This window comes from Setaria italica, chromosome I (assembly GCF_000263155.2).
Source record: "Setaria italica strain Yugu1 chromosome I, Setaria_italica_v2.0, whole genome shotgun sequence".
NCBI lineage: Eukaryota > Viridiplantae > Streptophyta > Magnoliopsida > Poales > Poaceae > Setaria > Setaria italica.
The window spans coordinates 697,055-767,563 of NC_028450.1; the positions used below are offsets into that span (position 1 = coordinate 697,055).

Consider the following 70,509-nt stretch of genomic DNA (forward strand, 5'->3'; position numbering starts at 1 on the left):
TTGATTACTCGCCCCTACTGTCGTCTTTCCTCAAGCATTAAAAAGTAGTAAGTTGACTTGCTGTTGCTAGCTATTACCGGGTCCACGGGAGAGCTATTTAGCATGTTCGCTTCAGCTTATTCAGCCGGCTTATCAACCACCAAACAATATTTTCCTCTTACAACAAATCAGCCGTTTCAGCTTTTCAGCCGGCTTATAAGCTGAAGCGAACAGGCCAATTGATGTTTCCACGCATAAAAAGATAGCAGGGCAGCGACCGCACGGAGCAGTGGGCCGTGCAGCTTATGCAACTTCCGGAATATAGATAGGAGCGCCGCCCCCAAAAAAAAACCCTAAAGGCCTAAACCGAAATCCACTTTCCCTAACCTATCATAGCTTAACACCCACTAATGCCAACTCGTTATTGACTCACTATCCGCTACTTCCATAGTTCTAAATTATAAGTTATTTTAACTTTTCTAAATGCATAGTCTTTTTTATCAGATACATATCATGTCTAGATGATTTGAAACGAATTACGCTTCCTGATTTAGCTAAGTAGAACAAAGCTACTACGATCTATAAAGAAACATAGAGGACATATACATAAAATATCAAAGGACAATAAATGGTAACCATGACACATCGAGCATAGTTGTATACGATCTATCTTCGCAACTACAGTCAGATAGTAGCTGGTAGAACATCTTCTGAGATCAAACAAACATAAGTACACAGTATACCCACACACCGTGCCACCAACCACATCAGACCATTACTTCTTACAGATTCTCATCACACAATCCATCGATATGTACCAGCCATAAGCAAAACAAGTCGCGTGTCATCCACCGGGTCGAGTGATTTGATCTTTAATCTGTTCTAGTTCTCCTTCTTGTCCTTTGGCGGAGCCCTGGGGATCTTGCTCAGGACCTTGGCGTCCAGGACCTTGTACTGCTTGCAGAGCTCCGCGTGTGCCTTGGCAGCGAAATCGTCCACCTGGTCCTGGTACTTGTGGTACAGTATCGGCACCGTGTGCAGGATCAAGACCACTGTTGGGCAAGTTGGTGTTCAGCTAACTAGAGTGGGAGTTCAAAGAATTACAAGAACAGAGTTTTCAGAGCTTCAAGAGTCGTTACCAATGTACATCAGTCTCAGGAGATCGCAGAGCTCTCCAATTTCCGAGACAATCCAGAGGGCGACGATCACCTGAAACATTAGGATGATTATTTGGTTAGAGCAAACTCGTCAATTGTCATGTCAGTAAAAAGAATAACAAAGAAGTGGTTGCTTGAGATTTACGCCTAGGAACTTCATCAGGTCATGGCCTAGAGCAAGCTCCCGAAGCAAGACAAGCGCTTTGTTGATGTCCGCACGCAACGCTAGCGCAATGTTCACAGCAAGCTCTTCAGATATCTGCACTTCAGGAACATCAGGAGGACTCCTGAAAGTGCAATGCTAGATGGTTAACAAGCTTAGTCAGAACCAGTTAGGCATGTAAAGCTGGGTATTTCTTGCTCACTTCTTGATGAAGACAGTGGCGTTGGACCATAGGAACAAGATCGTCAGTGTAGCAATCATCACGTGGGATGCCAGAGTAAGGAGATGGTACTCGACGACTTCGAACAGGAGCCAAAGGATAGTTGCGCCACCAACTACTGCAGCAGAGGTCTTCGTGTCTTTCCACAACAGTACATCAGCAGCTGAACAGAGGAATACAGATGAGAAGACGATTAAATATGAAAATGGCACCATGATAACAACTAGATTATGCAGCAATAGATATGACTCAAGTATACATTACCAATTAATACTAGTGGGTTACTTTCAAAAAACAAGTTATAACATGGTACATCAGATTCATCTCTCGCCTTTTATTTTATTTTCACAGGACCTGGTATCTTTTGTCCTTCCACGTCACTGATCTATCTTCCCTCTTCTAGTGCAAAGTGCCAACTAATAAGGAACCCTTTGAACTCTTGAACGTTCATCCAAAACTTTTATACTTCTGCTTGGGACCTCAAGCATGATCAGACATTAATTTTTATTCAACTACGACTTAACAAGATAACTAATACACTAATCACAGGCCATTTCTTTCACTTCTTTTGATCTTTTTACTGGAGCAACACTGAAACAAAAACAAATCATGCAATAGGTTCTAGGACTTTAAGCATGGTCAAATATTAGAACTACAGTAGCAATTCATAGAACAGTTAAAACTTTAATAACACTCTCAAGAATGAATTGTTTGAATTTGCTTGGTAGTAACAGAGCAGAAAACAAGTTTCCAGCGTAACACTTCCTTACATACTTGCTGTTATTAAATTAAAATAAAAAATTTGCAATCAGATAGTATTAACAAGAGGATGTATCATTATGGAAATGATTCATTGTCCCAAGTCTGAATGAATTGGAATCAGCGAGGAGGATCATTTAAGATATTTTTTCCCGGAAGCAAACAAAATCAACTATCTTATTGGTCATAGGATGACGACTAAATATGAAAAATCAATATTTTGGTGAAATTTGAGCACCCACTCCCAAGTGGAACATTGATAGAGCATCTACTTGGTAAACTAGTGACCTACAAAACTGGCCAAGTTAAGCATGCATGACAGAAGCCCATCCACCAATGCTTTTAACCCAAATCCCGTGAGAAGAAGGCGCGTACTATCACGAATTGAGTAGATCACCATGACTAGTTCCGTGTCAACTATATGATCACGGACAGCAGTCGTAAAAGGCAAATTAAATTAATTGAATTGCGATTTCCACCAACATATCAAAAGTTCTGCGAGCCTCGCATCGCACTTGCGCCTCTGAACAAGAACAGGGGCGGAAAGGTCAGAAAGAAACCAATTATTGCGCCCGTCGCACAGCAACTAAGTTAACTGGACCTAAAAATTACTGTGCTCCTAGCAAGGAACCAATCAATCAATCAATAACTTGAGCTAATCGCGACAGCTAACAATCATTGGCGCTCAAGAAATCGATCGGAAAGCATCCGCGTCAGGGACCCTACACGAATTGAGCTCATGCGCTGTACTGAACCGAAGGAACGCAGAATTCCAGTTCTAAGAGAGCAAGCAATCAACTAGCAAAAAGAGAGCAAGAAAAGGGAAAGGTCCGTACTTTTACCCCCACCGAGAGCCTTGTGCACGGACTTGTCCTCCCCAAGGAGCCAAAAGCCCCGGGACCTCGCCGCCGGCGACGCCGTCTCCTCCGTGACGCCGTCCCGGGGCGAGGCCACCGGCGACGCGGCGGCGGGCGCCTCCTCTGCCGATCCAGCCATGGCCGGGCGAGAAAATCAAGCCTGTCGACTAGCAGGCAGGATCGATGAGCGGGAGGCAGGCAGGTGCAGCCGGTTCCCCTTTTCTTGGTGTTCTGCCCTTTTCTTTGGTCTCTCTGTAGCAGTCTGTTCCTTCGTTGCTACGCATTTGGCTTGTGTTTTCCCTGACAGGAACCGAATGGTTTTTTTTTTTGAGGGACCCGATCAGCCGACGTCACGGGGCTTGTTTATAGACCTTTCCGAATTCTGACGTCACGGTTCTTTGCTTCAACTGAGCCATTTTCATGATGAATTGAATAATTTGGATGTGAGATTCTCACGAGCATACCCAAAATCTTTGTACCGTGGGTTGGGACGGATCGGACTCAGGTGTACTAACATTTGGATGGAGATTCATGTGGGTTGGAATTAGAGATGGCAATTGGGAATTCCCCATTAGGAAACGGCTCCCCATCCCCATCCCCACGGGAAGAAGAATTCCCCGTCTCGATCCCTTCCAATACTCGCCGGGGTATTTTCGTACCATCCCCGATCCTGCACGGGGAATCCATCCCTGCAGGGTAGTCACCAAGCAACGTGCACTTACAAAATTCGTTGGATGCAAGTGAATCCATGGCATAATAACAAAGACATTAATCGATCGAGCACAGATTTTCCACATTACATAACTAACAAACATTGCTAATTCTAGTCTTAAAATACAAAGAAAATACAGAGAAAAGAAAAGAATAAAAAACGGACTTGGAGGCGGGGCCACTAGTAGGCGAGCATTCGCTGCTACAGTGCCGACGAACAAGCATTGGTAGTTGACCGCGGCACGCGCGCATATGGAATGGTTGGTGGCGAATGCAATTTTATCAGTTCTACAGTTTACAGTCCTGGCTTCCCCGGTTCTCTTGTCTAGCTTCATTTGGAGCTTTCTCCCTATATTTTTTGGGTCGTTTTATTCTTCCCTTTTGGGACGGGGTGTGAGGGTAGTAAAGGGCGGGGGAAGTATTTTCACATGCATATGAAGGTGGAAGAGTGTTAAAAAATATATTATTTTATCCAAATAATTGTACACTAAAAGAACACCAAAAATGAATTGTAAAATGAAATGTATGGGCAGGGGCGGAACCAGAACTACAGCCGGACCCGGGCTGGACTAAGGCAAATTGATTTTACAATGAAATAATGAGCTGATTTGATGCTATATGGGCTGATTTATACTGCATAAAATGTGAAGATACATGCAGTTTTATGGGCTTGCCTCGGGCTGCAGCCCAGGCAGCCCGGGGCCTGGATCCGCCCCTGTGTATGGGGACTTTAGTAAATTTGATAAAAAGAAAATTCATACTAGAATACCATATATGTGCTCCTCTTTTACTAACAGAATATCTAGTACTTTAAAACATTACTCAACACAAAATATGTTAATTGGCATGTTTAATGAAAGAAAGTTGCTTGTCCTTTCTCCCCAGGAAGCAGTAAGGCACATGTCCATCATCATGTAAGAAAAGTTTCATCCTGGCGTCAACCTAAAAAAATGTAGTGCCAAAAAAGGATTTCAAATCCAAACAGAGGGGCAAAAATATTATATCAACGTTATTTGATAAAAATACCGACGCAATTCAAATGAATAAAAAAGTAGATAAAACTTATCCCTAATGTTCTATTTGTGTCTACAAAGATTGCCATACTTTCATATATGCACATAAAACCAATTAGAGTGCATACAAAATTAGTATCACAAAAAGGAGGTGTGCTTGCAAATCAAACACTATTTACAATATAAATTAAACAATTAGTATCACATGTCAACTTCTTAGGTCTTATCAATATTATGCATGTTCTCCTTTAACATCATTTTATAATTGCCGATTAGCTTCCTACGCAGATTTACAACTTTTACACACAGATTTTGAACTTTGTACATGAAAACTTTCTACACATATATTGATTACTTTTAACATTTCAAATATTGAACTCCAAATTCAAGAACTTTGCATCCTAAATTCAAGACTCCAAACTTTGCACTACGAGTTATAATACATGCTACTATGTCATTTTAAACTTTGTACTCCCAAATCTAAAACTTTAATTCAAACCTTGTACTAAAAATTTATGAACCTTCCCACAACATAATTTCAAACTTTGTACTCTCAAGTCAGAAACTATCAGATTGCTTAACATAAATGCATTTCTAAATTCAGTGTTGCAAAAATCTTAAACATTATGCAAAAAAAATGTCTATAGCCAAAAACTTTCAACTTTCACTTCAAAACCTTTGTACTTGGGATTATAAGCTTTGTATTGCCAGCTTCAAATCTCGGTTAATGGCATTGCCGGTCCATTGGTCATGGGCGGTTGCAGCTGGTGGCGGCAACTCCGCTGCGTGGCAAGCTGGACGAGTGTTGTAGAGGCCACGTGGAGGCGATCGCAGTTGTGGTGGCAGCCAAGGGTTGTCGCATGGAGGTCAATCTTGGCTGCTTGCAGCGGACTGCGGTGGCTGGCGTTGCTTGGCAACGGTCAGTACGGCGTGGGACTGCGCGGAGGACAGCGCTTGCGGCAACAGCATCGTGGGACGACTAGGCTTGCAGCGGACCGCGACGAGTTGCTCAGCTTCGCTTGGCTACCTGGTGCGGTACATCATCGGAAGACGGCGCAAGCGACTTCTCTGGCTTCCTGACATGGCGACGGAGGCTTTTGCACGGGTGAAGCAACAAGGCGAAGTCGACCTGCAGCGGTGGCTTAGCTGATCGGTGGAGATCTCGTGGAGCGGGGCAACATTGCTCACCATTCTGACGGCGACAAAAGAAACAGATCCGTGACGTGGAGTGCTATGGCGGGCGTGGCGAGGCCCTCGCGCGCGGTGTTTCTTCGAGGCGACGAAGGCGAGGTGGAGTCCAACGGCGGATGTGGCGAGTGTCGGTGTTTAATACCTGGCAACCTACCGAGGGGGTACCCGAGGTAGTAGATTGGTTAGTGGGGAATCGTCGGGCCTGGAACTTAAAGATAAAAGCGAGGATATAAGACATGGATTTATACAGGTTCAGGCCGCCAGAGTAGCGTAATACCCTACGTCCTATTTGGGGTGTTGTATATTGCGCCCTATGTTTCGGTGTTGTTTGGTGTTGAACCTCTTGGTGGTTCTGAGGGTTCTCATGTTGTGCCTCTAAGCTCCCGATCTAGGTACCTTTGCCCTCCTTTATATACTTCAGGGGGCGGGATAACTAGTCGGTTACAAGGAGGATTACATGGTATGAGTCCTAGTACGATTATAGGGGAATCCTAGTAGGAGTCCGTCTTCTTCCTTCCTTGCGGGTACTAGGGATCTATCCCCGACAAGCCCTTCATAGTCGAATGCAACGGTCTTCAAGTAGTTTTGAGATCCTCGCCGAGTAGTTTTGGTGCTCTGTGAGGCAGCCTGCGCATTGTGTTTATCATGGTGGCGACTGCGAGGCAGCCTGCGTGAGGTCCGGATTCGGTGGTATCATTCTATCAGGTGGAGTGTGATGCTGCCGCAGCACTATAATAGAGGGTCATGACGATGGCCTTATCAGTGAGGTGCAGTCGGCTTCTATAGGTTCCCTATCGATACAGGACCACGCCTGGAGGTTTCAGCGAATTCATGAGCGTGTATGTTGGATAGTGCCGACGTGGTGAGTGGAGTGGTGAGGCCGACCGGTCGGATGTGGCAGTCTTGAGTTGCGTGGTTACCCGCGTTGATGTCCCAATCCAACCGGGCGAATCTGTTTTGTTTTGTTTTCTTTTCCTTTTCCTGCCTATGGTTTCCCAGAGCTGTCGTCTTGTATTTTCTGCTATATCAATGAAATACGCACTATCTCGTGCGGTTTGTTAAAAAAAAAGTTCCTGAGAAATGAGAATGAGCCTTGGTTTACTCGTGTATTTGTTTTTCTCTTCGTGCAGAACTGCAGATGATCCCGTGGCTTCATCTTTTTCATCTAGTTTGTGGAGTTCCACCACCGATCTCGTCGGTCCTTCTCCGTACGTACCGTACCGTTCGTATTTGAAGGGGTGACCAGTAACATCAAACTTGCCAAATTGAAATCTAAAGCCAGGGTCCTTCCTGATTTTATGCGTAACACAAGCATACCTGCGCTTCCATTCCATTAATTGTGGTGGGCTTATGTGCGTCACTGCGTGTAGTGAACATGCATGGGGAACAGTAGCACATACGTGCAGCCTCTCTTTTTTTCTACTAACAAGCATGGAATTGTGCATGTCTCGTTGAGCTGAGCATTCAAAATGTTCCTGATGCATGCCGTCGTGAAATTTCCAGCTTTCAAAGAGCCAAATGCATGGAATGCCGACGGATATACGAAATTATGAACATTAAATCAATGGAGTACAAGCAGATGATCGACCTTATTATCACGTACTGTATCGACATCGGTAATCACACGGCGATGCATGAGAGAGCGTACATAAGCTAGGTTCGCTAGCTGCTGCTAAACTACCTGTTGGTACGTGTACGTCCATCCAGCGCGCTCAGCTCCATCATCTACTGCAACCAGACGCGCTGCTCGCAGCTCTGGTCGCTGATGGACATGTCGGCGACGGCGATGGTCGCGGTGCAGTTCATCTCCAGCACCACGCGGCGGCGCACCAGCCCGCCGAGCACGGCGACGCGCCCGCGCACCCGCGTGGCCGTGGCCACCTCCACGGCGCCGCCCGCCGCCACATCCCCCAGGAACGCCGGGTCCCTCAGGAGCGCGCCAACGGCGACGTCCACCGTCACGTTCATCCGCACGGTGCGCCGCGCCGGCGCCGTCCCCGGCGGGCCCCTGGCCTCCCCGACCCGCCGCGCCCGGTAGTACACCGACGTCTCCGTCGCGCCGTACCGCAGCGACGCCGCGTTCGGGTTCCTCACCGACACGTCCGCCACCACCGTCAGCGTCAGGAGCGGCGGCGGCGTCGACGGCGACGAGGAGTACGCGGCGGCGGCGGCGGGGTCCTTGAGGGAGATGGCGTTCATCGTCATCACGGGCTCGCGGACGCGGTACACGGTCAGGGTCACGGCGAGCAGTGCGGCGGCGACGAGGATGCTGCCAATGCCGCACGAGATGAGCACGCACCGGAGGCGCAACGACGGGGGCTTGGCGGCGGCGGCGCTGGTGCCCATGGCGCCGGCGGATTGAATCATCGGAGGCCTAGTGCGGGGTGGTTGGAATGGAAGAGAGGTAGGAGAATGGTGAAAGTGAGGCGTGGAGAGCTGTGGTAAGTAGTGAGTGGGTGATCATGGAGGTTAAATGGCTCATTATATGTATTATGTATGTATATAAAAGAAGGGTTTGCTTAATGGTATTGTGGCCTTTATGATGATGCTGAGCTAGTACTAGCTTCAGTTCACTCCTTTCCTTTTCTTCACCTAAAAAACATATGTTTGCTCACAACATTAGCCATGAATTAATATATGGTTATAAACCATTGTAAATTGTGCTATCTCATCTCACTATTTCTTGCGGATTACCCTAAAAGAGGTTTTGGTATGCCTTACAAAAGTCTAAAAGAGGTAGGCAGATCAATCTACTCCCACCTCTTTTAGGCTTATTTCTTTCATATTTCCCTATTGGTCCTACTAATAAACTATGTGCTTTTTTAACACGGTATTTGTTTGTAGAATTTTAAACTATGAAGAGGAACCTAGACATCTCTTTTTCAAAAATGTGCAGCAAAGAAGGCTGTTGCTGCTGTTCCATCACCTTACCTGCAACCACGGTGGAAGAGAAACCTTGTGTAAGCTTCTTTTATGCCTATTTTGAACTTAATATGTTTGAACTATTTGTGTTGTAGTTTATGTAAATTTCCCCCAAAGCAAAGCACAGACTCTACTCACCCACGCGTTTTCCACCTACGGAGGGAGAAATCATCGAAATATCCTCATCCCCTGAAAGGGAACCCGAAAACTCACATTTAATTGTTAAATTTAAGGCTTGATTTGTTTTTTATTCTTATATATTGAATCTCTCAGTAACTTTTGAGTTTATTTATTGAATTATATATGGATCATCATTTGTATACTGTTATACTGAATTGTATATGAAAAAATTATACCGGCTTACCGTTTGGTAAAAATTCTGAGTCTACCACTGTATGTTCATGTACATAGTGTTATATTTTAAAAAAAGTAGTGCAAATTCTTTGCTCATGGAGCTCACCTTAGCATGCACCCACTTCATACCCTTATGAACGATTTCAAGAAATGAAAGAATTTCTTCGATTCGTTCTGTTTTTGTGGTGTTACTTCGTATCCGAAGCTTTTTTTTGTTGCGCCTGAGGTTGATATGTGAGCTGTGGGCGAGGGATTGAAGGAATCGAGCCACAGGTGGTGAAAATCTGTGTTGAGGTCAGATTTTATCACACACCCTCCCCACACCATGTTAATTTGTGTGTCTTGTTTTTGCGGGGCATAGGATGGCTTCATATGAAACTTCTAGCAACACAATTTTCAACTTAATTCAGACAGTGTTGAATTAACTGGAAGACTAGATCACTGTTGATCCATCCTATCCTTGTTATTGTCTTTTGCACTTCGCTGTAGTTTTTATTTCAGTTTGCGAACTCCAGAACATACGTTGTGATATGCAAGTTGTCTTATTTAAAATAAATTTGCCCCCATTAGCAACGCATCCGGCTTTTTTAGGTACGAATTGACATGGGGTTTTCACTGTAAATAATAAAACTGTAATTATTTTGGCATCGATGTAGCCTCAATATTAATACTTCAACGAGCCCATCAAAGTTTTTCCACTCCTTTTTAATATCAATTTTTTTGGTTTTCTTATTTTCAATTCCAAAGTCTTTTTGTACCCCACAGTTCAAAGCCCCACCCCCTCCTTAATGTCACACCAAAGCTTGAGGAAAAGCGTCGGATACATGTTTTTTTTACAAAGTATTAGACTGTCGAATAAGTTTTAAACACGACAGTTCAATGTTTCTTGAAAATGTAGTGCAAATTTTTTTAACTACATAGTTTTATAGCTAGGAGCGCAAAGTTAATAATGCTACAGTATAAACTTTTTAATTCTAGAGTGTAACGTTAATAATGCTATAGTATAAAGTTCCTAATTCTAGAGCACAATGTTAATAATGCTAAGTTCCTAATTCTAGAGCGCAAGGTTTTGGAACTACAAAGCTTTTAGTCTTTTTTTAGACCGAGGAGTGTAATTTTTTTAAGTGCCCTATCAGTAAGCTTTCTTATCCAGAGAGTAAAGTTTCCAAATAACAAAGTAACAAAGTTTTCGCACCTAGTAGTGTAAAGCTTGAAATGCGACTGTAGTAAGTCTTTTCTTATTTTACAGTGTACAAAGTTTTATATCCATGTGTGCAATTTTTTAAACGTGTCAGTAGGAAGTTTTCTCTATATCTTATGACTTTGGTACATTCATTTTTTCTATGTTGATTATTTTGAAATTCTTTTTTCTCCAAAGTTTATGTATATATGATTTGAATGCTTCTAAGTATATGCATTCAAAGTTTTCAAGTAGTGGGTTCATAGTTTTTAGCATGTAGCTTCAAAAGTTGAGACATAGGAAGTTTCTTGAATATGAGATATGAAAGCTATTTAATTTTATGTACAAAGTTTTCGACATGTGACTTGAAACCTAGTTGCATGAAAGTTTTCTAGTTTCTTCATACAAAGTTACTGAAATCAGAGTGCAAAGATTTTAGTATGCGACTTGAAAGATAGATATATATATGTGTACAGACTTTTGTAAATATATATTTTAAGAATTTTTTAATTTTGGATACAATGGTTTTGTTATTTAACTTAAAATATAACGATGTAGAAAGTTTTCAATATACCACTTGAAAGTTTTTTAATCGTCGGTACAAAGGTTTTGATATCTAACTTGAAAGATAGATATGTGTGAAGTTTTGACACTGGTCGTGTAAGTTCATTGCTGATCATTAGTACGTGATGATGGAACATATCATGTAAATTAGAGTTAATAGTTTCTGTCCTCATGGGAAAAATTGGTTACCTAAAATACAGAGATGTACAGATTTTTCATAAAATATTTGATATAAAGTATTGAATCTGCGAATACAAAGTATTCGATCTTGGAGTGAAAAGTTTGGAATTCTAGAGCGCGAAGTTAATAATGGTACAATATAAAGTTCCTAATTCTAGAGCGCAAAGTTAATGGTGCTACAGTATAAAGTCCGTAATTCTAGAGCATGAAGTTAATAATGCTACAGTATAAAGTTCCTAATTCTAGAACTTTGGTTAATGATGCTACAGTATAAAGTTCGTAATTCTAGAGCGCGAAGTTAATAATGCTACGGTATAAAGTTCCTAATTCTAGAGCGTAATGTTTCCGAACTACAAAGGTTTTTGCACCTCTGAGTGTATTTTTTAAGTTTCTAGCAGTAAGCTTTCTTATTCGTAGTGTAAAGTATGAACATAACAAAGTATAAGGATCACAATGGTTTCAAGAATTAATATATGTTTTTGCTGAGTACAACGTAGACAAGATGGACATGGTGTGTTCATTTCACACCCTGTTTTACATTAAATATTTAGTTTCACTTTCTTTTACACGGCCTGCTCCCGCCCATATATAACTTGCTGCATTAATTTTTGCCTCTTCCAAACATAGGTATTCCTGCCTCTACAATATGATCAATTCTGGTATTTGGTTGTTGCCAACTTTAGACATAGAAAGTTTGAGGTGCTGTGCCCCAATCTGGAACTGGATTCCGTTCGAAGCAATGCTCAGACAGTTATTTGGAACTTCAAGAGAACATTTCAATGTGCATACCCCCGGTCTGCGACACTGAATATCTTTCAGATGGCATCTACATTCCGCAGCGTCACATGATCCAAGAACCAGTTGACTAGTTGAGTTCTCCCCACGTGCACACACTATTTTTTTACACGCTCTTTAATAATCCATGCAGCCATTATTTTTCTTCCACCTCCATATATGCATTGTTAATTTGTGCAGCTATCAATTTTCACCTTCTTCAAAATAATTTTTTCTCTATTTGTCAACTATCACTATAAGCTAGCAATGGTAGTAATCTGTATATATTTTTTTCCACGTACACAGCTGTGATAGTGGCATATTTGTTATGAAACTGATGCAAAGCCATGATGGTGACAAGCAACATCTGTTCAAACCAGTGAGTACACTTTTCCGTTTCCTTATTCCTCGTTTTTTCACAAGATATATGGAGAGCATTTGCGAATACAAATATCTTTTATTTGTTCCACAGGAAGATGCAAAACCCTTGCATGAATGTTTGACTTACTATGTGCTGACACATCCATTTAATGAGAAGTATGATACTCTTGTACACACAAAAAGAATACTAAACATGCATGTAAGTTTTCTTTTTCTTTTTAATTCCTTTTTTTCTTTTTTATTTCTTATTGTAAAACCTTTTGCACAAGACTTACACTCGTTTCTTCCTTTTTTTCAAATCTTTTTGTTTTCAGAGCATCAAAGTTGATTTTTATCATTGAAGATGCAGCTTTTCTTCTAGCTGAAAATCAGGCTGATGCTTTTGATGCAGAAGATGACCAAGCGTTTTGTAACATGAACGAGCTGTCAAGCTTTTTTTTCAGGATCAGCCATTTTTCCTCTTCCTGTAGTGTTAATGTTTCGCTTTTTTCTCCAGTGAAAATCAGCCATTAACAATATTTTAAATAATCCATTTTTCTTTTTACGTCGATGGTCTTTTTTTGGTTAGGTTGATGTATTCCACGTTCATGTCAAACGATCCTTACTCACCCACACACCCGCTGTCCCGAAAGAGAAATTGATAGAAGCCTGAGATAGAATGAAATGCCATGGAACCAAAGAAATAGAAATACAAGCACAACAGCTGTTGACAGAAGGTCAGAAGCTTAGAGGTGTTTGGATCTTTAGTCCGGACTTAAATTCATGTCCCGTCAAATATTCGGAGGTTAATTAGAAGGACTAAATATGAACTAATTATAAAACTAATTACACAGACAACCTAATTCGTGAGATGAATCTATTAAACCTAATTAATCCACCATCAGCACATGTTTACTGTAGCATCACATTGTCAAATCATGAACTAATTAGGCTTAATAGATTCGTCTCCCAAATTAGCCTCCATCTATGCAATTAGTTTTGTAATTAGTTTATATTTAATACTACTAATTAGTATTTAAATATTTGATGTGACAGGAATTTTAGAACCGAAGCCACCTATCCACAGCGACGTACGCATGCATCATGCAGCGCACCAATCATAACCGCGATCGCTGCATGCGCGCGCGCTGCTAGCTACCAGCGACGATCGTTCGTCGCAAGCGCGCAGCGGCGAACGAGCGCCCAATAAGGGTCCCGGAACAACACTGCTACCAAGATATATTAAAAAAAAACTTCTTACCTATAAAAAATTATCATTGGCAGTCTCAAGATGCTACTTGCACTGGTTCTGAAATTTATACCCATTCACATCAGCATCAAGGGTTTTCCTTCTGAGACGACCCAAGATATGCAAGGCTCAACACAGACAAAAGCGCTTTAAAAAAAACCCACAGACATAGCATTCCCTCGAAACACGTACATATACCGAATCCGCTTTACACACGCTCAGACTTGCTCGCATATTTTCATACCGTACGTGCTGGGTCAACGTTTCAATACTGCTGACCGATTCACTCAGTTATCACAGACAAGGCCCAGTCTGCTACTGGAAGTCACAGGGAAATTTCACTTGCATCTGTAACCACGCGAGACTTCGAAGTTCAACTTCCAGGTCTTCAGCTCACTGTGGTCCAGTATGAGATCGATTCTTTGATAAGTAAGTAGAGAGCAAACCACCGGCCATGAAGGAAACCTCGAACTGGGAGAGCAAACAATTTTAAATTCTTGACAGGAACTGCCTCGAAGGGACAAACTTTGATCAGAATCAAGTAGTAGTCTAACAGAGATTTGACCAAAGTTCAGTTTAACTAACAAAGACATGACAACTTATGCATCTATAACTAGTGCACCAGTGCAGAAAGATTCTTCTGCAAACATCACAGTGAGATGGCAACAGGAGTTAGGATCGCAATGTTCCTATTCTTGGCCTTCAGCTCAGCAGTAGCCCAAAATGTAACAGAAAGCAAAGTACAAGAATTCCATGTAGGGGTGGTACTTGATTTGGGGACAACAGTTGGGAAGGTAGCACATACCAGCATTTCAATTGCTGTCGAGGATTTCTATGCGATCCATCCGAACTACACCACACGGCTCGTCCTCCACGTCAGGGACTCCATGAGTGATGATGTCCAAGCTGCATCTGCAGGTGAGTTTCATCCTTATATGGATTTTTACACTTTGATAGAGTACATGTTTACCTGATTATGTAAAGTTTGCACACTTTAGTATCTTGGAAGTTTGGGATTTTGAACACAGCAAACCATTTGAAAGTCTATAAAGCTGTTGTACTCCATTTGATGGTTATACAGAATAAATAGAGAACTCCATATATAAAGAGGCAGAAGGGGTGCTTTAGTTTAGCCAATTATATAACTCCCTATGTGGAAACAATGGGGGTAATTATAAACTATTAAATGTGAATTATCAAATGCACCCTAGCTGAAATTTAGCATGTACGTAGAAGGAATCTGTACATTGTAGTGGTTTGGATGCAGAAAACAAGCAGCGTTGATGTATTAGACGAGGGTTTTTTCAGAAATAGTACAGCTACAAGGCATTGGCAATCATGTCTTGAAAACCACTTCATGCAATGGAAAAACATGATATGTTTACATTTAGTGGCACCTAACTTTTGCAATCCATATAGTTCCTTCACTGCAGGTACTGCATCAGTGGGGAGAAAACAAGGCTATGCATGTCATTGCATTTATAATTGAAATGATTTCTACCATAGCTTTATGTTGATATGATAGCCAATGCAACCTTACAGGAACAACCTTTTTTATATGTTCCATTGTCATAACTTACAGTTAAACAGTGTAGTGAGTGATTCCCATCCATCCATCTCTTGTGAATACTTTGATAGAGCTATTCCCAGTGATTCAATTCTGGGTGCAGAGTATCTGAATTCTGAATATAAAAAAATTGCTTCCATCAAAAAGTTGAAGTCTGACTCTACGCATGTATACAGTTCTTGACTTGCTGGAGAACTACAATGTCCAAGCTATTATTGGCCCACAGAAATCTTCTCAAGCTGTTTTTGTATCAGCTCTCGGGAATAAGCATCAACTCCCAATTATATCATTCACAGCAACAAGCACATCTTTATCTTCCCCTGGTCTTCCATATTTTGTGCAAGCAACATCACGTGACTCTGCACAAGTGAGTAGCATCGCCTCCATAATAAAGACCTACGGATGGAGAGAGGTGGTGCCTATCTATGTAAACAACAATTATGGTAGAGGTATTATACCAGATCTTGCTAATGTCCTTGAAGGAATAGATGCCCATATTCCTTATCGCAGTGCTATAGATGAATCAGCAACAGGCGAACAAATTACCCAAGAACTCTACAAGCTGATGACAATGCACACAAGGGTTTTTGTTGTTCACATGTCCTCCTCCTTGGGCTCCCTCTTGTTCACAAAAGCAAAGGAAATTGGCATGATGAGCAAAGGATTTGTTTGGATCATAACAGATGGACTAGCAAGTCTTGTAGATTCCCTAAATCATTCAGTCGTGGAAGCAATGAATGGTGCCTTGGGGGTTGTGTCCTATGTTCCTAAGTCAACAGAACTTGACAATTTCACCATGAGATGGTATATGAGATCCCGAAATGATCATCCCAATGACCCAACATTGAAATTAAGCATCTTTGGACTATGGAGCTATGATACAATCTGGGCAGTAGCACAAGCAGCAGAAAAGGCAAAGGTTACTGAAGATAAATTTGAAAGACCACCTGCAATTGAAAACTACACAAGTTCAAAAACTTTAGAGAACTCAAGAAATGGTCCAGCAGTCCTAAAGGAGATTTTGCAAACCAAGTTTCAAGGTTTAAGTGGTTACTTTGACCTTACAGATGGACAGCTGCAAATTTCCATGTTTCAGATAATAAATGTAGTTGGAAAAGCACATAGAGTAATTGGGTTTTGGACTGCACAAAATGGAATTTCACAGCAATCAGATCAAAGGAGATCAAATACAACATACTGGAGCACCACACCCACACGTAATTTGAAGACCGTGATTTGGCCAGGAGAATCTACAGAGGTGCCCAGAGGGTGGGAAATTCCAACAGACGGGAAGAAGCTTCAAGTTGGTATAGTCATAGGTGCAGGTTATCCAAAATACATAGATGCCAATGAAGACTCCCTAACAGGTGAAATTAAAGCAAGTGGACTTGCAATCGAAATATTTGAAGAGGCAGTAAAGAGACTTCCTTATGCACTCCCTTATGAATACGTAGTATTTAACACCACAGAGAATGTAAGTTCAAGCTACGATGATTTTGTCAACCAAGTTTACCTTAAGGTAAGACATACTTCACATGTTTATATTTTTCAAGTCAAAAGTATAGATTGCATAAATTTATGCTTTCCAAGATCTGAAATTTACTATGTCATGATGTTATCTCAAAATAAAACAAACTACTCAGCTATTCCAATACCATGATAGTTTAGTAAATGGTGCCAATACCATAATAGAAGAAAAAAATCGAAGCCTTTCGTGAGTTTACTCAGTCATTGACACAATTTCTGAGGTACTTTGCATCCCCCCTGCCCCCAATCCCCCAACCAAAATTTCTTTTTTTTCCCCCGACTCTTGGTTAAACAATTTCCTTTTACACTGACAGAAGTATGACATAGCAGTTGGAGACATAACAATTAGGTACAACAGAAGTTTGTACGTCGACTTCACTCTGCCTTACACTGAATCAGGGGTAGCAATGGTTGTTCCTGTCAAGGAAAGCGTGGACAAGAATGCATGGATTTTCTTGAAGCCACTGACACCTGGCATGTGGTTTGGGACTATCATACTCTTTATCTACACAGGCATTGTGATATGGTTGTTGGAGCTTCTAGGCAACAACAAGAATGTTCAGGGTCCAATTCCACGACAGCTAGCTACAATGATATATTTTTCACTGTTTGAAGAGAGTTGAGTGCACTCATCCCAATTCTTTTTTCCCTGAAATAAATTAGATATATAGCATAATGATCAAATCGTTATGCCTTTTATCCTGACAAGTTACTTCATACAGAAAAATTCCAGAACTTAAAAGAAGAAATGTGTATTGTTTAGATGTTTTCAACTAAATGTGCTGCGTTTATAAGCCATGTCCTACAGGCTACAGCACAAAGTGACCAATTAAACAAGCGGAAAAATCTTGTGTTCAGAACTATCAAACGAGTATGAAATTCTAAAAATGCATGACGGAATAGATTACCACTAAATGCCTTAAGTCCATAAGCCATCTCTTACAACTCACATGTTCCTAAATAGGGGGGCAAATCTCGTATAAAGAAATATCAAGCCAATATGAAATTAGAAATTCAAGAAGGCACATCTCCCACCGTATGTGTGAAAAGATCACCAAACCTTGAGCCTTATGAATTTTTTTTTCTTTTCTGAACTTTCATTTACGATGTCTGAAAACAACATTAACTTGTAATCTAATTTCTGCAGAAGAGATGGTGAAACGCCTTACCTCTCGGATAGTATTGGTCATATGGCTGTTTTTCCTTGTGGTACTTAAGTCAAGCTACACTGCAAGCTTGACATCCATGCTAACTGTGCAACAGCTCCAACCAACTGTAACGAATGTCGACGAACTCCTAAAAACCGGACAATCCGTTGGGTATGCGCGTGGTTCCTACATCAAGGGTCTTTTGGAAGAACTCGGTTTTGATGCATCAAAGATCAAGCCCTATGACACCCCTGAAGGTTATCACAATGTACTTTCAAAGGGAAGCAAGAATGGTGGTATTGCTGCCCTTGTAGATGAAATCCCATACATCAAATTATTTCTCGCAGAGCATTGCATGGGATACACCATGGTCGGGCCAATATATAAGACCGCAGGTTTTGGATATGTAAGTTTTAACTGTGTATATTAAGTTTACTTTGGCATAAGTTCAAATTCAGCTTTATTTAAGTTTGCACACCAATGTGTGACAGCCTGAGATGGGCACCTGAGTTTTACAAAAGGGTTTCTCTTCTTTCTCAGGCATTGAGGAAGGGATCGCCCTTAGTCGGTGACATCTCACAGGCAATCCTCAACATAACAGGTGGAGACACTATCATTCAAATCGAGAAGAAATGGATAGGAGACCAAAACAACTGCCAAAATGTGGGCACCATATCTGGCACAGGTAGCCTCACCTTTGACAACTTTGCAGGACCCATCATCGCTACTGGAGTTGCCTCGACCACTTCTCTTGTGGTTGCCTTGATAGTCTATTTCTGCAAAAAGAAACAAGTAGGACCTCAAAATGGTGGCTCAGAACAAATCTTGCCACCTGAAAATGGTGGAGATGAAGAAAGCCAGTGCCAACAAGCAGCCAGAGACAGAGGGATGCATGGACAAGTAAACAAGGTTATGCGTAACGGTTCGCCTGTAATTTGCAGAGGTGAAGGGATTCATAGATCGTGGGTATCAAGTTCAGCTCGATTTTAGCTCAATTCAATTAGTAATTAACCTTGCCCGAGCGGATTATTCTCTCTCTTTTTCCATCTAGATTTCAGCATATTATCCTTAGCCTAGAAATATTGGTTCAACCTGGCTGCCCAAACAGGCTCAAGTTGTAGTTACAGTTAAATAGAAAACGTAAGAATGAAGGGCGCCACTTGGCAATGTGGCCAGGTTTTCATGATTCTTGGATATTGAAATTCCGCCCCTTGGGTAGCCAACGGCGAGCGCGCCCCGCGGAGCCTGCGCTCGGCGCTTCCAACGGTTCGTTCGTTTGTTCTTAGCCCATCAGGCAGCTGCTGAATTTTGCTTACAGAGATGTCTCCGGCACTGAATAACTAACTGAATAAGCAGGCCTCCAATTGGCCATTGAAGTTACTGAAACATCCAACCCGAGGGACCAGTTTACTCTATTTTTCCACTTCATTCGGTTGATTTTGACTTTTGAGCAAAAATAGCTTCTCTCTAGAGCCTTAGTCTTAAACTGAGGAAATTAAATATACAGAAATCAGTTTTTTTTTTTTACAAAACCGGCAGGAGAAAGTTCCAATTTCATTGAATAGAGGAGGACTCCAAGCTCCAGGGCCAGTCCCCATCTGGCAAGTGGAAAGTGGCTTCGAAGTGGAGCGAAGGCGGCAGGGCAGCGGAGTTACGGGCCGCGCAGCGCAGGCGGTGGCGGCGGCGGCGGAGCCACCATGGCGTAGGACGCGGACGTTACGGGCCGGCGTACGAGCCAGGGGCCAAGCTGTCAGTTAGCAGGCCTTCTTCTGGGCCATGGGCGAGCCAAAATCGCTAGGCTCTGTCGTAACCGTTTTTCGAGCCAGATTGGCAGGCTTTCAGCTTCATGCGAAGTTTATTCAGAAAAAAGGAGGTTTCAAGTGAATGCAGACTTATCATGCCATGCATATTGTACATGGTTGGCCCGGATGCTAATCTTCGGAGGCAGGGTTCCAGCTCCGACTTCTCCTGCAGCTCCAGCTGAATCCCTAACAAATAATTTGATGAAAAACGACTCCACGCCTCCACCCCAGGAGCACTAGAAGAAGCCTAGCTCCTCCAGCTCCTCATTTTAGGAGGAGCTGGAGCTCTACCAAGGGGGCTCAGTACACAAGTCACAACGGAGTTGATTTGTATGCTCAAACATATGAATTAGCATGATACCTGTAACAGTCAATACAGTGCCTAGTTACCCTTTTCCCAATTGGACAATGCACATGGTGGCGAAACACATGCTCGAGATAATTGAAACACAGTTAAATGTAGATAAGATACTTGAAACATACGACATATATACAGACCACTTAGCGATGTGGATATACAGACTTCGACGTGCATAAGCACGCCACACAAAAACAAGATATTATACATACAGAATTTGAGCTCGAACCATTGATCAAGCAGGTCCTTCTATCTGCCGGGCAGAGCTCCATGATGCACATTAAGAATATGCAGTGAGCATATCTTGAAGCAAAGTCAAGTTTTGCCGCAAGGACAATCAACAGATGTAACAATATAGTTAATATAGCTCAGACGACTGAGATGGCGATTTAACATGACTATGCCGATAACCAATGTTGATTTTCCAACCATCAGAATGAGCAAGATGCAAGCTACTGAGTCACCCAGTCACCCATGGAATGCAATTACCTCGCATGCTATTATTACTTCACTGATAGTAGGTCGAGATATATTAGTAATACACAACAGAAGATAGTGAGACAGTGAGAGACCTGTGATGTGATGGTAATGAAAAGGAAAATTACACTAGTTACAACAGTTCCCCCAACAACAAATGGCCCAATAGATACAGCACCCGCCACCTAAATTATCACATCTCCCAATGTTCTGTGACCTCTTATGAAACAGTTGCCTGGTTCCGCTGTCCCCCAGACGATATACCATAGCCTATGATTTCGACATGAATAATGTACACTTCACATTCTCCTGTTCCTCTCCCTATTCCAATCTCCTGCAGATCCTAGAGATGAGGTCAGTGTTGCTTTCCTCAACTTCTGCTGGTTCTCATACTCCTTCTCGAGCCGTGCCTGTGATGACACCTGGACTGGATGCCTTCCGCCATTGCCATGGGGTTGCTTTGTATCAAGCATAAGACCTCGCTCGGACCTGACAGGAGAGGCACCATCTTCAATAGGCACAGGCCACCTTATAGTCCCCTTACTAGGGTTATTCAAGCGTGCAGAATCATTCTTCCTGTCAACTATTTTCTTGGTAGAGTGATTGCTCCCATTCCAAGTTGCATCATTGTTACGAGAACCTGATGAGCTCTCAGCTGTACCAAACTGGGATGAGGCCTTGCGGGCCTTCATCACCTTTTCAGATGGTGATTTTGGCCACTTAATTGCTCCATTGCTGTATCCTTGGGCACTCCATGATTCAGTGCTTCTTCTCATATCACATAAGATCTCAGCAGCGCGCTGTATCTTTGGCGATACTGCTTGTGGAAAGATCACATAAGTAAATCATCAAAAGCAAAGTAAACCGAAAATGAGTAAACACCAAATAAATGGTGCAGAAAATAGTACGTAAGATACAGACTGAGGCACTGAGCACCTAGCTCTAGTAATAACGAAATCTTAAGGGCTTCTATTCTTGTTTAACTTGCAAATGTTACATGATAGCAGAAGATGGTAGAATATTGTTAAAAAAAGTATGTAAGCTTCAAAATGCTTTAGATCATCAATATGATATTGAATGTCAGGCCACCAAAGCATTTGTACATCTAGAATATATAGAATAGTGAGCTATAAAGCAAGATACTTCCGACAAATCAAGTTAAATTCCTTAGCAACTACTATTGTCATCAAGATATGGTATAGACTTAGCATACCTTGCGGTGTTTTTAAAAGAGAATGTTCACTGTCATGCTTCTGGAAACCATCTGAAGAGTCACCATGGTCCAGGGATTGCAGTTGCTGAGAACCATTCTCACTCCCAATTTTTCTTGAGTGAATATTTTGTACGAGTGATCCGGAAGTTGATTCCATGCCACATAAATTATATCGCCCATCACATGAACCCATTATAGATAACTTTGCTGCATCCATCTCTTGAAGAAGATCATCAATTTTATGGACAGATGAATCTTCATAATCTAGAGTGAGGTTGCATCCAACCCTCATCCACTGCCACTGGGAACTACTCCTACTCGACCCATGTTTACCACAGTCAACACTTTGTCGATAACCCCCGGCCTGTGAATGTGACCAAGGAAATGGTGGCAAACTAGCTCCATGAACAGTCATGGAAGGCATATAAGGCTTAACTGCAGCTGTGCTCTCACTTCCTGGTGCTAAAAGTGAGTCCAGATCTTGTCCATGGGGAAGTGTTAAACGGCTTAAGATATCTTTTGGAGGACAAAGTGATGTATCACAGACATTGATTTGTGAAGAGTCCTGGGTAGTAAACTTTGAGGGTCAGAAACTTTGAGGCACTTAAATACATGATAATTGGTGTAGTAATGATGATTTTCCTTACCTTAACCAAGGGGGGTGGCTTGTCACCACATTGCTCTTTGATGTCATAGCTAGAAGTGCTTGCAGAAGGAAGTTTAGGGCTCAGGATGAGATTAGCATCTTTTCCATTGCAATAGTCCATATCTGAAAGCATAGAAAACGCTTTTCTGACAGAGACTAGGAGTTCATCTTTCGTACGCAATACCTTCTTTCCTTTATCTCTTCCTAAGCTGGAATACTTGTAAGTACCATCGAGAAGTTCACTCAATGAGAGGTTCTCAATGTGATTTGTGATGTCACGGACATCAGATTTAAGGCCATGTGCTCCTGATTAAACATGCCAATCATGGTTAGTTGTGATGCAAAGAGGTTTGACCAACAATACAATGCACATTCCATAATGAGATATGGAAATAAGTTCTTATTACTGCAAAGATCACATGCCATAAATAATATAGAATCCTATAAGTGCAAAACGGGGGCATCCAGACCTAAATAGTAATAACATTGTGTTGTAACTCAGGACTGCATGCTTCCAAATTAGTTTATGCAAGTAAAAGCATGCAAAAAAACAAAAGAAGTACCATCAACCACCAAAAAAACAGAGAAAAAGTACACATTTTTAGTTATTAGAAATTAGAATGTCGATGAACTCAAGAATCATATCATGCCTATGCCTACTGCCAACCTTTGAGTGGGTGTGAAACAAACTTCAAAGAAAATAAGTTTAATAGAACCACAAGGACAATTGATACCCCTTTTTAGAAAGATTAAACGGAAAAGGAAGTGGTATTATTAGAAAGAAAAATATATCATCATGATTGAGAAGGTATCACCCAAGGTTAACTAAACTTCGATCGCTAGGAGTGAATCCGAAAAATCTCAAAACGGAAAATCAAATCTATGAACCAAAAGTAAACATGTCATATAGCCATGCAATTAACCATAACTGCTAGGAAGTGCATAACTAGATTCCACTGTCATATATTATGAGGACAGAGCATCAAAATATATGATAGGAACTATGGAAGAGCAATTATCTTTGGAGAATGGCACATGATTAGCGGTCAGCAGACATTGATCAACATTACCGGTGCAGCATTGAAATACAAAAGCAAAATATTAGTAAATCAAGAGCTAACCTTCCTATATAATTATTTAATGTCTAAGTACAATGTTTGAGAAAACAATTTGAAGATATTCATACAAAGATATTTTACATCCACTTATCCACTAGGCTCATATGATCATCAGTCAACAAAAGAAAAATAACTGGCAGTTGCTAAGATATAAATGCATGATGTAGATGCAACCAGTTACTACATACCAAGTACGCTGTTTCCCGAGAAACCAGAATCAAAATTTGCTAAACCAGCCTTTGATGAGAAACAATCATATTTTGATCTGACACCAGACCTAATATTCTTCTTATCAATTCTCTTTGCATCAGAAATGCGCTTCTGCTTGAGCAACCGAGATTTTTCTGTGTATAATTAGGATAAGTGCAAAAGTATTTATTGTCAGAATATCAAACTAAACATGTGGATTAAAGCGAGTAGAACAAACGAGCCCTCAGCAGAGTGGACCAATATCAGAAGTGTATTGAAAAAAGAGTATGGCAAGCAATACAATGGACTTGTTAAAAAATAGTGGCTATAAATTTTGTAGGAACAAAATGGCCAGTAACTAGCAGGAATCCAATTTCAAGTATTATTATCAGACGGCATAGCAAAAATCCATTTCCTAATGGGAACACCCTTTGAGATGACCGGCCAAAAACATGAAAAAGGGGTAAACCAATCTTTACTTGACCAGAGCCCACTAAAGCGGTTGATTAACTGCTGTTAGGTACTTTAAACATTTGAATATTATCTCTGGATGTGTATAGTACTATAGTTCAGTTCAAATATTTTAAGTTGAATACATTTACTCAGCAACATTCATTATTCAGTTAAATCATTTTAGTATATTAAGACAACACAACCCAGGCATATTGAAACCATGTCGCAGATGAGTGAGGCAGTGAGCTGTTACCCCAAGCCAATGGAAACATCATAAGAGGAAAACCACTAGGAAAGACCTCCTTAAATAAGGTAATTTTCAAACATTGCATGATAAACTTCATAGGAACAAGAGATATAACGACCAGAGCACCCTCAACAGGCATAAGCAACAAGCCATCCATCCATACTACACATTTGTCTTTACAACATTTATTCCTAGTGTTCATATCTTTTGTATAAACTCATTGTTGAATCTAACATATGTTAGTTAGATTTTTAGTCACCCTTTTCCAGTTATACAAGATTACAGCATCCTTGCAAATCTTCCTGGCACACATTACCAGATGTTCTGAACTGAGACTGGTTTTCTCGATGGGAAGGCGAGGCTTGATGCCACGCCTCTGCGGAGTTATGGCGAGCTCTCTTTCTTGATTAATTCCAAATAACTTGCCATGCCTCTGTACAGCCGGCTCCTAACAACCTTATCTAGTCCTAAGGCCTAATCTATCTAACTAACTGTGGCCATCCAGGCTGCCACACTCATAACAGTTTCTTTGCCACCAAGATTGTGATTTGTGAATATGCCCCAAATAAAACTTTCAATGTCAGCATTGGATATTATGGATCAGAGCAGAGTGTAGGCTTCTCAACTTTTCAGAAGTGAAATTTCTGGTAGAGTAAGAGGCTGTGAGTTCTTCCAAACAAATAATTGAAGGCTATCTATGTAAAAAAAAGGTTGAATACAAGAGAGGCCCCAAGGAGGAGAGATGAAGCAGGAATAGGGAAATCAGCACATTGACAAAATAATGTTGGATCAAAACAAGATACATCTACAGTGCACATATCACTTATATCAGGCCAACAAAGGTGCCTCGTCCCAGTCTCTGAAATCATCATTGAATGCATGCCACGAGTTGTAGAATGAGTTATGGAGAACTGCATCAAAGTGGACAGCTGAAAATGAATAAAGAAACTTAATAATTTACCAGATGCTGCACATTGTGCCAATTCAGGAACATTCTTCTGTGATATGAAGTCATGTCCCTTAGCTTCGGCATCTCTTCCAGTTTGTACTGGCTCAAGCTTCGGCCTTTTTGAACAAGGTGGACCGTCCAACAACTTTATGGTCTTTTTTGCCACTATCTTGCTATCTTGCTTATGCAAGGATTGAATAGCATCATGTCCAACAAAATCCCTTTTACCGTTTTCAGACTTCAAGCCAAAACCAAGAGATTTCTGCATAGGGACTTCCAAAGAAGTCCTTTTACTTCTAAAGGACGGAAAGCCTTCTATATTCTGGCTTTGCTGCTTCACATCTGCCCATGTGTGTTTTTAACAGATCAATCAGCAGTGAATCAGATTATAAAAAAAGAAATAGTATAAATAGAGTAAAACGTTTAGAGAGAGAAACAAATGGCCAAATACTCCTACAGCGTAACAGAAACTTTTGCAAGGAACAGTGTTCGTACTTTAACTTTAGATGGAGAATATAAAGATATTTTTTAACCCTACAAGCAACATACACGAATCAATGTGTCAAAAGAAAACAACAACCAATATCAAAGCAAGCCCCAGAGGAATGCGAAGTTCTATACAGAGCATATTTACATTTCTAAAGGTTACAGGATCCACATGCTCTGACACGTGTGTTGCTTGCCAATCTATCTAAACACTCTATAAAGGGATTTCTGCGTTCGAGGGTAATTAACTCATCACATTATCGACCATCAGAAAGCTTTGTAAAGGAACTTCATGATATTATATTCATGAGAAAATTCACGATATTGTCTACCATTAAAATCCCTCTAAAGGAAATTTGACACATTAGTCTCACAGGAAAACAGCATTGACAACTTAGCATCACTAAAGCAGGGATTTTATATAGATTTCAAAAGAAGTGAGAACAAAGCACATGACACATCAGCTGCACTTTGGAAACTCCCAATAGCAAAATTGCGAAGCAGTCCACAAAAAAACAAAGTCAAAACAAATAGTAAAAGACCCATTAACATCATTTAAGTTCACCTATCTCCCTTGTTTACAGCCAAATGATCAACACATGAAAGCAACAATCCAAGTCCATATTACATAAAAGTATAAGACAGTGAACAAAACCATGCATATAAATATCATAAACCTAAAGAAAAATGGAATTGATTTTCACAAAAAAAAAACTCAAGATTCACAAAGAAAAGACAAATAAACTGCAAGCAGAATTAGGGTGCAAACCAACTACAATGCAGTGATGGCTTCATGTTAAAATTTCAAAAGGTCACTGAGGGTGAGGGCACTGATCCAATTTCAACTGCAAGGAGCTCCAAGACTGAGGGTGAGGGCAGGACTCAATGTCTGCAGCTGAGAGAAAGAGCTGGAAATCCTTTTGTGCAATAATTGAACAAAACAATAACTGGACCCAATGGAAACCTGCTCAATGCAAAGCAGTAGCCAACTTGGAGGATTGTAGTTGCAAATTATGCCCATTACCAACAAAGATAGGCACAGCCAATCATGCAGATTTGAGGATCACAACATAAGTTTCGAAACTGAGACCACTCAAATGAGACAAAAAATGATTCTATTTCAGAGAAGATAATGTGAGTACTGAGCATCTGAACCCATATTTCACATCTCAAAGTTATGGTGCATTTGCTGTCATCTACACCTACCCCATGGGAGTTACGGCCACTACCAAGTCAACCTGTAGCTACCCCATTTGTAGGATAAAACACCTACCAATCATTATCATTACAAAATTAGTGCATAGTGTCATCATTTACATATGATGTCTTGCTCAGCGGGTCAATGCGAATACCAAAGTAATGCATCCATGAAGTAGCACCAAGTTGGCAAGAGCTACCCAATCCAAACAACATAAATAACTGGATGTAATAACAGAAGCATATACATTTCTCTTGTAAACAGAGCTACCAACTTAGTACCAAATTTAAATACGACAAAGATAACCAGCATGGTCCATGCTGCCAAGGAACGCCAAGGAAAAAGCTCCATAAAATCAAACGAATCAACAAAAAAGGCATTGAAAGGGGGAGAACAGGAGTAACAGCAAAGACAGGTTATGTTTCTTAATGACATGCACCACATAAATGCATCCACAACAACAATAAAACAACTACAGATCACCAGAAAACAGGGGAACTAGACAACAAACTGCAAGCACTTAAAGATCACATAAGACACAGAGGACTGTACACACAGCCGAAAGAATTTACAAACCTCCAAAAAAAACGGGAGCACTATGTAATCTATTACAGACAAGCACACAAGCACAGGAAGTACTGCTTAAGCAACCACAAACAAGAGATCAGCCAATCCAGCAAACAAACATCAAAGCCGCAGACATCATCACGGAGAAAGCTCACAAATCTGCTGAGGCGAGTCACCAAACCTATCCACTTGATTTCCCCCTCCCATGTCACAATTCATTAACATACATCTGCAGATACATGATCAATTGACCACAAAACAATCAATCAGGACACAAATGGAAGCCCCGTGTACCCCTCCGCCACAGAAATGGAAATTACTTACTACCACAACACATCACTCAAGCATCCCCACTAATACTAACAACAGAAGCAGCGGGAATTTCAAGTAGATACTAGAAGCAAGCGGACGAGAAGTCAAATCGACTCCCCCATAAACAATCCAACGAAATCACACCCAATTCTTCCGCCGTGACGAATAAGCACCCAACCGCCAACCAACCAGAAGATAAGGAGCGCGGGAAGAGGGACTATACCACCACCGTGCCGCCGATCCGCGTCGGCGCAGCGCCTCAGGACCTCCCCTCCCCCGCCTCCGGGGCCGCCACCACCGACGACGACGCCGTCCACCCCCTCCACGGCCGCTGCCGGCGCCAGGATATTCCCGAAATCCACCTTCGCTGGAAGCGGCAGCTCCACCGCATCCATCCACCGGGCCCCGGAAGGCCCAAGACCCACCGAGACCTCACCCGCACCTCACCGCCAAAACCGGCCCAAATCAGCGCCGTTCCCGGGCGCGCTGGCGGCGAATCGGGCCGCGGGGAGGCGCGGGGCCTCCGATTGGCGCGAGATCTGGCGAGATCGGCGCGGGGCGCGGGCGGCGGCGGCGGCGCGGCGGGGGCAGGAGGAGGGGGAGGGGGACATCTAGGGCTTGGGAGCCGCGGAGGTGGGTGGGGGTGGGGGAGGAAAGGGAAAGGAGGAGGGGAGGGAGCGTGGAGGTATATATAGTTTTCGGGAAAATACAAGCCCAGGGTGGGGGCCAACGGCCGGCTCACGCACTCGCTGCGAGGCGGGGGCAGCGCTGCAGCGTGGTTCACTGGATTTTTTTAATTTCTTTCTCTCTTTTTCCTTTTTATTTCTTTTGTTATTTATACTAGGAAAATTCTTGCTGAGGATTCTGGAGCAGCCGATCCTAGGTATCCGCTGCGACAGGGATTTATGGCTATCCTTTTACATTTTCCTTGTTCAGAAAAGGAATTAATTGCAAGAGAGTAGAATCATCGATGAACAAACAGTTGGATAAAGATCTAAAGATGGTTGAAATTAAGAGAGATAGAAGAGATATGGATAAAATGGAAAAGGCAAAAGGTATCAAAGGAATTAATTGCTAGGGAGAAGAATCATCCATGAACAAACAGTTGGATAAAGAACCAAAGATGATTGAAATTATACAAAGATAAAAGAGATATGGTTAAAAAGGAAAAAGGCAAAAGGTGTTAAATGCAAGAGAGTAGAATCATCAATGAATAAACAATAAGACAAAAGAAGAAGGATAACTGAAATTAAAGAGGCAAAACTGATCGGCTGAAAAAAGCCAAAATATCTTATGACCAGAATAGTATGCTGGTATTAAGTGGAAGAAAAAAACAGAAGGTACACCATGAAAACGAGTAAGAATGCAAAAGGTGCAACATTTTGGAAAACAACCCTCTTGCAATCAATTTTCATGCAGCTGCATCGGAAGATTTGATTTCATAACCAAATACTCTGTCCGTTTCAAATTGTAGACTGTTTTAATTTTTATAGGTACATAGTTTTTGCTATGCACCTAGATATAACATATGTCTATATGCATAGAAAAACTATAAATCTAGAAAAATAAAAATGATCTGCAATTTGGGATGGATGGAGTACCCTACTTAATCACACAACATAAGTAGTGAATTTGAGCACATCGCTATCGAAAATGAACCAACTTAGTGCCAAGCTAAAGGTCTTCTCTGAGTGTAGATGGCTACACCTGCGTGAATTGACGACCTGGCATTCAATGGCACGTCAAAAACATGCAGAAGAATGAGACGATCGGCACGACAATAGCTAGTGACCTTTGACACGTTACAAAAGGGTCATAATATATCCTCCTGCTTCATCTTGCCATGCTCAGAGTTAAGACATGGTTCAGTCCAACCAACTTGATCGGGTCGCCCTAAACACTAGAAAAATAGTGGAGGCATGATACAAATCTTGAATTCGTACGGTGGGATCTAAAATCAGATCAAATTAAATTACTTTAATACTTTTTAACAGAAGAAAGATACTTCTTTTCGAAAGATATCCGATAAAATTAGAACAATACGGGGGAAAAAAATGTCGGGCCGGCCTCACGTTGCACGCACCGAAAACCTGCGTTGCCTCGTCTGAACTGTCGAGGCTTTTGCTGCAACGAGATGAGAGAGATTGTTTCCATAAAAAAAACGAGATGAGAGATTATACTGAGAGCCGTCGCCGTCGCCGTCGCCGTTGGTAAACGGGCGGGCCCGTGCGGCGGCGCGGTGACACGCGTGGCTGGATCGAGCTGCACCTGCACATGCGCGCCGCACGGGCGTCAGAACTCAGGAAGGTCAGGAACCCGCTGTTGGGACACATGCAGGCCGTGAGCTCGGCCTCGGCTGCAGCAGTGCAAGCGTGCAACTCCACTGACCTCACTGCATGCGCATCAGCACGGTGCCTACGTGGCGGCAGCCCCGGTCTGACGCGTGCGCCAAGCCGTCGGCCCTTTCGTCGATTCCAACTATTCAAGATCTATTCAAGCTTTTACCGTAGCTTTTTTTTGCGATGATCCCTGAAATCAAACAAGTTTTCGATCAATCGAGCTTCAAACTGCTTCGATCACCTTGCAGCAGAGGTGAGGTGGAGAAAACAGGAAAAGGGCACGTTCCGGGTCCACGGTCACTCTTGTCTCCTTGCGCCATGGCGCTCGCGAATAGCCAAGCAGGTCCCGATCAACTAACGAAATTTAAAATGGTCCAGAAAACATTTTTAAAACAAAAAAGCGCACTGATTGGAGGAGGAGGGATAAGCCCAGGAGAAAAACCTGCGTACGGGACTGCCGCGGACAACAAACAAGCTGATGTAAGGGGTGACGCCACCGCCCACGCAAGGACTCGCCGACTTTTCTCGGAAGCTGGTTCACTGACTCCGGACCTGGCACGGAGACGCGACGAGCCCGTTCTCGCCTTCGGCGGGTAGCAGTCGATCCTCTGGGGGTCTCTGTCAGCGTGAAAGCGTTCGGAGGATTGGAACAGGTGTGCAAGATGACAAGCGACGGTGCACCAAGGATACGGTGCTCGATCGAGAGGAATACGTCGCGTTTGAGAAAGCAAATCGAAACCGAACCGTGGACACACGGGGGGTTGACGGGAAGTTCATGCACGGGTGGATGGAGCTCAGTCCAGGGGTTACTGCCGGCACACGGGGTTGACGGGGAGTTCCGTCGCCATGGTGTCATGTTATCAGAGAAAAGGTGGTAGGTCATCTTAGGGTTCATGTTTCAGTCCTCGTCAGGTTGGAGGGCGTTAGGCAGGACTAAGTTTAGCCTGAATGTTCAGATATATTAGTAGTATTAAATATAGGCTAATTACAAAATCAATTATATAAATAAAAGTTAATTCGCAAGACGAATCTATTAAGCCTAATTAATCTATAATTAGCACATATTTACTATAGCATCACATGGTTAAATCATGAACTAATTAGGCTTAATACATTCGTCTCACGAATTAACCTTTATTTATGCAATTGATTTTGTGATTTTGTGATTTTCTGGTGTCATGTCATCAGAAAATGTGGTAGGTCATCGTATGGTCCATGTTTCAGTCCTCGTCATGTTTGGGGTATGGTCCATGTTTCAGTCCTCGTCATGTTTGGGGTGTCACGGGATGGTTGGTTTCAGAGATTAAAGTTTAGTCTCTATCATATCGAATATTTAGGTACATAGATTAATTATAAAACCAATTGCATAAATGAAGGCTAATTTGCGAGATGAATCTATTCATCTCGCGAATTAGCCTTCGTTTATGCAATTGGTTTTGAAATAACCTATATTTAATATTTCTAATTAGTATCTTAAACATTTAATGTGACAAGAACTTTAGGTAGTGTTTGGTTGGCTCAAATGTAACGTAATCTGATTACTGAAGGTAACGAATCCCATTACATATGTTTGGTTGCGGTGGTTTGTAATCAATTGACACTGTAATCGAATCCCTTACCTAAATAATATCTATACAAGCTTGTTACCCCTCGTCCCCACCGTAATCAGATATAGCACCCACACAGTAATCTGATTACGTTACCAGAATGCAACCAAACAAAGAGGGCAATCACCTGTTCCACCTCCAAATACACTGTAATCTGATTCCCTTTGTGTTTACATTACCTTAACACGAATCAAACACTATCTAGTCCTGACACCCGCAAACACTATCTTAGTCCTGACACCCGCCCTTAGTCTAGCGCCTGTTGGGAAATTGGGGTGCTAGTTGACCTCTTGTCGCTCTATTCCTTGCTCCTACTTTGAAAAAAAATTAGAAATACAGGACAGGTTGTTCCAATCGATTCATCTCGTGTTCGCTGACAAAAGGATCCCGGAGGATGCGGGGCCTGCGTGCCAGTGACCATGTCACCATGACTTAGCGTAGAGAAAACCGGTTCAGCCGTTTGTGCCTTTGCCACGCGTCTAACAAGCTACTGTTGTGTGCAGCCGTGTTCCGTGGTTCGATCAATGCTATATGCTAGTGGATTTGCAGTATCCAAACATAGTAGAGGAATACTATTCGTTTTTACACGACCATCCCACCAATTAATAAGCACTGTTAAAAGGCTTGCGCCCGTTACTTTGCGTAACCAATGAAGCCCATACGAGCCGTGTCTAGCGGCAAACAAGCCCAACCAGACGCCCTCACCCGGCCCAGGTTTGTCCTGGGCCACAGATGGGCCCACTTTCGTTCAGCGAAGCGAGCAAACTACGAAGGAACACATCGTCAGGCTGACAAGTGGGCCCGCGGCTCCGCAGCCTGGCCCCACGTGCTTGCCTCCCCGTTCCTCGGTTCCTTCCTCCCCTCCCGTCGCGCATCTGAAGCGTGCGGGGTAGGGAGACCGATCTTGTTCGCGGAGGTGTTTGACGGTTTTGACTCGGATCATGATGCGCAGCTAGATAGTGGAGAGCTTGACCTGAGGTGGGGGACGCGGATCGCAGGGTAGAGGCAGGAGACCGAGAGGAAGGAGAGGGGTAAAGGCGGAGGGAGAGGAAGAAGGCGGGAAGGATGGTGCTGGTGCTTGCGCTGGGGGATCTGCACATCCCGCACCGGGCGCCCGACCTGCCCGCCAAGTTCAAGTCCATGCTCGTGCCCGGCAAGATCCAGCACATCATCTGCACCGGAAACCTCTGCATCAAGGTAAGCCTTACCTTCCTCGCCGCCCCTGGCCGGCCGGCTCTCCTCTTCGATCTTGCCATCTCTTTCTCTGTCTTCATGAGTCCAATCTGGCTGCCTGGCGAGTTCGTAGCGCCGTGGATAACAGCGTCCCGGGAGGAACCGTTTTGGTTCTTAGATGGGGTTGGGATCAGCGGCATAGGTGTTCAGTTGGGCAAGCTATGTGCGCCAATTTGGGCTCCCGGGTGGAGAGAGCAATGAGCTTGCAAGGGATTAATTATAATACCTGAGTGTGATCTTGTGATTTCCTTTTTTGTTTAGAGGAATTGATAGTCCATGGACGCCATATTTTTGCGAATTGTACTTCATTGTTGATGCGTTGTCAAAAATCAGTGATTTATAAGCTCATATATGCTTACTGATGTTCAGTACACAAAGGTTGCATCCTACTGTTCAATCATAGAGCTCTCTCTAATTCTTATTAGAAAACTGTCAAGGGAACATTCTCAATTGGAAACATGTTTACCGTGTCTATGTTTACTAGGCATTATGCGGCTATAATACATTGCGGAGTTTTCCTAGGGTAATGAAACTTTGGTGACAACTAGGGTACGTTGTTACAAAGAAACCCTGTAATTGCCTTATTGTCCTTGCTGCTTCTCCTTCTGCAAATATCATGTCTATTCATAGGTAGCTTGACCAAATCATACATTACAGTTGTGGTTATAGAAATTCGTTACTATTATTATTTCATACTCTTAGCATTATGCAGTTGCAATACATTGTGGAGTTTTCCCAGGGAAAAGAAACTTTGGTAACAACTAGGGTACCTAATTACACAGAAACCCTGTGATTGCCTTATTGTCCTAGATGATTTCTCCTCCTGCAAATATCATGTCCATTCATAGGAAGCTTGATGAAATCACACATTACAGTTGTTTTTAGAGAAAATTCATTACTATTATTATTTCATACTCTTATCAAGTTCTCCATTTCAATGGTGAGGTTTTGAAATTGTAACTTTTCAAAATCAATTTATTGCCAGCTCTTCCTTGATAAACTAAATTCTATTAGTTGATTTTTTAGAAGTAAACTGCAGGGAACACATCATTGCTGCTACCGCTAGATTTATCAAATGAAGAACCTATAATATGTATGACTAATATTAATTGTACTATCTAGCTCCAAATGATCAGCTGAAATAACTTTTTTTTTAATTTCATCTTTCATTGTTATTACAATCGTGCGTATAGAAATTTGTTACTACTATTATTTTATACTCTTAGCATGTTCTCCATTTCACACTTCTTAAAACACAAGTTTTCTAAATCAATTTATTGCCAGCTCTTCCTTGAAACTAAATTCTCTTGGTTGATTTTTTAGAAAGTAAACTACAGGGAACATATTTATCGAGCTTCAAATTATCAGCTGAAATATTTGTTTTATTTCATCATTCATTGTTATTACTTATCATAATGTTAGTTGTTTCCGAGAAATTTTTTCTAAAGAAGGAGTATCTACTGAGAACACTGTGCAGGTTTATGAAATGTTACCAAAACCGAGAAGTGTAGGGAAGCCCTATTGGATCTAAATTAATTTATAAAAATAACAGGCATCATGGAATTTGCAGAAAAGCAAATTGGACCGTATTAACCTTTATAAAACTGCACGATGATCAAAGCTAAAAGATGGAAAATTCAAACCCATTTCATTGGAAGCCTTAGTCATAGCCTCTTACCTAAGTCAAACAAATTATCTAGAGATATCATCTATTCCTTGAGAAATTCCAAACCATGAATCAGAGAGTTCTTCCATCATATATTTAGAGGAACCTTGTCAGGAAGCATTCTAGTTATTCTGATAGGAAAGGGTGACTAGTTCCTTGCTTAAAAGATGCTACTCATACTGGTCAAAGAATGGTTACAAAATCAGTCCTCGTCAGTAAAAATGGCAAGGTAATAACTGTAGTGCAGTTTTTTAAGTGATTTTTCATTGCATTTAACTGAACTAGATTACTAAATTCAGATGGACTTGAAATCTTGTTAACTGCTGATGGTTCATTGAGCTCAAAATGTAATGTGTATCCATTCAGACATCAATTTGTAAACATATGGGCAAGTTGGTTAGTACTTATTAACCACCCAATTTTCAGTTCTCTCTAATCTTACTTCTCCAAGAAAATAGAAGGAACTAATTTCATTCCAACTAACATGCCTGTGGATAAGGATAGCTGTAGAGAATAGTGCTTCAGGTCCCATATATTGCTACTTGTTCACTTTCAAGTTTTTGGCATCATATAAGCATGCCAATTGGTTTGGCCTATTTTAAACTTCTCCAGAAACCTGGTTTATCAGAGGTTTACTCACAAGTGATAAATCCCCACGACCCTCCAACTGAAATTAGCTTATCTAGGATCTCTAGTACAAAATGGACATAGGCTTGCAAAGGTTAGGCCCAAGAAGTTTTAAGCTATTTAGCGCCGCCAATGATGTGTTGAATTATCCTTTTGGAACCTAAAATAGACAAAGAACAATTATCTTTCACATATATGGGGTGCATGCTAATAGATCTTGTGCATCAAGCATTGATACACAGGGTTGTAAACACTGACTAGAACTTAGAAGTGTTTCGGGCTTAATCCAGCATACATACTTGGTTAGAAGTTTTTTAAAAGAAAAGGATTTGTAGAAGAAAATTGCATTTCATGTTGATGAAGTTGGTCTTAATTTTGTAGGTTTTTTTTTCAAAGAACAGTAGAAGAATATTGCATTTCATGTTGATGAAGTTGGTCTTTAATTTTGTTTTTATTCTGTGTGGGCGTGTTGGTGGAGTTGTATATCTAGTACCTACTTGTTGTATGATGGTCATTTAAAGACGTGGGCCCATGATGATACTAGTTCTAAGTTCTAGTAGTACTCTTTTTTCAGGGGATGAATGGCTATGCTATCCTTCTCAAGAAGTGTCTGATTTTTTTTGTATACTTTCATGTATTGGTTATTCTTTTATTTTACATGGTAATGCAGTCTTTTAACTTGTCATTTTTTCGAATGGACTTTGAAACTAGGTTGTGGGATTTTCTAATGCGGATTGATGACATATGATTTGTATGAACTGTTTATTCAGACTAATAAATTTCATGATTTCCATCTAGGAAGTCCATGACTACCTGAAAAGCCTTTGTCCGGATCTCCACATTACCAGAGGAGAATATGATGAGGATGCTCGATACCCAGAGACTAAGACACTCACAATTGGTCAGTTTAAGCTTGGGCTGTGCCATGGTCATCAGGTTCGTTTATGACCCAAAATATATGAAAGCTTTTACTTTCATGCCTATGATAATACATTTTATGCATACTCTTACTCCTTGGAATGCAAAGGAAACATATGCTTGTTTTATGATGCGTATAATTTATTTCAGGTGAGATCATGTTTATTAATCTGGTTAATTATGCTTCATTGTTCTATGATGATGAAATGTCACTTTGCTATCTGCATATTTGTGATCCTAGACTGCTTTTAGTTGGATGAAGTTAAATCTGTTATAAATTTGTGCATGTGTTAAGTGATCTCATGTTAGCAGAGACTCAACATTTTTTGTTTCTCTGTGCGTTAGCATGTCATGCCCCACGTAAATTTGACACTTCTTTGCGATACCTCTAACTATTAGACAAAATAGGTTGATAAGATGCATTATCAGCTAATGGCATTAATGTGGCAATGTGTTTCTTAGCTTTACCAGTGGGGGATCCCTTATAACTTTTGTTACAGAATTGCCAAATAAGATGCGTAAAGCACTGCACTCGTATTAATTAAACTCCGTGTTCTAGTCTTCAGTGTTGTAAGGTCAACTGTCTTGTCCTCCAAAATGCAGAGAGTGTAACACTGTAACCAGAGATGTTTCCTGTCCACTGGTTCATTTTTAACAATGCGATACATGTCTTCAATGTCGCAATATGGCAGCATTCAACGCATCTTCAAATGGTCTAGAGTTACATTGAAAGAAAATTTTATTTTCTAGACTTTAAACAGCTCACGTTGTCTTGTGGGTGTCTGAGCGAGCGATCCATTCCCATAGACAATATCCATAAAGTGATTTGATACTCCCTCCTTGGGAACATGAAGCCTGGTCAACACCATAAAGCCAATACACGGTGTCTTGGACTTCAATTCACTTCAGGAGAGCCATGCGCGATGTTGGTTCATTGTATCTGCCAGTGCATGCACCACGTTCTGCACCTTCATTCACCCAACTTATGAACATTTTTCTGCATACTCCATTATACCTTTTTTCACTCTGTACGTCACCGTTTGTAGCCATACAACTTCAGTGGACACGATTAAAGGGCAAGAACTGATTGTAAGCACGTCATTTGCTGATTATGTGGCTATTGAATTCCAGTAGACCAGCTCTACACTGACACTCCTGAGCAGCCCCTATGTCAAATGTTAAAGTCGTGCATGTGGCCATTGAAACATGGACTGTCAAATCGATATTTTCCCTAACCAGTTTCCCTGAATCTGTGTACCATCCATATCAGGTCGTTCCATGGGGCGACCTGGACTCCCTGGCGATGCTGCAGCGGCAGCTGGACGTAGACATCCTGGTGACGGGGCACACCCACCAGTTCAAGGCGTACAAGCACGAGGGCGGCGTGGTGATCAACCCCGGGTCGGCCACGGGCGCCTACAGCAGCATCACCTACGACGTGAACCCGAGCTTCGTGCTGATGGACATCGACGGCCTGCGCGTGGTGGTGTACGTCTACGAGCTGATCGACGGCGAGGTGAAGGTGGACAAGATCGACTTCAAGAAGACGGCGACGACGATGCACGCGTAGCTTGGTTCGGTGCGGGCGTGGAAAACACTGAAAACGGATATGTCTAGTTCCTGTTGCTTTCCCCTAGAGCTCCCTGGACTCTCTTCTTCTTCTCTCCCTACCGGCTGTGCTCGCCTGTTCATGTGCAAGAAAGTGGAGCTGTTTTCACGGATTAGTTGACCAGATTGTCAGGGTGGGTGGGTGGTGTTAAATGTTAAGCTAGCTATGACTTGGGTCGTGTTTTAAACTTTTTATCAGGCGAACCTTGATTTGTCATTTGTGTTTATATATGCAAAATGGAGGAAATAATTGCAAAACAGATCGGTTTGCTTTTGCCGCATCCCATTGTGCGGACTGCTTCTTTCTGATTTTCCTGCTCGGTTCCCGATGCTTCAGTGAATGAATAACGAAGAGGATCACGTAGCATATACTTTTTTTTTTGTTGCAAAAAGAAAAAGGATAAAGGAAAAGTGTTGGTGTGCGGCGGCATTGCCGGCCTCCTCGGCCGGGCCGGGGTGGGGGGGCTCCTAGCGTTGCGTTGGGGAGCCCACACGCCGGCACGGGGACGGGGGAGGCAGCGTTGCCCGTGGCACACGCAAAAGCGCGCTGGACGGCACCGACACGCGCAGAGGCAGAGGAGGTCCGATCCTGTGGCTGCTGTGGGCATCATGTACTCACGGTGGCACGCAGATGCACCAAGCACGACTAGTGTCCCCCGGGGAATCAGCCTCTCTGGGACGCACGGATTCGAAAGAATCTCGATCTGGGTTTCTATTCGTTCGAAAACGCTTGAAATCATTTCGAGAGAACACTTGGTACATCCATCTTCCACTTAACTGAGTATCTCGAGTTTCTGAATCCTATGAATATTGGGAAAAGGGAGTAAAAGTTTCACTAGGTAACTCTAAGACTTATCATCAACGTCGCCTACGTTTCTAAACTCTTAAATGCATAATAAGGTACCTTAATTTGTTTAGTGTGGCAAGCAAAAACAATAAACTTAGGTCTTACTTGCATCCTCTCATATTGTTGATTCAAGCTTTTACAATCTAGCAACCCAAATTGTTCCATGATCCAACGATCCACCAACCCTAGCTATATCTCACCAGCTGTCTCAACTCAACTTCTACCAGCTTGTGTGATTCAACCACCCCACGATCCAGATGTCCAAATAGCTTCCGAACTTCTACAGTCCAGTTTTTAACAATTCATAATTCGCAAGCTCACTTTCACATTCTGTGTTGGAAACTAAATTGTTGAATCATGGAACCCTAAATTGTGGAATCTCACTCGTTGTCTCACACTACCTTCTACCAGGTTGTGTGATCCAAACGCCCCATGGTAAGTTATCCAAGTAGCCGTCCAACTTTACAATCCATGCATAATCTACGAGCTAGCTTCCACAAACTGTGGTGGATCCAAAGCAGGCCTTTAAACTTTTGTGCGAAAACAAGTACAGTCCCGTGGTGAAGCAGCCAACTTCAGCAATCCAATTTTTCTTAAGATATATATAAACAGAGCATTACAATCAACCAGGGCTCTGATAGAGCTCTCTTCATCAGCAGCAGGCGGCGGCATTATTGCGTGCACAAAGAAAAACAAATGTGTACTGGGCCTTTCACTATGCCGGCATCAAATTAGCAAAGAAAGAGTTGCACTTTACTCCCTATGTTCCAAATTATTGGTCATTTAGTTCTATCCTGAGTGTCAAACCCTCTCTAAATTTGACCAACTTTTTTATTAAAAAAATATGTGAACATTTCCACAATACCAAATAAATACACTATCAATGAAATAATTTCATGGTGATTTTGTGAAATTAATTTGACATTGCAGATGTTTTTATTTTTTTCTATAAATAAATTCGACCAGAATTAGCAACTTAAACTAAATTTAAGTGACCAACGATTTTGAACGAAAGGGATATACATACACTCGTCTTACCACCAAGGTGGTTTGTGACCTCTCTTAAACCGCACAGTAACAAAACACTTGGGAAACGAATTAATAAGCATGTGAAGCCCTGGCTGGCCTGGCATCGCACTTTGCTAACGAAAAGCTAAGTGCTTATTACCGTTGGTAATAGGATGCAGCTAGCTGTGCACCTTTCGTCCACCCCACCACGCACGAACGTGTGCTTGCGCACTTTGCTTGACGCCAAGGCGGGCGCGAAAAAGCGCAGTCGACGCGTCAGCGAGATTGCATTACTACAACAATCAGTTGTGTTACTGTCAGTGGGTCTATGCACGCATGTTCCTCGTGGTTTGCCATGTACTCTTCATCCCAAATTACTATTCGTATTTTATAGATACATCATTTTTACTATGTGTTTAGATATAAGTATATATCTAGATGTATGTTAAAATGTGTGTATTTAGAAAATTCAAAACAAAGAGTAATTTGGGACGGAGGGAGTGCTAGTTAGTTAGTATACGGAGCTTGCGCGTGGTGCGAGGGGATTCGGGGAGACACATAGGCGATGGTACATGGGTCCGTATGGGATAATCTTGTTAAATTAGCAGAGGTAGGCCAAGCCACAACAATAATGGAGGCAGGCAGGCAGCTCAAGCAGAGTAGAGCCCCAGCCGCTGCCCCACCTCCATGGCGTCGCTATCGCCCGGCCCGGCCCCCTCGGTGGCTACCATGCACGCTGGCGATGGCACTGACAGTGACAACGGCAGGCAGGGGTGCCCGCGCGTGCTAGAGCAAGGATGGGAGGGGGAGAGGAGATGATCTCCTGCAGCGAGTGACCCGTGGGGGCGCCACGTGTGCCGTGGCTGACTGGCTGTGGCCACGCGCCTGTCAATCTGTCATGCAAGAGCACGGCCCTCATGAATTTTCGTTTAGCGTCGGTAGATTTTGCATATGCTCGTGCTGGTATAAAATCCATATGGAAAGGAACACATGTTGGTAGATTTTCTATATGGAACACTCATGATTGGTTTAGGGGTAGAAAGTCCATCACCACACAAAATATTCTTGCAACGGTTGATTTTGACCTAAGGTTTATATATGTTCTTGCTGGGTGGGAGAGCTCTGCCATGATTCTTATGTGCTTCAAGATGCTCTATCACGTCGCAATGGACTAAAAATATCAGAAGGTAGAATCCCACCGTGTGTTCTAATAGCTCCAATTTGAAACTTCAATTTCATTCTTAGCTAATTAATCTTTTCAAAAAAATAATGTAGGTAAATATTTCCTAGCTGCTGCTAGATATGCAGCAAGACCTGGTGTATTAATCCCATACCGTGGTGCTCGATATCACCTACAAGAATATAAGGGCACTAGAGAACGAGAGACCCCGAGGGAGTTATTCAACCTTCGCCATTCCTCGCTTAGAATAACTGTTGAATGAGCATTTGGTACCCTTGAGAACTGCTTCAAAATCTTTGGAAGCCGGCCATTCTTTCCTTTGAAAACACAAGTGAAAATTGTGATGGCATGTTGTGCACTTCATAACTGGATCTTAGAGGATGGTCCTGATGAGTATGTGTATGATGATGTTGTTTGGTACACAACATTGCCTCGAAGCGCAAGAAACCGCAGTGATATGCACAAGGAGAATGTGGCATGGGCAAATAAAAAAGATGAGATGGCTCAAAAAATGTGGGAAGATAAAGTAGGAGCAGATGTAGCTTTGGATGAATAAATTATGTATGAAACATATGATGTTTCTTACTGTTAGTTTCCTATTGATTTACTTCTATGTATGAACCACATGAATGTGACCCTCCTTATCGATTTACTTCTATGTACGAACCATATGAGTGTGATCCTTCCTTATCAATTTACTTCTTTATCTGACTTATATGAGTGTTACGCTTTATATGATCTTTCTTGTTGTACTATTTTTTATTGATTTATTCCATATGATTTTGATTAAATATCTCATGTGATGGGAAACAACCATGACCAAGGGAAAAGAGAAGGGTGATGATTTTGCATCCTCTCGTGAGAGGTCCCGGAACTGGTACGAGGATCAGAGCAAATACATGCTAGAGTGGTATATTGAGTACCTGAAAAAAATAGCACAAAGGATTCAAGATCCACAACACATATTGTGTGCTGATGCTTTAAACAAGAAGTTTGTTATGGGGGTGACTGTTGGTCAAGTGGACCGTTATTACAGGTACCACAAAGAAAATTGGGGGTATATTTCCAAAGCATTGAGGAAGAGTGGCAATACATTTGACCATACCAGATGCTTGGTGATTATCTCAGAATCTAAAAAGCCACTGCAAAATGTAAGTATTTTTCACTAGGTTTAAATATATGAACCAGTTTACAATCTAAACTGCATATAGTAATTTCACTAGTCTAAACCAAATGCAGGATAGAGAAAGATGTCTGCTCTCTAAGCCCATCAAGTTCTACAATGAGATGGAAGAGTTATTCAGAGGATCTAGTGCTGATGGTTCTTTGGCTATGGATCAGAACACATGCATGGATACTAGTGATGGTTCAAATAGTGATGATTCAATAGAATTACTTGATCTGAACTGCTACACACAACTTGAAGACATACTTGATGAGAATTCTGACACTTTGCCAACTCCAACTAGGCACGCAACTGTTGATAACAGCTCTTCCAGCACTAGTCGAGCTAGTAAGAAGTGTCCAAGAGGCATGAAGTCACCAACTAAGAAACCAAAAAACAAGAGTCATTTTGCACAATCCACTGATGCAATCACTACTACAATGAAATCACTTCGAGAGACACTTGATGGCACTGCTCCTCCCCAAATGCTATAGCTTACTGATCCTCATGCAGCCTTAGGGCAGAAACTAGAGGAAATCTCGTTGACACCTGAACAGAGGTTTCTTGTCAGTGAGCATTTGTCTTCCAAGGAGAACAAAGGTATGCGTGGCTGGTTGTGCAATGCAAGTGCTGCTACTTTACATGCTTGGGTGTTCAAGTTCTTATGTCAGAAAGAAGGCATTAACCTGTGAAGTTTAACTTGTGAAGGTGGCTGTTTTCTAAATATATTGCGATGGACTTCGGAACTTTTAGTTGACTGCGTGCTTATTTTGGCTATATGTAGCGATGAATGATGGCTAAATGTGTATGTACAGTTGGTTGCGTGCTCATTTTGGATCTGTGCAGCAATGAATGTTGTTTAGATGTGTATATAGGGGGTGTTTGGATCTTTAGTCCGGACTAAAATAGGGGGTGTTTGGATCTTTAGTCCGGACTAAAATTCATATCACATCGAATATTCGGAGGCTAATTAGGAGGACCAAACATAAGCTAATTATAAAACTAATTACACAGATGGAAGCTAATTTCCGAGATGAATCTATTAAACCTAATTAATCCATCATTAGCACATGTTTACTGTAGCACCACATTGTCAAATCATGAACTAATTAGGTTTAATAGATTCATCTCATAAATTAGCCTCCATCTGTGCAATTGGTTTTGTAATTAGTCTATGTTTAATACTCCTAATTAGTATCTAAATATTCGATGTGACAGGAATTTTAGGAGGTCCTAAATAAACAAACGGGGCCATTTGGCTGTTGATTTTGTAATTTGAGATAGAATGCTAGTTTCACTGGACTTATTTAAAAACTTATGCACTTGGTCTTGAACATCCTGGAATGGTACTGTTTCATTGAACATCAAGCTTGTCTTTTATGCTTGAAATATTGTTCAGAAATTGGTGGTAATCCCGTTCAATCAATCAACGCGTGGTGATGGATCAGTCACTTTAATTACCACCCGCTGACTGATTAGTACCGGAGTTAATTAACAAGATAATTGTTGGCAGCGCCTTTCTCTCTCTCTCTTCCCGACTCGCACGGACGCGACGCGACGCGACAGTGCGACACCAGACAAGGACGAATGGATGAGTGGAGCCCGGCCCCGGCAGCAGGGTCTCGCCCACGGCCCGCCTACCCGGCAAGTCCACACCACACACACACCCACATGGGCGGCCCCGCCCGAACCCAAACCGTGTTGACCTTTGCGGTTGCAGGGGCCACCGCACCGCGCTGCTCCGGGACAAAAGACAGCGTCTCGTCTCGTCTCGTCTCTACTCTCTACTACTGCTACACGGGGAGGAAGGGCGAAATGCCTGGTCGTACGCAGCCAAATCCACAGGCCTGCCAATGCCACCCACCTTTCTCCCTTCTGGAACGGATGTCGGCTGTATAGAAAATTTTGAATCGGTCTGCTCTTCACCTTAACCTTTTCTCTCCGTACCGCCTATCATGACTTTCTTTGCTTTTTCCACGGTTTTCTTAATAATGTGAAACGCTGCACATACTGGAATAGAACGAGTTGCAACGAACTCATTGAGAAAGTATCCCTTAGTATAGTACAGTCGAAACCCACAACCATGAGTATGATTGCGTGGCAAAGAGGAATTGGCACAATGCAAAAGGAAATGGCAGCTCTGCCTTGCCAACTCACTAGGACGGATGACATCAACTCCGGCAGTAAGGAACTGTCGGGGCCAATAGGATAAACTGCCAGGTTTGTATTTTCCTGATAGCCAACTGTCGGGAATTCCCTCTCGGCATTGCTGTGTCGGTAACGATGAACCAATCGTTGCAAAAAGCGAAGGAATTTGGGCCAATCCTTGCATCATCAGAACAAGTTGAATCAGCGAGGATAACTTGCAGTCCTTTGTGTTTCTTCCGCTTGAGATTATCATCATCCATTAGAAGAAATGAGTCGTGGGAGTCTAGGACGAGTCAACGGGAGCAGATCAGATTATCAGGGCACCTCGATAGAAGACAATAGTAATTGAGGATCGACTTGGCAAACACAAAACTTGAATGAGCTAGGTACAGAGGAATATAGGTCACAAACATATTAATGATGATAATTTGAAGAAAACGGATATTTGTTGGCAAGGATACTTGAATGAGTTAAATGATTTTTTGTGCTTCAGAACTTTTTCATCATAAGTATGTTCTATGTAGAAAAAGATATTGATAATCAATATTAATTTAAGTTCGCTTACGTTTTACATTTATTTTCGGTTTCTTTATTATCTTCACTAGCGCACTAGCAATGTTCACTAACAACACTATTGCAATGCAGTTTACAAGTTCCATCTATTGCGCATTAACGTGGCGCTGGTCACATACCTGACAGTTCTATCGGATCATATATGGTTTACCTCAACAGAACTATTAGATATTCGTCACCCAACGGTCCAGTCACGGGCTATTTTCTTTAGAATGACAGGGCTCTCGTAAATCGATACGGGTGTTGGGGCAACCGTAGATAGCGTAATGACTCACATCCAAAAATTAGGTGACGAGGTCGTGCAAGAGCCGAAGTGCAATCTATTGGCTGTCGGATTTAGTGCCCGGCAGTTCACCAGGGTTACCTAGATGGTAAATTTGTAAGCAGAGGAGATCGTAAGATTAAGAACCCGAATGGTAACACAAGGGCGCAAGGTTTAGATAGGTTCGGCCCCCGGAGAGTAATACCATACGTCCTGTATTCTGGTGGATTGTATTGTTGCTATGGGATGCAAAGAGTTGATGTATGTTACCCTCAGGGGGCGCCCCTAACCGCCTTATATAGGCTGACAATCTAGGGTTACAATCGGATAGGATCTAATCCTAATTGGTTGTTACATGGAAGTCGAACTACAACAAGTATCCCGTGATATCCGAGCAGAATCCATTCACCCGGCCTCCGGACTTGTGCTCCACATATCTTCATACCTTGGCCCGCACGGCATGGTCGGGCGGGTCCACTTGTCAGGGCCGACCAGTATCTTGGTCTGTGGAGACCCGTGGGTACCCTTATCCCTCAAGCTCCCGAACGATATGGAGTCGAACAGGAACTTGAAAGATTCACAACGAAGCTTGTAATGTACTCAGCTGAAGGTGCGGTGTCGTCATAGTGATGGAGAGGCTGCGCAGTGCTCAAAAAAGAAGAAAAAATTGAAACTTCCACATGCGTGTGACTGAATGCGCATGGTTATGCGACTACCGAGCTCCAGGATGTCTGACAACCTGTAGATCGAAGGGAAGCACATGAAGAGCGCCGCAAGATGCACTCCATATAGAGTAGCCCCCGAGCATTGAAGCGATTAAAGTAATCAGTCCAATGATCAAGAAATGATGTATTGTTTTCGTAGCAAAACGAATCTAAATATAGCGCTCAGCCCCCGAGCGCGAGGACCGGTGGAGCCGCGGAGGCACGCCGACCTGAGATAGGCACCTAGCCCCCAAGTGCGAGGATTGGCGGAGCCACGGAGGGAGGCACACCAATCTGAAATAGGCACCCAGCCCCCAGGCGCGACGACTAGCGGAGCTAAGGAGGCATGCCGACCTGAAATAGACGCCCAGCCCCTAGGCACGACGACTGGCGAAGCCAAGGAGGCACGCCGACCTGAAACAAGCGCGAGGACTGGCGGAGCCACGGAGGCACGCTGACCTGAAATAGGCGCCCAGCCCTCGGGCGCGACGACTGGCGCATCTAAGGAGGCACGCTAACCTGAAATAGACGCGTAGCCCCTGGGCGCGACGACTAGTGGAGCCAAGGAGGCACGCCGACCAAAGTAAGGTGCCCAACCCCTAAGCCTGGGAGCCGACTAAGTCGCACAAGTACACCAAGTCACATTCCGTCCCAAACCAGAGAGGTCGGCTGGGCAACGGGAGGTATGCTGAGTCGTCTGTGGTGCCCAGTCCCCGAGCTTGGGAGGCGGCCAAGGCACGAAAGCACGCCGAGTCACCTCCTGCCCTTAGCCAGAGAGGTCGGCTGGGCAACAGGAGGCACGCTGAGTAGTTTCAGAGCTGTAAAAGGACAATACAAAGATTATGTAGCATAATATAGAGCATTTAATAATTGAATAACTCGGAGTTTTATTCGGCATAGAAGAAAATTGTTGCGCATCCTGCTCTTGTAGGCCATGTAATTTCCCCGAGTAGTTAGCCTGTTATGTTTAATCACCTAGTCTTGCTTAGCCAACAGTCTGCTGAGAGTGGATCTTGAGCTTGTAAACGGGGTATCACAGGATGAGTCGAGGCTTCATGGATTAAAGGATGCGCTACTCGAGTATTTTAGCAACTGTTAAGAGAGACGGACAAGCCGCAAAGCAGTTGAAACTATGCGGGAAAGCGAGAGCGTGCGTTGGGCACTTGTAGGGCGCAGCCCCCGATTACCCATTTAGTGGACGGACCAAGCTGTATATGCAGTCGGGGCGTGATCAAGGTGGTCGGCGAAAGTCACGGAGACATAGAGAAGCCGATGCGTGAAGGTGTACAAAGATGTACGGAAGCCGTAAAATATTTAATTGAAAATAAGACTTAGCTTGATTTGTAGCTGAGTTGGAGAGTCAGCGTCGTGCCCGAGAGGGCAGCCATCGATGAACAATTATTGATGAAGCTAGTGTCGAGTCGAAGTGGAAATCAGTGGTGCTGGCTACGAGGGCAGCGGTGCGTGGTGCTGTTGTTGCGGCATGTACAGATCGGAAAAAGATCAAAATATGTGATTAGCTTGATAATTCGCAATCGACAGCATGCACCCTCATCCGCCATAGAACGCAGATGTTGATCCCGTGATTAGATCGAAGGGCATGGGTGGGTGGGCTTCATGTTGTTGGGGAAGATGACGCTGGGACGAGATGCCATCGAGCTTGCTGGGGAGGATCTCACGATCACCCCTACCTGGCGCGCCAACTGTCGGATTTTTAGTGACTGGCAGTCCACCAGGGGGTTACCCAGGTGGTAAATTTGTAGGCTGGGGAGATCGCAAGACCAAGAGCTCGAATGGTAACACAAGAACGTAAGGTTTAGACAGGTTCGAGCCTCCGAAGAGCAATACCCTACATTCTGTGTTCTGATGGATTGTATTGCTGGTATGAGATGCGAAGAGTTGATGTATGTTACCCTTGGGGGGCGCTCCTGGCCGCTTGATATAGGATGACGATCTAAGGTTACAATCGGATAGGATCTAATCCTAGTCGGTTGTTACATGAAAAGCAATTTGATTCAGACTACAACAAGTATCCCGTGATATCCAAGCAGAATCTGTTCGCCCGACCTCCGAACTTGTGCTCCACATATCTTTATGCCTTGGCCCACACGATATGATCGGGCGGGCCCACTTGTCAGGGCCGACCAGGATAGGCCTCCGAACTTGTGCTCCATGTCTCTTCATGCCTTGGCCCGCACGACATGGTCGGGCGGGTCCACTTGTCAGGACCGACCAGTATCCTGATCGGTGGGGATCCATGGATACCCTTATCCCTCCGTGGCTATCAAAGCTCTCTTGGAGCTCTCACAGCTGACCAAGGCTGTTTTCTAGGTTTGTTGTCTATTGGTGCAACACCCCCTCTTTGGGAAGATAACGGTTCAGAGTACATTCACTTTCGCATGAGATTATGGGTTTTGATTCTCCTGTTAGAACTACATCGTGGAAGCATTAAGGGTGAGAACCATTCCTGAGGAGCATGGATGCATGTTCAAAATTTAATATGTTAGTACAACAATATCCTCAATCAACCAGTGGGGACATATGCCCTCCCATATTGTACTATTAGTAATGCATATTAGCCTTGAAAAGCGCTTGTGGGGAACATTTATTTTATTTAAAAAATACAATAGTCAATGGATCATGGTTAAAACAATTACATGAATTTAATTATGCAATATTTTCCATAAACAATATATATTATCCTCATTTTAAACAATTTTATTTTCTATTAATATTCTAAAAAGTTGTTCCCTAACTTTATCTGCTATGGTTGCGAAAAAAAGACAATGCTACATTTTCTTTTTAAATTTTGTTCTTAGAGAAATTTTAAGAGTGCTTGAAAAAAAATAAGAGCTATCCATTCGGCGAAATCGAACGGTGGAAACAAAAGAAGTATCATGAAGTACCAAAAGAGAAGTACCAAAAAGTACCAATTTGGTGGGACCAAGTAGCAAAAATAGTGAGAAATTACTATGATGACCTTTTAATTATGTGTAAATCTATTTAATTCTTTTCTCTAAGAAGAATAAGAAATGAAAGTACCTTGAAGTACCACTGGTCCTTTAATAGCATTGTAGCAAAGCTCTTATTCTTAATAATGATTTAAAAATGAGCCCAAGTGCCAACAATACAGTCGCATGATCATAACATAGCTATATGTGAACATGAATATCAATACATGCTAATTAAGAATATTGCCAAATAAATTTAGTAAGTTCGCACAAGTGATTTTTTTTAAACCAGGTCATAGTGCTACTACCATTGCAATGACTAAGAAGATGCATATTGAACTCAAGAGCAAGTACATTGCTGCACTTCAGCGGTCTTACATGTCGTCTCATGCAGTACCACATATGATTTTTACTGATGTGGAGGAGAGAGGGTGAGGAAAGAGAAAGATGTCGTTATATCGCGAAACAACCGCCTCATAGGCTAGATTTTAGAACTATGATATAAATACTCCACCATGCAACTCATAATATTTTTTTCTAGCATTTTTTTCTATGCACAAATTAAGGAAATAGAATTACTATGAGACAACTTAAAAAGACAACCCATTGTACATATTGTTTGTTAAGTCATCTTAAAATTACAGGTCAATGCATTAGACTGTCTATCAGACAACATCAATATACTTGCCCTTAGCAGGACTATCAACGGTCAAGAATTCAGCAAGCCAAACTGAATCAAGAAGAGAGTGAACTGTGGAACCAAACCAATGATTGAACACTTAACAAAAAAAAATAAACGATCAAAAGGCTCACGGCCGAACACTGCAAGAATCAGGGGTAATCAATTTTAAATATGTCACAAGGCATTTCACTTGGCTCGTGAACAATTTTTAGGGCATTTCACTAAGTTCACATTTTCAATCATTAGATTCCAGCCCCACTCATTGCTTGTTGCAGTGTGTGACACTGTAGGGAGTAGGTTTATTCATGTGGCCTGTGGGTGGTCCTAACAATATCTCCCCAACTTTTCCTTGACCTCTCTCCAAAGCTCTCATGGAATCCATGGGAACACAGCACCCCTCTGTCCTCCCCTCGAAAAAGTCAGAGGAGATAGAAACAAAACCAAGAGAAAAAATAGCACTAAACCCCTTGACCTTTTCTCATCCCCCACTGCAGCAAGCATCCAAAAGCAGCCAGCAGCATTCACACACACCATACAAACAGATCCGTCCATCATCAGAGGGGCAAGGAACCATCAAAAAGGCAAAGATAGATGGAGGTTTCATTCTTGAGAACAACAAAAGCGATCAAATTTGCCACTAAATTAAAGAGTTCTCATCTCCCTTCAAGCTTACACAAGAAAAGAAGCTACTACAAGCAGGAAGAAAAGTTGTTGAGCAGGGAAAGGAAGAACCAAGAAGAGCCACCCAAACACAACATCCACTTTTTCTTTCATTTTTGCACTCCTTTTTGTTGGTTCATCATCTACCACTTTCTATTTACAAATGCAAAAAAACCAGACACCTAAGGGAAAAGAGATACAAAGTCCCAACCATACCTAAAAAAAGAGCAGAAAAGGAACAAAATGCAAAGATGGTGTTGTTCTGATCAGTGAAGAACTGCTAGAAGGTGGGTAATGGATCAAGCTCTGTACTGGTCTGGGATGACTACTGATGCTAGAACTACTACTAGTATCATTATGCTGCTACAACGGATCGATTAGGATCAGATGCTATCTTCTCCTCTCTTCTCTTCCCTCGATTTCTTTCATCTACAAGGACGGCACATCATTGTCTCTTCATCAAGAACAAGAAGTCAGTTCCCGGCGCCGGCTGCTCCTGTGGCTGGCTCGCCGGCGGTGGTGGGGGCCGGCACCCAGGGGAAGCTCAGGAAGGGCTCGTCGCCAATGTCGAAGAGCGAGGATCTCGGCTCTAGCGGTGCCGCGTCGTCGCCGTCGGTGAGGAACAGCAGCTCGTCCTCGCCGGCCATCTCCATGTCCTCCACCATCAGCTCGTCCTCCTCGTCGTCCTCCTCCTCCATGGACGGCGTGCGCAGTGGCGTCGTAGGGGAGAGCCCCGCGGCCGACGTGGACGTCGGACTCGGGCTCGGCTGCTGGTGCTGGTCCTGCGCGTCGCCGGCGCCGGCGCCGCCCACCACCACGGATGGCGGCGGCGGCTGCGGCGCGGCCGAGGAGGGGAACTTGTGGCGGGTGGTCCCGGCGAGCGAGTTGCGGTGGGTGGGCGCCGCGTGGTTGTGTTCGCCGGTGTAGGTGAGGATGAAGGTGTTGGGGTCCGAGCGGCTGCGCTCCACCTGCTTCCGCGCCGCGCACCCTTTGGAGCTGCTGCACCGGTAGTAGCCCCTGTTCAAGAAACCGAGCAAAGCCGGTGAGATCAGGATGCTCCGACGCTGGCGGCCGCCATGGCCAGTCTCTCGTTACAAGAAGCTAACGGAGAAGGGGATTCGGCTGACCTTGGGTAGGGAGAGCCCTTGATAGGCTTCTGGCCGTACTTGCGCCACGCCCACACGTCCGAAGACGAGCCGTCCGCCGGAACGTGGCAGACCACCTTCTTCACCTGGTTCTTCCTGGAGTGCATGGAAACAGCCAGCGTTAGCAAAGAAAGCAAAGAACCGCTGCCATTTCCGTGCGGAGAAGCACTCAGGGACGCGTACCTTCTCTTGGATCTTGGCACTCCGCCGGGCACCGGCCGCCCGCTCGGCTGCGCCCTCGTCAGAGCAGAAGCCGGAGCAGCGGCGGCGCGCACCTGAGGTGGCGGCGCGTCCACCGCTGCCACCACCGGTGGCTGCTGCTGCTGCTGTTGTGTTGGCGGAGGAGGCGGCGGCGTTGGCGTTGGCAGAGTCGGCTGAGGCAGGGGAGGGTGGGCGGCTAACAGGGCCATGAGGAGCTCGTCGCCGTCCTGCCCGCCGCCAGCAAAGAGGTCCGGGAAGCGCCACCCGGCATCTGCCTCCGGCTCCTTGGCAGGCTCCGGCGCCGGCGCCGGCGCTGGCTTCTCCTTCTGCGGCTGCGGCGGCGGAAGCAGGAACGCCGCGAAGGGGTTGTCAGGTTGCCGCGGCGGGGAGAGGCGGCGGCGGCAGCCCAGGCGCACGACGGTGTCCAGATCCCAGTTGTCGAAGTAGCGGTCCTCCTCCATTGGCGCGGACGCGGAGTGGTTGGGTTCTTGGCGCTGGAGGAGACGGGGGGGAGGAGGAGATAAGGCGGAGGCGCTGACTTTTGCTAGTTTATTGATTGTTGTGGAAGGGGGAGGAGACTATGGGCGGAGTAAAAGGAGAGAGAGAGTGGTGGGCAAAGGCATTGGATCCTGTCCTAAAAAGGGGTGAGGGCTACTGGTCTATGCTGTGGGTTTTTTTTTCTTTTCTTTCTTGGGGCTTGGAGTTTTATAGAGGGTGGGGCGCAGGCAGGCCTGCAGGGCAGGGTGGCCCCACTTGACTTTGTGAAATGTCAAAGCGGTGAGAGGATTCAAAAGGGGGGAAACAGAAAACAGGAGGCTAGTAAATGGGAACTAGCAGGTTTTTCTGGCCAAAAATATCTCTTATTTGCTTAAAGTACGTGTGCATAATTGACTATAACGAGATATGGGTACGGAAATGTGCAATCTTTTAGCTACGATTGACACTTGAGGATGGTCTCCATTAAGATTTTCATTACTAGTTGTTAACATTGCAATAGATTTGTGTCGGGTGTATTTGCCCATGGTTTATAATACCATAATATATTGTATAAAAGCTTGTGCTGACACGTTTGGGTATCTTTCGACAATGATTTATAAATTAGGATGGAGTGAATTCAAAATTCAGTTACTATCTGTCGCCAAAATATCTCTTATTTTATTAGAACACGTATTTATAATCGGCTCTAACAGGATATTGCATAAGTCAATTTGGAATCTTATAGCTATGATTTATAGATGAGGATGGCCTCTATTAATTTTTTTCATTACCGGTTAACATTTGAATAGATTCTGTCTGCACTATTTGCCCGTGGTTTTGAAATACAAAAATCTTTTTGCTACTCACATCAATATGGTATATATATGACTCTTTATTGCATTGAATTGAAATTAAGATGGAATGTATTCGCGCTTCTATTAGTTTTTGTTCCCAAAATATATCTTATTAGATATATTCGCACTTATAGTCAGTTCTAAAAAGATATATGTATGCCGATCTGCAATATTTTATCCGTGGTTTATTCTAAAGGATGACTTCTATCAAAACTTTTCTTCTTGGTTGACATTTTGAATAGATGCTTTATGATTGTGCCTGCAATATTATTATCAGAATTTGTAAAATAACCTAAGATTGTATCAAAAATCTTTTGCAGCTTGTTGATGGCTAGGTAGGATATGCATACATATCTCTGTAGCTATGATTTATGAATTAGGATGTACTGTATTCAAATTTGCATTACTATTTGTGGCCAAAATGCCTCTTGTATGATTAAGATGCAAACGTATAGTTGATTCTAACAAGATATGCATACACCAATATGCAATATTCTAGCCACGATTATACTAAAGGATGGCCTAAAACTTTCATTACTAGTTGTCATTTGACTATACATGTAATATCTCTTATATAATTTCAGTACGCATTTATACTCTGTTGTTATAAGATATGTGTGTATCTACTTACAGTATTTTAGCTATGATTTATACCGCATGATGACCTATGTTAAAACTTTAGTTGCTTCTTGATGTTTGAATATATATGCTTACAGTTACTCTGGTGGCCACGATTTCCCTCCATCCCAAATTATAAGTCATTCCAAGAATCTTGGAGAGTCAAAGCACCTCAAGTTTGACCAAAATTATAAAGATTTATGACATCAAATAGGTATACTATGAAAATATAATTGATGAAGAATCTAATGATACTTAGATGACATCATTATCATATAAATTTGGTCAAACTTGAGGTGCTTTGACTCTCCAAGATTCTTGGAATGACTTATAATTTGGGATGGATGAGTAGTTTATAGGTTCTGTTCGACATTTTGTAGGTTGTTCACGGCTAGATAGGATATATGTGTACGCAGTCTTATGCGATTTTTTTTTTGCAATGATGTATAGATATTTAATTTTTTTTCCATTGCTAATTGATGCTTGAATATGATATGACTAGTGTGTCTATGCAATATGTAGCCATTGTATCCACATTATTCATGTTCCCACTCAACACTATACATGTATATGTTATGTGCTGTATATTTGGCAATAAAGTTAGCATTGCACTGGATTGTATTAAAGTTAAATCAGCCACTTGGGGAGCATATGCATACATATTTGTCTATAATGGATACAAATTAAACATATATTTTTCTGGTTGATGATGAACGATATATAGATAGATAGATAGATAGGCCCCTCGTGGCCATTTCCTTCTCAAAATCATGATAAACACACAATTGAGTGCGCCTGTTGTTCAGTTTGGTTAGTGCACATTTAGATGGTGTTTGGATCCATCTGTGTAAGTAGTTTTATAATTAACTCATATTTAGTCCTTCTAATTAGCCTCCAAATATTCGATGTGACACGAACTAAACTTTAGCTACAGGATCCAAACACCCTCTCATGTTCACACTGTAAATTGAAACAGCATGATATGTATTAGTAGAAAGGGTCAACCATTGCACGCTTGTTATTATCTGTGTACAGTCCATGCATTCAAAATCCACCGGCCATGTGCTCAATAATACCGTATTTAAAATCACACACACTCCAATTAACAATATTATAACAACACGAAGTGCTTTTAAAAAGAGCTGATGACATACTGCGGTTTTGAATAAATTAAACGGTGACGTGGACTTTGCCTGACAGTTTTTCACTTTCTTTTGCGCAAGTCAAACCCCAATTGCATCCTGCAGCGGTTCACGTCCGTATGAACAAGCAACGGAAACGGAGTTCCGAAGGCACAGTGTACACCTCCAGCAGTTCACGTCTTGACCAGCTCGTCGATCGCTCCTCTCACGAGTCCAGGTCCAGTCCATTCGCATCGCAGCCGACTAGGCTCTGCCACCGCACGAATCTTGACGGAGAACAATCCCAGTCTCCCAGCTGGCAGCGGCAGTAAATTGGGGGCTCCGTACTTTCGGACGGGCCTTTGACTTTTCGATAGGGACACGTGGGCTCCGTACCGTGGGGCCCGTCGCTCAGAGACACAGGGGACGACCTGGGAGGGCGACGACCTCGAGCGGGGGAGGGAGGGGGCGTTGCAAAAGTCGCGCCGTTTGACCGGTTCCTCCGGTTGAGCCCCGCGCCCACTTGGCGGCCGTCGCGTGAGCGCGTGGAGGAGGAGGAGGACCACCGCTTCCCCACGCGTCGGCGCGTAGCGCCCCTGGCACTGACCGCTGGGCCCGGCATGTCGGCTGGGCGCCTCGGCTGACGTCGGCCTGGCGTCGCGGCTCGTTGCGAACTTGGACGGCCGCGTGTCTCATCCGGCCGGGTTTTCCGGGTTCAGTTCCGGGAGAGAGGACCGAGGATGTTCACGAAGATTTGGTCGAGTTTTTGTTTCATGTTTGGGAAAAAGATTTGCTCACGTTCTTTTTCAAAATATAAAACGGACTTGTCGTGGATATAGTATTCACCTACGTTGTTAATCACTGCTCCATTTGTTCCAAATTACTATTCATTTTGATTTTTCTAGATACATAACTTTTGTTACGTATATAGTAATATTCGTTTTAATTTTTCTAGATACATCACTTATTCTATGTATGTAGACATATAATTATATTTAGGTGTATATCAAAAGTATGTACTTAGAAAAAACTAAAACGAATAGTAATTGGGACGGAGGGAGGGAGTAGGTTATATATTTTATAAATGATCCCGTTTATTGACAGTGGTTAAAATCACTTTGGTAGCATATGTCGCTACACTATTTTTTTTCAAAAACGGTTACCAACTATGCCTCCTAATACTTTTATGCAAATTGAGGTTCAATTTGTTTCTTTAGGATTACTTAAATCTATACTATTACACTGTACATACACAGACTATTTACCTTATTATCCTTGTTTGGAATAGAATTCAATAATTGAGCTACATCAATATTTATCATTAGAATCAATTGAAAATACAATCAAAATGATTGTGTTATCTACCAGGCAATTTAGTCCAATGCTATAATAAGGTTACCTCTGCCATTCATACCACAGTCCCAGTGAAATTGTGTTGAAAAATATGCCTTTTCATTTTGCTAGAATTTAAGAGGACCTACAAATGTAACAAAATTCTCTTGTTTTGTTCTCTCTTTTCGGTTAGCAATGGAGTGGGTCCATCATTTTTTCTACAAGATAGAGTTAGGGGAGTGTCTAAGGTCCAACCAGATAGACTATCTACTTTTTTTATTTTTCTTTTGCCTTTCTTTATTAAGTAAAAAAGATACACATAAACTCAAGTTCAAGAGCACTCAAACAGTGTGGTTCCCTTTCAAGCAAATGTCATGACATATATATAGTATCCGTTACATCAAGAATATAGGGAGGAATTTTAAGAATATATGGTTGAAATTTTACAAGGGCAGGCAACATATATCATGACATCATGTATCTTTCAGTGAAAATGTGCAGAATATGCAGAGTCTATTCATTGACATTCTTCAGAATATATGCAGGGATTTTTCCTCTGTTTCGCGTCTATGCATCTCCCTTTATTTCCACTTCGAAAGTAGGATAAATAATATACTCGGATGCATGTGCTTTCTCCTTCCGGGAAGAGCTACACAAAATTATTTGACCTTTTATGTAAAATCTTCACAGTGATTAACTCTGTACCTGTTGTACAATAACACAAGGCGCAAGCAAGTGAAATGGGCTTAGAAAACTGAAAAGTTTGAGATCAAAAGAAAATGAAAGGCCAAACTTGGAAATGTTCTTATTAAGTACCACCAAGCCATCTTGGAAATGTGCTTGAATATGCTTGTCCAAGCAACTTGGCCAATAAGCGCCCATCAATGAATTGGTTGGTTAATGGTATATATTTTATTCTTAAGGCCCTACACAATTTTTTTACCGACCTATTTTTTTAATTTTTTTATTCCACCCCCGTTTAATTCGCTCCCACAGGGAGTCGAACCCAAGTTTACTGGGTGCTATTCAGGTGCTCTAACCACTAGGTTACACAATTAAGAGGAAACGAATTAAAACCATAAAAGTTCACATAAAACCCACTTTTTTGTTCGAGAACATGACGATGGTTTAAATGCCTGACCTTTGTCCATAATTATATAACTCTTCACATTTTCATGATTAAAACTAATGAGAGATCAATGCATGGTTCCAACGGTAAGGACGTCCGCAGGTACAGCCGTAGTTTAACAATCACCGGAATATTCTGGTGCACGCTGGCTGGGTGCATCAGTGCACGCTTGGATTAATAATTTTTGTACGTAGTGTTACTGAAATGCAACTGCTCCTGGATTGCATATGATCTCGCCCCCCTGCAGAGGCGTAGCTGACGACGTCGCACATACATATATAATAAATAAATTGACGTGTCGTATCCGTACTTACACAAGAGATGCCAAATGGTCCCGTGTGTTCAAATATTGTTCCGAGTGCAGTACAGGGCCTGTACGTACTTGTGGTCGCATGTATGATCGCATCGCCAGATCTTAGGGAATAAATTGTGCATGCACGCATGCATGCCTTAGCGCCGTCTAGGCCTGAGCAATGGCAAAAAAACTGATTTCTTTCACGTCCAAAATCTTTACCCAAACCCGTCCATTAACTCCATCGGGCCAATAAATTCGGGCTGGGCTCGGTCTAGATCACCCACCATTTTCCAGTGTAATTTTAATTAATTTTATTATTTGGGCCGGGCTTGAGCCCGTTCATTTTTTTCATGCCGAAAATCAGCACCACGTCCGATCCTAAACGAGTGTCGGGTCGGGCTTAGCTCGTTGGGTTTGGACCAAGCCTATTTTGCTCAAGTCTGCGCCAATAAACATTAGAAGAGCTACGGAGTATGTAATTAATTATTAGCAAGATCCATCGGTTGGAAGGCATTGTGCCTTGTTCTTGTCCTTTAATCGATTGGGTGCAGATTAAGATTCAGCTGTACGTGCCGTCGCCGATTGCTAGCAGACTAGCAGCGTAATAAAGGGGTTAATCAGCCAGCAGCAGCAGCTAGCCGAGCACTAACCGGCCGTTCTACTACATTCATTTCGAAATGCAAGTCGTTTTAATTTTTTTAATTTTTCTAGTTATATAGAATTTGCTGTGTATCTAAATATAACCCTACATTTATATTTAGATGCATAGAAAAATGTATATATTTTTTTTAAGATAGTCTCGTTTACGAGAGTACATCCTATACTCACACTCATGTTTACGAGAGTACATCCTATACTCACACGTGTATAGAAAAATTCATATATTAAAAAAACTAAAACAACCAGAGTACCATCTATCATCCATCACCGAAGATCACACTACAAATGCAACCTCCCATGTGAGCAGGCCCACGAAAAGGCCATCAGGCAGGCAGTGATCGATCGCATCAATCCAGCAATCATGCATGCGCGCCTCCCATCCATGGTAGTAGCAGTGTCCGGATCACACCCATCGTTTTCCGTCAGGGACGCGGATTACGGAACGCACGGCCAACCGGATCCCGGCAGCTGTAGGAGCAGCCTCCGCCACCGGAAGTGCCGTCGCACAGTGGCGGCGCGCCCTGCGCACGCGCGGCGCCACTAGCCGTTTGTTGCAGCTGGCGATCATAATTGCTTTGCGGGGCGCGATGCCGTCGCCTTTTCGACCGGATCGATCGCTCTGGATTTCGTGGTTTAGGTGAGCGAGAGAGAGATCTTGATGATCGGGCCAGGTTGCGGCGCAGATTAACGGCGGCACACGCGTGATGCTTCAGGCCCAGTTTGGTTTGGCGCTGCTGAGTAAAGTTTAGTCCCTTTTAAAGAACTACAGAGACTGCTAAAAAAACGAGAAAAACGAATTTCAATAGTGCACCCAAACCTTCCTTAATTTTTCATGATATTAAAAAACAGCCTGTCACCATGTATATTTTAGCGTTAGCGTTCCTCCCCCAATCTCGATTCCCGCGCGGCCGCGCGGCCCTTCCCGCGCGCGCAGGTCGAGCGGCAGGGCGAGGGGCCACGTGCTTCGCGCAGCACACCTACTGCGCCCTCTTCTGGACCTTCAGCAGCGAGATGTGCCCGGGTCGTGAACCTGTGTATGGCGCTCGGCCTCGGCTTCCCCATCGCCGCCACCCTGTACATGATCTACGACCCGCTCGACAGAAAGGTCGTGCTCCCGGCGTCCACCGACGACGAGGACGCCGCGGCCGTGCTGGACGAGTTTACGGCCGCGAACGCCTCCTCGTAGTACAACAATGGCAGAGCGGCGGTCGCCAAGGCGGAGTGAGCTGTCGGGCTGCTGGACCTCGATGACGACTCGACGGTGGCGGCGCTATCCCTGACGTGCACGTTCTGCGTGTTCGGGTGGAACATGGAGCGCCTACGATTGGGGAACATGTGCGTGCACATCTTCACGTTCGCGCTGCACCGTGCCGGTGCTTGTCTTTGCCGTTGCCGCGCTCAACATCTACAACACCATGCTAGGGTCCGTCATCGGCGCCACGGTGGGAAAAAAAGCAACGGATCCTAACGGGCCCAATATGATGATGTGGCCTATTTTGAAATATTGGAGCTATTTATTAGCGATCTAATGTGGATTGATATGTTTTTGGGGGAATTTTTTTGGAAGAGCCCCCGATATATAGTTTTAGGGTAGAATTTTTTAGGGTACTCTTGTAGTTGCTCTTAGTCTCTAAACTGCCATGGTGATTAAAAGGGACTAAACTTTAGTCCCTAAACTTTAGCCCTTTAGTCCCCAAGAGGTTACTAAAAGGGACTAAAGGAGACTATTGACAGGATCTGCTCCTCATTGATGCCCCGTCCCACCCCTCACCCCCCTCCCGATCCAATCCTTTACCCTTGCTCTCTCCTGATCCATTCCCCATCTCGCTCACACCCTGCCCTCCCTGCCGCCACCCCTACTGCTCCCTACACCGCCACTGCCCCCGCTCCTCCCCACGCCTCCGCCGTCGCACTTACTCCTACCCAAGCCGGATCCACCATGGACGGCCACGGGAACGTCTACCGGGACTACTTCTCTCTGGGTGGTTCTTCTTTGGCAGCTCTCGCCTTCCCTGCTTCCGCCGCCACCCTCAACGACGACAACTAGGATCTTCTCTCCCAAGCACCGTCGTGGCTGGGAGGGTGCACATGGAGAACCTGGATCTCAACTCCCTAGGTGAGGGTTTCCCCTTCCTCGATGAGTACTCGGGTTACTTGCAGTGGGAAAGAGGTTGCGGCGACCAAGGGCTACCTCGTCTTGGATCAAGCGGAGATGGTGGCAGATCCGGCGCATTCCAGCCTCCTTGACCGAGCGGAGGTGGGAGCGGATCCGGCCGTGGAAGATCCCAGGCTGCACGTGGTCGCCGCAACAGGTCCCTCAACACTGGAGCAGGATCCGTCCCCCAGCCAGCAGGATCTGGCCCCCAGGTTCATGCTCCTCTCCTCTGCGTTGGCGACCCGCCACTAGAATCCGGCACTGGGATGGGAGGTGGAGGTCGTGGGAGATTGGTGGCTAATCGCGTTGTCCGTGGAGCAACGTTTGCCAGGATCAACGCCTCTCCTGCAAAGGATGCTGGTGGTCACGATGACCTCGGGGATGAAGATGACAACGGCTCCCAGTTGATAAGATCCATATTTTTTTGTGTGGAATAAATAGATGCTTCTTTCGTATATGTGTCAAATGATTCCTGAATCTGAAAGATTTAGTTTAAACTGAAAGCTCTTAAACTGAAATTACATTTTGTGTAATAGAACTGCTATGACAAGGCAAATTGGAACGAAGAGAATACATATATATATTATGTGAACTTGCTGTTGAACAAATTCGGGCAGGTAATTGCCTGGGTGGGACAATGTCTAGTAGAGGTTATAAGAATATAGCACAAAAATTCCTCCAAAGGACTGACCTCAACCATCAAATCAAACAATTTAGAAATAGATGGACTCAATGCAAGACCCTATATACTTTTCACAAATAGACCTTGAGTGAATCAGGATTAGGTAGAAACCCAGATGAAACAATAATTGAAGTGACTATTGGTAGAAAACAAACACAGAGGTACTGTAACAAGAGTTTTTCCTACATAAGTATCTTCTCAGTTTGTATTATCTTCTCATTTTGTATGTTCTTTATTTGTACATTTCAGAAAAAAGCAGAGTGCAAGAAATTCAGGTTGGGCATACCTGCCTACATTGAATTCCTACATGAGATGTTCCATGGTGTGGCTGTTGATGGACGGACCTCATGCATCCCTGGATATGGAAATGAGGATGAAGACCTTGCTAATGGTGAGGGGGGTGTAGATGGCGCCCTTAATAGCCCCATGAGTACCAGCAGTTGAAAGAGGGGAAGCAACACCACAGATACCACCACCAGCCTGGCTCGATTCATGATATGAGAGTGTTCAAAGATGCATTGAACAAGTATGGCGACAAGTTTCCACATCAACCTCAAGGTACTGCCTTGTTCTATGGTCTATTCTTTCACATAGTTGCAGTCCTTTGCCTGTAAGTAACAAAAGTAATATGAATGTGCAGGGAAGTTTTATCTTGTGGACTCTGGGTACCCAAACCGATCGGGTTATTTTTCACCGTACAAGGGTACAAAGTATCATCTCCCAGAGTTTTGACAAGGACCAATTCCAAGAGGTAAAAAGGAGCTTTTCAATTATGCACATTCGTCACTTCGAAATGTCATCGAGTAGTCTTTTGGAGTTTTGAAGATGAAATCACGGATTTTGCTAAACTTACCGAGTGATCCGATGGCAAAACAAAGCCAAATAATTATCACTTGCTTGGCACTTCATAATTTCATTAGAGAGAGTGCTATGGTGGATGAGCACTTCGATATGACGGATCATGATGAAAACTATGTTCCACCGTTGGAAGCATCATCGTCTCAAGGAAATATAGCTACTACCCAACACGGGGATGAAGATCAAAATATGAATCAGTTTCGGGATTGTTTAATAGATGGTAGCTCTTATATTTTGTAATAATGAGATTTGTGTATCCCATGAACATTATTTGGCATAAATGAATAATTTGTTTTTGACAAAGCTAGCTGCGTGGCAAGGTAGAGAAGGCCAGCAGCAAGGCATGGCGAGAGCGATGCGAGGATGGTGGGAGCGCTGGTTGTTGGGGGCGGCAAAAAAGGCAGTGGCAGGCATTGATTAGGGGTAGTTTGCACCGTGCTCATAATACTCCCTCCGGTTTGAAGGAATAAATTATACTACCTCGACTTCTCATTCATGTTCCTTTAAAAAACTTCTCATTCATATGGGTAATGCAAATTTTATGAGTTCACATGTTAGTAATCGCAATATTTTCTGAGTTACTCGCATGATTCATAATGTACTCCCTCTATTCTCTTTTGATAGGACTATTTCATTTTGGCACAATGATCAAGGAGAATGAACTCTACTTATCATCTAATGAATTATGTCATTATGTACTCCTCGTTATCATATACATGCACCTTGGTACCGATGTCACCATATACATGCACCAATTATTTTTTAGAAGAGTTACACTGCACAAAATCGAACAGTCGTATGTGTCAAACATGAGGTGGCAACTCAAATAGTTCTACCAAAAGAGAAAATTTTAATTTTGCATATAATCTTGTCAGAAGAGAATGGAGGGAGTACTACCCTTACCCTTCCTTTTTTGAATACAGGTTGTCGAATCACGTTCAAATATATACGTAAACGCAGGTGGATGAATTTGAAATCATGGGGTGATTCCCCCCGCTACTTGTAGGATGGGCATCGGCGCGTCGCCCAAAAAAGAAGCAGCAGCTGCTTCTTTGACGCTTTGTACCGTTGGCAAGAATGACGCGGCAACGTTTTAATCGATCGAGATTCTGTCGTTCTGGGCTGGGATATCCTCCTCCGCGAATGGGCCTTGCCCATCTCGCGCGTTCTTCTCTCGTCGTGCATGCGCGCACGCACGGCAGCAGCAGCAGCTCTACGGGCTACGGCCCAACCGGCCTACCATGTACAGCCTCGCAACCGATTCGCTGCTGCACAGAGACAGCAGAGCTACGACGGCTGAATGAATGCGCACATGGTCTCAGCAGGAAGATGGAAGGAGGATGGAGCAATACGTATGGATCATGGATGGACCTTTTGTTCATTGCATTTGTTTGGCCCAGAATGTGCCGTCATCTCATCGTACTCTCATCTCTGTACTGTAAAGCCTGCAACTCCAAGGCTCTGCTTCTGATTCCTTTCCTTGGGGCATCAGCAGCCATCAGGCGTACCAGGAGCTTAGCAAGCTTCTGCTGTGCTGATCACCTTCTCAATACGATGCCGGCGCCCATGGGACATGGTATGATTTGATTACTCCTTGTGGGCTGCAACTTGCGAAGATGAGTGTGCTCTACGTCCCGAAATCTGAGCCGCCACTTGCTAGTCTGCTGCTGCATCCTGCAGGTGCAGGGCACTCTGCACTCCGGTCCTCGTCGCATGATCCCATTTCCCAGCCCCATGCGCTCTGCAAATGTAAGTTTGTCCGGGCATGCAGTGGATGAACAGTTGCCATCGCCAGATTATTCCGCCGTGATGATCAAGATCTTCAGCATATACGCCTGTCTGCCTGCAAGCCGGGTCCATCCCGTTCCACGAACTCAACAACTCACGTTCCGTTTAAGGCACAGCACGAGCTCTGGTCAAGACACTGGCTCGTTGGTCCACAGGCTCACCGCGCGGGCCCGCCTGTCATCCTGACGCAGCCACCACGGGTGGCCGGTTTTTTTTTTTTAAAGTTGAAGCGGTTTCGGCCCAGCTCCCCCCAGGCTGGCTGGCGCGTCCCTTGCACATGATGCCTCGCACACCACCCCACAACGTCCGCCGCGACCAAGCACACCACGTGACGGCCCAGAAGCTCCGCCTCCCGCCCTATGCCAGTGGGCCCAGTAAGTCCGGGCCCAGCTGCAGCGTAATGGGCTTGCCTGTCGGCCACAACGCCGCAGAGGCATATCCTTCGTTGGAAATAGAGAATCTCCCTCCCCCACAATCCCAACTGGCCCCACTCGGCGCGGTTCCCTTGCACGAGCCACTGGCTGCGGGCCCGCGCAACCGTGGGTCTTTCGGGACCCGCTTGTCATTGGAACGGGTAGCTCGCTAGCTTTTTCTAAGTTGCACAGCTCAGTAGAGGTGCAGCCACGTCTCGGAGCCCTAGGCTTTTTTGAGGAGCAGAGCGCGGAGAGAGAGGGAACGGAGGGGGGGAGAGAGAGGGAGGGAGAGAGAGAGAGAGAGAGAGAGGCGTGTGCGTGGTCGGTGCCGGTGCGTGGCGTGGTGGCCGTGCCGTTCGTCCGTTCCCTCTCTTCCTCTCCCGCGCCGGCGGCGGACGTCTCGGGGTGGTGGAATGGCCGCGGCGAGGTCTCCGCTCGGGGCGATCGCGGTGGCCGCGCTCGTCGTCGCCATCTTCATGCCGGCCGCCGCGGCGGCGGCGCAGGCGCCGGCGCCCGCGCCCACCAGCGACGGTACGTGCTCCAGTCCCGCCGCCCCCATTATTCTTCCCTCGGTGATTCTCGCATTGCGATCTGCGGCCGCGAATCTGTTCCCGTCGCGGGATTTCTCGATCCGCGCGGCTGGATCGTGGAAGGGCCGCGGGCCTCGTCGTGCGTTCTCTGTTTGTTCACCGTTGAAACAAAAATCTCCGGTGTTCGTCGATCTGGTTCTTACTTAGCGCGAAGTGGAAGAAAATTGGCGCATTATGCGTGCTTGTTCGTTAAAAGGAAAAAATGTAGGCACAATTTTTCCTCGACACCCACATGTGCATTGCGTTAGATCCCCATGTTTGGACATTAATTTCAGTTGAAACAGCGCGAATCTCGTGCATATATTCTCCCTCCTGTGGTCAGGACTCTGGACGCGTTTGCACGAAAATACAGAAATTAAATGAACATTTTAGTCCCTGGATGAAACTATCACTATTGCTAAAAACCATGCAGAGATTGGAGTTGCCCTCATGCCATCCTTCAATTTCGACACCTAGGCAATTCGTTATGGCTAAATAAATACTAGCGTTTTGTAGGAGTTTTTTTTTTGGCATATTGATTAGTGAAGTCCTGCTGTCCAGGCATCCAAGATGTTCACATATCGACCAACTGGTGTCAGATTTGCACATTGTCTAATGCTTCTGTCGCAAATGGACTTGTAGTTTGTTTTTTTTGAACTAAATGATTTGGTAGTCTGTAGAAATGTTGATTGTGGCTACTGCAATCTCCTTGCATTTTTGCTCTGACAGGAGCAAGTGCTGGAATGCCACTTTTCTGTTCTCTGTCGCTCAAATTAAATGTCTCATTGCCACAAGAACAGGGTAGCTATGTATTTCTGATGCGAGGCAAAAAAGTACTCTCTATTCATCTAGGCAGCTATGTATCTGTTGGTGATCTTAGATCGACGAAGAGATGGTCCTCGGTGGTTCACTACAAGGGAGGGATATGGTCCTCTGTTAACCTGTTGGTGGTCCTCGACAGATCCATGCTGGGTCCTTTTCTTTTGCAAGCTGTGGTCTATTTTCCTATGTTTGTTTGTGATTTAATTGGTGCTGGAGTAGTTTTCAGCCCATGTTGGCCGCCTTCCCTTTACAGACACGTATCTAGATGGGGATTTCTTTGCCTTAAAATGACTGCACAATTTGGAAGGAATTTGCCATTTGTAATGAGTACTGAAAAGGACCTCTCTTCGTGCGGTCTCGACAAATTGGTTGATGTGTGAACTGGCATGTCCCAGTGGTTTAAATGTCCTAACTGGAAATAGGAAGAGTGAGTAGAATGCGCCGAGGTAACAAGTACTGAAAATGACTTTTCTTTGTGGTTTGTTCTGTCCTGACAAATTGTTTTGTGTGAACTGCCCTGCACTGTTGATTTTCATCAGATAAAGTTAGAAGTAGGAAGAGTGACCGTAGATTGTGCCATTTATACGGAGTACTTCATCCTTGTGCAGTCTTGACAAATTTGTTTACGTATGAATGCTGTGTACTCACTGAAAATGTCCAATGCTAATTTGAAACACTATGGAATGCTTTGTCCAGTCTCTTTTAATTTTGTACATACAGAAATGCATTAAATTGGTCTCAAGTTATTGCAGTGAGTTAGCAATTACTTATCACTGGTTAGTTACACATGTGACAGTAACACAGCAATTCTCTACTGTACAGCAGATTCCTTTTCATGTTCTCCTGTGGTTTGCAGAACTAACATGTGCAACTGTCTTGTGATTGATTCCCTGCAGGCACATCAATCGACCTGGGGATCGCATATGTCTTGATGCTGGTGGCCCTGGTGCTCACCTACCTGATCCACCCGCTGGACGCGTCCTCCCCCTACAAGCTCTTCTAATCCCTGTTCGTTCGTTGATGATGTTATGGGTATGGTAGAATTTTTTAGCGATGCAAGACGCTTAGGTGATGTTGGGAGGTTTAGAATGGTTGTCATCATCTGATGATCTGATCTTGGTATGTATCGTAAGTTTTTTGGTGGTCTGAATGTCTGATTGGTTGTATCGGATTCCATGATCCTGTGCTCAGCTCAGTTGTGCTTGCTGTTTCTGGATTCTGTTTCCGCTGGTCCCGTCCCGCCGGGGTGCTCATCGGCATGTGCTCTGCATGGATGCCGTTGCAAGTTGCAACACCAAACATGTGAAGGACTGGCTCATTCATGGCTGTGCCTGTCACTGCTGACACGACGGTGGTTTCATTGTGGTCCTATTCATCTGTTTATTTATTTATTTTTTCTCACGTGCATGGTGGCAAACTCCGAAATACAAGGTGCACGGTAAGTTTGGTAACTTTTTTTTAAACTAGGATTGTGCTGTACGTTGCTACGGGCAAAAACAAATTACCTCCATAAGCATCATTCTCATCATATGAAATATTTGACATTTTCTAATGAAAGCATTCACTTTGCCTTAACATATATGAAAAAATGACGCACCGTAAAAAAATCCCCTTCTTACTTTTTTTTAGTTGTAGAGAAGATAGAGAAAAAGGCTCATGGTAACTTCGTCGTTCAAATCACGCCTGAAATTCTGATCTTCAATGGCTTCGAAAATTGGATTACAAACATAATTGTCCTTGCAAAAAGAAAGATTACAAACATAATTATCATGCGTGTAGTGTGTAGACTAGTCCTAAAACATTGATTGCCACTGGCTTTCAGGATATTCAGATTGGAAACTTGAAATTGCAATTGTAGATTTGTCATACAAAAGTACTTTCATAATATTGTACATTTCTTATTACTTAGTGGAGATCCTAACTACTACTTCCGTTCTAAATTTTAAGAGGTTTTGCCTTATATAGATACATAATTTTTATTATGTATATAGATATAATGTATATTAAGTGTAAAAAAACTATGTACCTATTAAAGTTAAAACCCCTCACAAACGGAGGGAATATATTATAATAGTTCCTAAAGTTAGAAATCATATAAAACTAACAATATTGGTGTTTTTAACCCGATGGAGTACTACGTTGACAGGAGTAAAATTACTATGATAAGCAATAGTGGCAGAGCATGTCACAGATTTTCAGATTGATGAGATGGAAAAAAAAAATGGAGATGATAAAAAGAGATAAAGAAAATCAGGGAAAAGAAGAAAATAAAAAACGCCATCCGTGGGGATCGAACCCACGACCACGTGGTTAAAAGCCACGCGCTCTACCACTGAGCTAGGATGGCTCTGTGCTCACTTTTCTGTGGCCAATATACTAGAACAAATTACAGAAACGCGAAATCTTTCTCCATTTTAACTAACTCACTGGGCAGCCAGGCAGCCTCTGTCACCGGCTCACAGCCCAACTTCATCCACGCGTGCTAGCGCTAGGTGTGCTCCTGGAAGCATTTACTTGAGAGGGATTGGTAGAAGCAATTAGCTAGGCAAACCAACATTTCACCTTGAATGTCGAATCTTTGATGATTACGTTGATCGGGCCCAATTCAAACTCGAATTTGTCAGGTGCGAACCTCTGAATACCTGATGCATGTTCGTGTAACTTTAGTTTGCAACCCCCCATCGATAAACATGTAATTGTGTTGCTAGAGCAAACTGAATCTTTAATCATGTGTCGCATCTAGTCAGAATAATATAGTTTAGCAAAACAACGGCCCTATGGTGTTTGTGACAGAGAAATGTTTAGCATCAAGTTACTCAAGCGTAATACTCACCTCGTTATCTAAAAAAAACGCAATACCCACCTCACCAGCTTCGAAGAACAACAACCAAATATTTGCTGGTATACAAGAACTTAGCTTAATGGATATAAGAGGATGGACTTAGGTGATCAAACACCTGAAGCGAAGATCAAGTGGACATCACAAGAAAACCCAATATGTCAAAAGAATAGGAAACCATCAGAATCCAGGCAAAGGAATGTATTGGATGTGTTCTATGTATTTGAATTGGTTCAAATTCATACGAACTCAATATTTCATGACAAAGTTTGCTTAGATATTGTATAAACAGTAAGTGCTTTAAGATAATAAAGACTACACAAAAAGTATTTGGGCAGGAGGAGTATTTCACATCTTTAGTTTTAAATTTTATAAATATGCAATGCTATTGTTTGGCCAACTCAATTTCTAGTTGAGTGTAATATAAAACAAAAATGCACTGAATTAGATATACATATAAGGAAATGATAATAACTAGAAATAATTAAATTCATTCATATTGAAGTGGAGATATTTAGATATTCATAAGATATCCATACAAATTCATAAAATATCCTTCACCATGTAGTACCCACATGGAAACGAAGGGCGCGCCAATTTACTTGTTGAAGGCTTTAAAAGTTAATTCAAGATCCGGTTTAGACCACACTGTTGTTGCAGTAGCCATCCAACACTTATTAAAGCAACAAGAGCAAAGTTTTATTACAACATGTGGTGTACCAAGAACAAATGCCAATAAACCATTGGATGTAAAAAACAAGCAATTAGAACAAGAGGGAGGCATACTACCTTTTCAAAAAACCAAACAATGCTTCTAGTGTTTATAGATTTGGTTCTTCAGCCTGTTGACCCCATATTTCATTGTTGACAACTTATTATTCTTCACCATAGACATGTCGTCTGAATCTTTATCAACTTCCTCATACTCATCTAACTAAGGACGATGATTTCAACGTGGAGGAGATATCATACCTCATATAATACACATAAAATTAAATTTCTAATTAGCAAAAGTGAAAGATGCATATGATAAATAAATGTACATGCTACTACTTGAAAACCACTTCCATCTCACTGATAATTTAGAAACAATAGGCAACGAAAAAAATATCTAGACACAATCATTGAATATGAAAACCATAAATTAGAAGAGTTGACACTAGTACTTGGTGCCTACCAAATGGCTTATTGCATTTCTCACATTAATTGCTCAAAAAAATTAAAAATTATGCAAAATAGAAACTTTGGAATCTCAACCACATGTCTGGAAGTAATGGTGTGCACATCAAAAGATTGGATATTAGTAAGAAATGAATATATATATCGAACTTAGATTCATAACGAATCCTCAAAATTTAACAATTATAGAATAAAAATTATATAAACACATACATGTATACCTCGAACACTAAACATGTGCAAATCTCTAAGTTAAAACCCCATATATCTCAATTTAACAAATATAAAAGACTCAATATATCAGTTAAAGTACCAAATTGAATTACAGCCACATCATAATAACCAAATTGAATGACTACACGAGTGTTTTAGATGAGAGGACATGGAGGCAAGATAACATTGACATGGAGAGCGCCTTGCCTGTTTGATGAATATTTCTACGAAAAAAATATCCAACTATGTAAAATATAAAGTCATGTGTGCATATTTAGACTGTGGTATAGCCTATGATATGTGGGACCCACTTTCGTGCTTTTCTGGAAGACATGGATTAAATCCTTTCATGGTTTCTTGGGAGGATACCAGGAGTTAAAATCTAATTTTGAATGTTAATTAAAGAATGGCTTCTAGAAGATAGTCACGCCATGCATAAGCTATGTGTGCGATATACGTGGCTTTTGATTGATGAATTGTGCATGTATATCTCAAATCTATCTTGATCTGGTTGTTCCCTACACTGGCCCACATGTCATTGGCACAAAATGTAAATCGAAGGATATACTCGGGCTGTTTCTAGAAAGCTGGTGGTTACGGAGGATATCCAGGATTATTTGAAATGTTGCCAACTAGAGATAAGTCATTTGGCACGTTGGAGATATAGTCCTTGGTTTTGTTTAAACGTGCAGGAGGTTTCCTTGGCGAGGGGTCAAAGTGCCGCCTCTACGCACATCTTGCATAGGAGGAGAAGGGCGTCCTTTGCTGCCTTGCTACCACGCATCTACGCGCCGCCGCCATGCTTACGGCAGCCAAGTATCTTTGGCGAACATGCAGCCTTGCTGAGCCATCGACCATCATCGTCAACAACCCGCTGCGTGTCACTGTGACAACCCAACTATCTACGATAACGAGAAAGCTGGTGGCCGTATCCGTGCCCCTAAGTGGGAAGGATATTCAACTTGGCATTAAGAAAATCCTTCGATAGCGAGAAATCTCAGTAGTTTTATCCGTGCCCCTAAGCGGGAAGGATTCTCAACTTTGTACCAAGAAAAATCCTCCGACACGGAGGAACCGGCAGCTGTATCCGT

The 70,509-nt window shown here is 43.2% G+C and overlaps 7 protein-coding genes, 1 non-coding gene and 1 pseudogene across 9 annotated transcripts; 4 read left to right on the forward strand and 5 right to left on the reverse strand.

Annotated features, from left to right (window-relative positions):
• Positions 1–582: 582 nt before the first annotated feature.
• On the reverse strand, positions 583–3,417 carry LOC101784749 (reticulon-like protein B2). Its single transcript, XM_004951185.4, has 5 exons — positions 3,115–3,417; positions 1,502–1,682; positions 1,282–1,423; positions 1,119–1,188; positions 583–1,031 (listed from the first exon to the last, which is right to left on the reverse strand). The coding sequence occupies exons 1-5, from the start codon at positions 3,272–3,274 to the stop codon at positions 862–864; spliced, it is 723 nt and encodes a 240-aa protein (XP_004951242.1). The 5' UTR covers positions 3,275–3,417; the 3' UTR covers positions 583–861.
• A 4,171-nt stretch (positions 3,418–7,588) lies between these two features.
• LOC101785145 lies at positions 7,589–8,472 on the reverse strand. Its single transcript, XM_004951186.1, has one exon. It carries the CDS (start codon positions 8,415–8,417, stop codon positions 7,776–7,778), a length of 642 nt encoding a protein of 213 aa, XP_004951243.1. The 5' UTR covers positions 8,418–8,472; the 3' UTR covers positions 7,589–7,775.
• Positions 8,473–14,292: 5,820 nt separating this feature from the next.
• Positions 14,293–18,822, forward strand: LOC101781933 (glutamate receptor 2.7). The gene is made up of 6 exons (XM_022825990.1): positions 14,293–14,551; positions 15,377–16,719; positions 17,042–17,291; positions 17,875–18,281; positions 18,386–18,775; positions 18,817–18,822. The coding sequence occupies exons 1-6, from the start codon at positions 14,293–14,295 to the stop codon at positions 18,820–18,822; spliced, it is 2,655 nt and encodes an 884-aa protein (XP_022681725.1).
• A 1,688-nt stretch (positions 18,823–20,510) lies between these two features.
• Positions 20,511–28,526, reverse strand: LOC101785542. Of its 2 annotated transcripts, XM_004951187.2 has the most exons (6): positions 28,114–28,285; positions 25,340–25,669; positions 23,678–23,833; positions 22,373–22,677; positions 21,726–22,290; positions 20,511–21,329 (listed from the first exon to the last, which is right to left on the reverse strand). In XM_004951187.2, the coding sequence occupies exons 1-6, from the start codon at positions 28,283–28,285 to the stop codon at positions 20,812–20,814; spliced, it is 2,046 nt and encodes a 681-aa protein (XP_004951244.1). In that variant the 3' UTR covers positions 20,511–20,811. The 2 variants fall into 2 exon arrangements, with proteins under 2 accessions (XP_004951244.1, XP_004951245.1); XM_004951188.2 differs by lacking the exon at positions 23,678–23,833 and having other exon boundaries at positions 28,114–28,526.
• Positions 28,527–32,649: 4,123 nt separating this feature from the next.
• On the forward strand, positions 32,650–38,169 carry LOC101786219 (vacuolar protein sorting-associated protein 29). Its single transcript, XM_004951189.2, has 3 exons — positions 32,650–33,033; positions 36,161–36,298; positions 37,551–38,169. Exons 1-3 carry the CDS (start codon positions 32,902–32,904, stop codon positions 37,848–37,850), a joined length of 570 nt encoding a protein of 189 aa, XP_004951246.1. The 5' UTR covers positions 32,650–32,901; the 3' UTR covers positions 37,851–38,169.
• A 3,569-nt stretch (positions 38,170–41,738) lies between these two features.
• Positions 41,739–42,532, forward strand: LOC101786614 (annotated as a pseudogene).
• Positions 42,533–50,029: 7,497 nt separating this feature from the next.
• On the reverse strand, positions 50,030–52,112 carry LOC101752465 (probable WRKY transcription factor 27). The gene is made up of 3 exons (XM_004951190.3): positions 51,397–52,112; positions 51,196–51,309; positions 50,030–51,085 (listed from the first exon to the last, which is right to left on the reverse strand). Exons 1-3 carry the CDS (start codon positions 51,873–51,875, stop codon positions 50,542–50,544), a joined length of 1,137 nt encoding a protein of 378 aa, XP_004951247.1. The 5' UTR covers positions 51,876–52,112; the 3' UTR covers positions 50,030–50,541.
• Positions 52,113–64,039: 11,927 nt separating this feature from the next.
• On the forward strand, positions 64,040–66,406 carry LOC101752876 (arabinogalactan peptide 16). The gene is made up of 2 exons (XM_004951191.3): positions 64,040–64,327; positions 66,084–66,406. Exons 1-2 carry the CDS (start codon positions 64,210–64,212, stop codon positions 66,188–66,190), a joined length of 225 nt encoding a protein of 74 aa, XP_004951248.1. The 5' UTR covers positions 64,040–64,209; the 3' UTR covers positions 66,191–66,406.
• Positions 66,407–67,462: 1,056 nt separating this feature from the next.
• On the reverse strand, positions 67,463–67,534 carry TRNAK-UUU. Its single transcript has one exon. It is a non-coding gene; the product is annotated as a tRNA-Lys (tRNA).
• Positions 67,535–70,509: the final 2,975 nt, after the last annotated feature.

Coding starts and splice junctions, on each gene's coding strand:
- LOC101785145 (XM_004951186.1), bottom strand. CDS start 8,417: ATGATTCAATCCGCCGGCGCCATGGGCACCAGCGCCGCCGCCGCCAAG.
- LOC101784749 (XM_004951185.4), bottom strand. CDS start 3,274: ATGGCTGGATCGGCAGAGGAGGCGCCCGCCGCCGCGTCGCCGGTGGCC. Junction 1,683..3,114: donor GGCTCTCGGTGGGGGTAAAA/GTACGGACCTTT, acceptor TCCTCTGTTCAG/CTGCTGATGTACTGTTGTGG. Junction 1,032..1,118: donor CCTGAGACTGATGTACATTG/GTAACGACTCTT, acceptor CTTGCCCAACAG/TGGTCTTGATCCTGCACACG.
- LOC101752876 (XM_004951191.3), top strand. CDS start 64,210: ATGGCCGCGGCGAGGTCTCCGCTCGGGGCGATCGCGGTGGCCGCGCTC. Junction 64,328..66,083: donor GCCCGCGCCCACCAGCGACG/GTACGTGCTCCA, acceptor GATTCCCTGCAG/GCACATCAATCGACCTGGGG.
- LOC101781933 (XM_022825990.1), top strand. CDS start 14,293: ATGGCAACAGGAGTTAGGATCGCAATGTTCCTATTCTTGGCCTTCAGC. Junction 17,292..17,874: donor CAACAACAAGAATGTTCAGG/GTCCAATTCCAC, acceptor TAATTTCTGCAG/AAGAGATGGTGAAACGCCTT. Junction 18,282..18,385: donor AGACCGCAGGTTTTGGATAT/GTAAGTTTTAAC, acceptor TGGGCACCTGAG/TTTTACAAAAGGGTTTCTCT.
- LOC101785542 (XM_004951187.2), bottom strand. CDS start 28,285: ATGGATGCGGTGGAGCTGCCGCTTCCAGCGAAGGTGGATTTCGGGAAT. Junction 25,670..28,113: donor GGATCGGCGGCACGGTGGTG/GTATAGTCCCTC, acceptor ACACATGGGCAG/ATGTGAAGCAGCAAAGCCAG. Junction 22,291..22,372: donor AGCCACCCCCCTTGGTTAAG/GTAAGGAAAATC, acceptor TTTACTACCCAG/GACTCTTCACAAATCAATGT.
- LOC101752465 (XM_004951190.3), bottom strand. CDS start 51,875: ATGGAGGAGGACCGCTACTTCGACAACTGGGATCTGGACACCGTCGTG. Junction 51,310..51,396: donor GTGCCAAGATCCAAGAGAAG/GTACGCGTCCCT, acceptor CATGCACTCCAG/GAAGAACCAGGTGAAGAAGG. Junction 51,086..51,195: donor AAGGGCTCTCCCTACCCAAG/GTCAGCCGAATC, acceptor TTTCTTGAACAG/GGGCTACTACCGGTGCAGCA.
- LOC101786219 (XM_004951189.2), top strand. CDS start 32,902: ATGGTGCTGGTGCTTGCGCTGGGGGATCTGCACATCCCGCACCGGGCG. Junction 33,034..36,160: donor CCGGAAACCTCTGCATCAAG/GTAAGCCTTACC, acceptor ATTTCCATCTAG/GAAGTCCATGACTACCTGAA. Junction 36,299..37,550: donor GGCTGTGCCATGGTCATCAG/GTTCGTTTATGA, acceptor CATCCATATCAG/GTCGTTCCATGGGGCGACCT.